Source organism: Phodopus roborovskii, unplaced genomic scaffold, assembly GCF_943737965.1.
Source record: "Phodopus roborovskii unplaced genomic scaffold, PHOROB, whole genome shotgun sequence".
NCBI classification, from domain to species: Eukaryota; Metazoa; Chordata; class Mammalia; order Rodentia; family Cricetidae; genus Phodopus; species Phodopus roborovskii.
In genome coordinates this window covers 7,750,696-7,819,465 of record NW_026126482.1, presented here as the reverse complement: position 1 = coordinate 7,819,465, position 68,770 = coordinate 7,750,696, and the positions used below count along the sequence as shown (strand labels likewise).

The following is a 68,770-nucleotide window of genomic DNA, read 5'->3' as shown; positions in this document are numbered from 1 at the left end:
GTAGGACAGGCTAGCCTTGAACTCACAAAGACCTACCTGTGTCTCCTTTCTGAGAACCAGAATTAAACGCATTTGCTAATATGCATGGCCTCCAATCATCTCTAGATAATACTTAATACAGTGTTAATTGTGTGTAACAGTGGTGCTGATAGAGAATGACAAGTTTGTATATGTTCAGTAACAAGTGTGCTAGCTAGTTTTATGGCAACACAAGCTAGCATCTTTTGAAAAGAGGGAAGCTCAGTTGAGAAAAACGCCTCCATACGATCCAGCTGTAAGGCACTTTCTTCATTAGTAATTGATGTGGGAGGACCCAGCCCAGGGCGGGTGGTGCCATCTCTGTGCTGGTGGCTCTGGGTTCTATCAGAAAACAAGCTGAGCAAACCGTGTGGTCTTAGCCAGTAAGCAGCACCCTCCATGGCCTCAGCATCAGCTCCTGCCTGCAGGATCCTGCCCTGTGTGAGTTTCTGTGATGGAGGATGTCCTTCTCTATTTATGTTTCTCTTATTGGTTGATGAATGAAACACTGATCGGCCAGGCAGAAAGACGGGTGAGGCTAGGGGACGAGGAGAACGCTGGGGAGAGAGGCTCAGTAGAGATACCAGGCTGCTGGAGGAGTAATATGCTGAATTACATGTAAACTACAGCCTCGAGGCAATACGCAGATCAACAGATATGGATTAATAATGTAGAGAGAGCTAGCCAATTAGGAGCCCAAGCCATCGACCGACAATTTCATAATTAATACAGCATCTGTGTGTCTATTTGGGGCTGAGGCAGCAGTGGGACCTGGCAGAACAAGAGAAAACCTCCACAACATTCCTGCCCTGACTCCCTTCGGTGAGGAACAGCAATATGGAAGAATAAGCCACATAAACCCTATCCTTCCCAGTTGCATTTTTGGTCATGGTGTTTCATCACAGCAACAGTAACCCTAAGACAAGAAACAATTTTCTCAAATATCTTTCATCTGTAGTTAGTTGAACCACAGGTATAGATCCTGCTGATATGGATGTTGTGTGTATGAGTATGTGTGTGTGCATAATCACATAGATACAGGGAAAGCAAACATACATGTACAACAAAAGCCCTCTGCTCTCACCTCCTAGTGAGCCCTCTTCTAGAGACTTAACTACACCTGTACAACGTAGGATGTGTGCGTCCCACTGGGCATCAATCGAAGACTGAGTCCCCAGAACTTAGAAAAGTGCACACGGGAAGTAATGAACTGGTCAAAGAATACTTGTTCTGTAACCTGGAATTGGGTCATGAAGAATGAGTCTACCGGGAGTTTAACTGAGGAGTCTTTCTCAGCAGAGACCTGGGACTAGAGGTGTGAACTTGAGAAGGAACACAAGTGTTTGGAACCGACAAGGAGCAGGTGGTATTGGGGCATGGTAGCACATTCCTGGAATCCCAGTACCTGGAATGTAGAGTCAGGAGATAAGGAACTCAAGGTCATCCTCAGATACATAAGGAATCTGAGGTCAGCTAAGGGCTATGTGAGACCCTGTCTCAATCAAAAAAGCAAAGATGTGTATTGGAATTCATGGTGGAGAGATGGTCGACTTGCCTGAATCTAGAGTCACTTTTGAGACACATCCCTGAGTGTCTGTGGAGGTATTTCCAGAAGGGTTTGACTGGGTAGCGAATGCCTATTCCATGTGCTGAGGTCCTGGACCGAAGGAAAGGACAGAGCAAGCTATGCGACAGCATTCACCTCCATCTGATGGGAGCATGATGCCATGTGATCAGACTGTCCTCTGATCTGTCAAATAGTAGTAAGAGCAGCATGCATAAAATGCTCATGAGAACTCTCTTAGTGTGTGTGAAGAGACCATGCATGACCATTGCAACTCTTATCAATGAAAACATTTAATTGGGGTGGCTCACTTACAGTTTCAGAATTTCAGTCCATTGTCATCATGTTGGGGAGCATGGTGGCATGCAGGCAGATGAGGCCAAGAGTCCTACATCTTGCAGGCAACAGGAAGTTGATTGACACACTGGGTGGTATCCTAAGCATAGGAAACCTCAAAGCCCACCCCCACTGTGACACACTTCCTTCAATAAAGCCACACCCCTAATAGTGCCACTCCCTATGAGAGTATGGGGGTCCGTTACTTCAACCTACCACATTCTACCTCCTGGCCCCCATAAGCTTGTAACACTATAATTCATAATTCAAAATTTCAAATGCATTTAGTCCATCTTCAAAGTCCCCATTCCTTATCACAGTCTCAATGTTTAAAAGTCCAAAGTTCAAAGTCTCTTCTGAGATTCATGCAATCTCTTAACTGTAATCCCCTGTAAAAGTAAAAAAATCAAACAGCAGATCACATACTTCCAACATATACTGACACAGGACAAAAATTACATTCCAAAATGCAGGGAAATTAGCATAGTGAGGAAAATACTGAACCAAAGAAAGACCAAAAACCAGCTGGGCAAACCACAAACTTTGCATCTCCATGTCTGATGTCAAAACGCTCTTCAGATCTTCCACCCTGTTCATCTCTGTTGACTGCAACACTCTTCTCTCTCTTGGGCTGGTCCTCTCCCTGTTAGCAGCTCTCCTGGGCAGGTGTCCCATGGCTCTGGCATCTCCAAAGCAATCCAGGCTTCACTTTCACAGTTTCATGCAGTGACCTCTCCAGGCCTCCATTGACACATGCCTGGCCTCAGTAGTTTCTTTACTCTTGGGGGCAAATTTCTTCTTTCCTTAACTTTAGAGCCAGAACTAAATGGCCAAAGCAGCCAAGTTATGCTGCTTACTGGGGCTGGTCCATGCGCCTCTTGTTCAATTATATCTTTCCCAGCTTTCTGGTTTCCATGGTTTCCTGCACTGCCTAAGCTTGGCTGTCCTGAAGTCTACTCTGTAGACCAGCCTGGGCCTCAAATTCAAGAGCTCTGCCAGCCTCTTCCTTCCCAGTACTGGGATTAAAGGTGTTCCCCACCACACCGAGCTCTAAGCATTTTTCTTTTAGTTCTTTTCACAAATTGGAAACTCAGCTGTGTGGGGTCTTGCCCTGTGGTCATCAACCCCTTTGTTTTATTTCTTAGTCTGTTTATCTCCTTGAACGCAGGACTCACCTCCATCCCACTGACTGGCGCTCATTTTCTCCTCAAGTGTTTTTCTGGCTCATCTTGCTCCTTTTCATTGCCTATCTTCGTTACTGTTAACTTTGGTAACCACAAAACAGAGTCAACACCAGCCTGTTTAAAGACTTCTTCTGCCAACTGAATTCACCCAAAAGACTCTGCTTTAACTTCTGGCAGACTCTTAAGACAAGGGCAAAAAGCAGCCTCTTTCTTCATCAAAATATCACCTTTAGGCAACATTAAAATTCTCTGAAACCTCCTGAGACAGCCGCACCCCAAGGATCAAATAACTCTTGTATTTTGGGTTGTGAGCCTAGCCTTTAACGACTGAGCCATCTCTCCAGCCCAGATCAAGTAGCTCTTAGCACCTCTGTCTTCCATGCTCCTACTAGTATGGCCGGTTAAACAGTGCTTAAAGCCTTCCACTCCTCCCCCCCCCCATTTCCCGCTGTTCCCCTCCTGCTGGAGCCACTGCCACCTGAGACCCCATTGCACAGCGTGCGCCTGTAAGGAGTAGGGTTTTTTCGCCCGCCGCCTGGTCTTGTCCCGCCACTGCGCCAGCCCCAAATAACACACAGAGACTCTGTATTTGATATTATGCTGTTGGCCAGTTACTTGTTTCTTATCGGTTAGCTCTGCCTTAAATATTAACCCATTTCTATGTATTTCCACGTGGTCTTACCGAGAGGGGAGGAATGGCGGTTCTGTTCTCTCCAGGCTCTCCACTTGACTCCTCCTTCCTACTTCCTCTTTCCTCCTCATCTCCTAGTCCCTCCTATCTTCCTTTCCTATTGGCCAACAGTGCTTTATTCATTAACCAGTATGAGAAACATATACAGAATGGCATCTCCCATCATGCACCCCTCAGGCCCTGCAGAGAACAAGAGGGCCAGCCCAGTCTGCCGTCGTCACCATCCTGCCCCCGTGTGCCTTCCTTAGCTCCCACCTCCACTCCCCCTCCAAGTAGAGGCCCCCAGAGGAGGGAGAGAAATAACCCACTGCTTTTCATTGCACAGGGTCCACATTCCTTCAAACAAAAGCATTGTATGTCAGGACTATCACAGCAATACCCCACTCCTGCTACCAACTTCTGTCTCAGTTAGGGTTTTTACTGCTATGAAGAGACACCATGACCATGGCAACTCTTATAAATGATAAGACATAATTGGGGTGGCTCACTTACGGTTTCAGAGTTTGAGTCCATTGCCATCATGATGGGGAGCATGTGGCATGCAGGCAGACATGGCTGAGAGTCCTACATCCTGCAGGCAACAGGAAGTTGACTGACACACTGGGCAGTATCCTGAGCATAGAAAACCTCAAAGCCCGCCCCTACACAGTGACACACTTCCTCTCCAACAAGGCCACACCTACTTCGACAAAGCCACACCTCCTAATAGTGCCACTCCCTATGAGATGATGGGGGCCAATTACTTTCAAACATTACCACGAAGACCAAATGAAGTCCTGTTAGGAGACCTTGCAAACTACAAGGCACCCCAAGATAAGTGGATGAAGCCCGTGCACGATGCAACAGACAGACAGATTTCAGTCATGTCACATAAGCTCCCTCACAGGCATGCTATTCACTTACGTGTTTATTCTAATGCTGGGCATCAAACCCAGGGCTTTGCAAACGCCTGCACAAGCACTGTGTTCGTGAGCTACCACTAGCACTTTAGTAGCCCAGACTGGCAATTCAGGGCAATCCTGCCTCAGGCTCCTGGGTGCTGGGATCATAGGAACGAGGCGCTGTGTAAGTACTTGTTTGTTCATTTGATTGAGACGAGGTACCTCGTAGCCTACCTGGCCTTAATCAGTTATTTAACAGAGGATGACCTTGAACTCCCTGATCCTCCTCTGTTGCTGGGATTACAGGTGTGCACTGGCAAACCTAGTTTCGTGCATTGCTGGGGGGATTGAAACTAGTGCTTCATACATGTTACACAGCATTCTACAAGATGAACTGTATCCTCAGCCCATATGTGTGTGTGTGTGTGTGTGTTTTGTTGTTGTTGTTTTTTTTTTTTTGGTACTCTTTCCTCTTTGAGGAACCCACCACCCAGCTCCCAAATAATCACACAGGGACTTATTATTTCTTCTAAAAGCCCAGCCTTACCTTGGCTTATTTCTAGCTAGTTTTTTTTTTTTTAAACTTAAATATCCCATCGACCTTTTGCCTCTGGGCTTTAACCGTTCTCTATTTCTGTGTATCTTTTCTTTACTTCTTACTCCGTGGCTTGCTGTGTAGCTGGATGGCTGGCCTCAGGAGTCCTCCTCCTCTGGCTCCTAGCTCTCTCTCCCCAGATCTCTCCTCCTATTTACTCTCTCTTCCTGCCAGCCCTGCCTACCCTTTTGCCTGCCTTGCTATTGGCTGCTCTTTATTAGACCAATCAGGTGTTTTTAGACAGCGTCACAGATTTAAACAAATGTAACATAAAAGAATGAACTCATCTTTGCATCATTAAACAAATGTTCCTCAGCGCAAACAAACGTAATGCATCTTTAAAATTCTACGACACATAAGCACCGTAAGAAGATCACCTTTGTCACTGCTCCAGCCTGTAAAGCAGCCACAGCCTCACACACTTCAAAATCCGGACTGCGTGGCCAGAAAGAGGTAAATTATGGAGGGTTGTGCTAGCTGCTACAACAAATAGACCCTATTAAGTACAATGGCACCAAGTACATTTCTGAGGGCTTTCAGAGTTATCCAAAACAGGGGTTCCAGGTTGACAGATGCCTGCATGGACTGATGCTCAGACCCCGCCTCTTTCTCCTTGCGGCTCCAACATCCTCTAGGGAAGCAGTTCTCAACCTGTGGGTCAAGACCCCTTCAGGTTTGTGCATCAGATATCCCGCAGATCAGATATTTACACTATGATTCATAACCACAGCAAAATCACAGTTCAGAAGTAGCAATGAAATAATTGTATGGTTTGGGGTCACCACAACAGGAGGAACTGCGTTAAAGGGTCGCAGCGTTAGGAAGATTGAGAACCACTGGTCTTGAGTCTCACCTTCTTCTGTATCCAGCCCGGAAAGACAGACAGAGGCAGAATTATTCCTTGAATCCAGAAGTTGGAGGCCCATCTAGGAGACAGAGAGGCCTCAGGACTGGAAATGGTCCAGCAGGTAAGAGTGTCTACTGCTCTTGAAGATGGCCTGAGTTCAGTTCTCAGCACCCACACCAGGCAGCTGACACCACATCAGTAACTGCCTGTTATTCCAGCTCCAGGCTATCAGATACTTTGGGTCTCCTCATGCACTGGCACCTACACACACGTAATAATAATGATAACAGTAACAATAACAACGACACTAATAACATATAAAAGAAACCTCTAAAACATGTAGTTCTCACTTGTCTCAAAAAGTTGGGGTGGGGCCAATGAGATGACCCAGCAGGTAAGGGTGCCTGATGATCTGAGTTTTATCCCCAGAACCCAATGGTTGCGAGGAGAGAGCCACCTCCTGGAAGTCATCCTCTGACTTCTATGCCACAACATGGACATGCACCCACACACACAATAATAATAAATTAGCAAAAGAAACTCCTTTCAAAGAATGCTTCCCTTCACACATGTTGAAAAGCTAACCACTCATTTTTTAGTATTTGGAAATATTGGAAATGGGGGCCTTTGGACAGAAAGTATATCATACAGAGGTTTGATCTGTTGGGATGGACGAGTGTTCTTTATAAGCCAAGAGCATGTTTCCTTTCTCTCTGTTCTCTGCCTCATGTGAGCACAGCAAAGAGATGGCCGTCTGCAAGCCAGGACTCCCACAAGGGTGCACAGAGAAAAGATGGCCGTCTGCAAGCCAGGACTCACTAGCCCTTGGTCTTGAACACGCCAGCCTCCAGAATGGTAAGAAAAGAACGTGTTTAAGCCACCCAGTCTAAGGTAGTCTTTCTTTATAACTGTAAGATATTTTTATGTGCATAACTGTGTTGCCTGCACATGTGTCTGTGAACTACCTACATACCTGGTACCCTCAGAGGCCAGAAGAGGGCATCAAATTCTTTGGCGCTGGAGTCACAGGCAGTTGTGAGCTGTCACATGGGTGCTGGGGATGGAACCCCGGGCCTCTAGAAGGGAAGCCAGTGTTCTTAACCACTGGGCCATCCCTCCAGAAACATTTGTTCATTTGTTTGTTTCAGGACAGGGTCTCATTATGTAGTCCTGGCTGATCTGGAGCTAGCTATGTAGCTAAGGCTTTACTGCCTCAGTCTCTCTAGTTCTGGGCATGGTATTCTTCTTATAGAGTCTGAACTAAGACAGTTCTGTACCAAGGTGGGAGTTGTTCATGAGTATAGATTGACTTACCTCCTTGGCATGGATGTACATGGTCCATTCTCCTATGCATTGGTACATGTGTGCATAGCTGATCCCTGGGGTGTCTGAGTACACATAGACCTGTATATGGATGTGCCTGTCATATGCGCCTACCCAAGGCACTATGTATGTACACACCCACACACACACACATACAGAGGGGGGGGGAGAGAGAGATTCTCGTGGAGCTAAGTCTGACCTCCCAATTCTCCTGTCTCTACCTCCCAAGGGCTGGCATCACAGGCATGTGCCACCACATCCAGCTCCACATGTGCATGTCTGAAGCTTTAGATGCTCTTGTGGAAGAAAACCTATAAGTTCATGCCATGCATGCCCACATACACGGTCACACATGCAATGTGTTTACACCTTTGCTCATCTGGTCATCAGATGACAGCCCAAGGATAGTAGTCTCCATGAGCAAACTGCCTGGGGATGAGGGTGCTAAGCATGCATAAGCCTGGCACATAGTAGTTAAGGGGTATGTGTGTGCTGAATAAAGCACATATATGGATAGCCAGGACCCAGTGTGCATGTCCCCATGTCACCAGGAACCCTGGCACAAAAGTGCCTAGTTGTATGGCCGTGCACTTCTGTGTGCTGACATATAACCTTGGAGTTCCAAGACTGAGGCACAACACTCCAGGCTCCTCACAAGGCACAAGGAGGCTCCTGCTGTCTGTTGGTGCTTGCATGGGGTGCAACCAAGTGTGCGTTGGCGGCATGTGTGTGTGCGTGAACGTGTGTGTATGCGAGTAGGAAGAGGCGTTCGCTCTCTTAGACCTTGCTTCTTTCTGTGGTTTGGTTTCTATAGAGACACTTCCTGTGGCAGAGAAAAGAGGTAGTGAGCTGGTGTTTCAGGATGTGAGGGCCCGCAGGAGCAGAACGAGCTCTCTCCACTGCCTGCCTGCCACCCCGAGAGCTCTGATCTGTGCTTCCACAATCCTTGTGGTGGGTGGCCCCCCGTGGCGGGGACCTGTGATCAGCGGAGGTATGCCAGGGAAGCCCAAGCACTTGGGTGTCCCCAACGGGCGCATGGTGAGTGTGGGCTCTGAGCCAGAGCCACAAGGAGGGGGTGGGTACACCCAGGGTGGAGTCTAGGAGGCACACCGGCAGGGTTGAGCTCAGGGGCTGCCAGCAGGCTGGAGAAGTTGGGTACAGATAGCGGCTGAGAGTGGGACCTGGTGCTGTCACCCCAGGACCCTTCCAGATGCCCTGCTAGGAGTCTGGTGCAACCCTAGGGATTAGCCCAGAGCACACTGAGCACAGGCTCAGGTTCCCCTCGCTCACTCTTACAAGTGCTCAAGCCCCTAGGCCTTTGGTCTCAGTGTTCCTCTCCTCACGCCATGCTCTAGGCGCCCGAGATAAGGTTAAGGGCAGCCCTTGCTGGGCCACTATGTCAACCTGCTCCAGAGGCGTCCTGCCAGAACTGTCTTCTTTGGGCTGCACAGGATGGGACATGATGAACGGCCCTGCCTGTCCTATCCCTAGCTTCCAGGAAGGAGGGGTGTGTAGCTGAGACTTGGGCACCCCAGGCCGCAGCTAACCCCTTATACTTTCTCCAGGCTATTTAACTCTGAATAGAGCTGCCCCTAACTCCTGGCGCTCCTCACTCACTCAGCAAACGGGACAGGCTGCGCTGAGCCTCCCTTTTCTCATCAGGGACCTGGCCCACCTGGAAGAGTCACTGAACAATCCCAGGGAGACCAAACAGTATCCTGATAGTCCCTGTCCTAAGGGTCCAGCCTAGTAGCCTGTGGGTCCAGAGTGACCTGGGATCCAGTTCTAGCTCTCTTGTCCCTTCCCAAGAAAGGTCCTTTCCTATTTTGTCATCTGTGAAATGCAATTGGAATGGATCAAAGTCCAGTTGACTAAGCGGCACGATGAATCTGGGACCCTTGAAGCACTGTGAAGGCTGCAGGAATGCCAGCTCAAAGTCCCTCTATTTTCAGCCCCTCTCTAAGAATTTTAAGCCTCACTAAACAGCTGAGCCACCCCAGGTCCCACCCCTACTTTCCAGTTCCCAAGATCAGTCTCCATCTCTTGGTTTTGTTTTGTTTTTCGAGGCAGGGTTTCTCTGTGTAGCTTTGAAGCCTATCCCAAAACTCGCTCTGTAGACCAGGCTGGCATCAAACTCACAGAGATCCACCTGCCTCTGCCTCCTGAGTACTGGGGTTAAAGACGTGCCCCACCACTGTCCGGCCAGTCTCCATCTCTTGTCCAGCAGCCCTTTACTGTCAACATCCTACGTCTTCCACTACTACCAACTCAAGAAAAGTCCAAGGAGAGCCTGTCTGCCCTGCACTCCCACGCTGAGTGGCCATGGCACTTGGCTTGCTCTTCCCTAGGTATCCTGGCCACAGAGCCAAGGAGGAATAGCCCAAGTCCACCCCAAAAGAATAGCCGGGTTGATGCTTCTGAGACAGAACCCAGAGCTGAGACAGAACCCAGAGCTGAGGCCGGCTGAGGGGGCTGGAGACAGACCCAGCCTGTCCGCCCGGTGTCAGCTTCTCTATCCAAAAGTCATTCAGAGTAAAGAGAGTGGAACAAGCTCTGCCCCCGGTCCTGCCAAGCCCACAGCTGCCCTGATCCTCTCAGTAAATGTCACACGTTTATCTCATCTTTCTGATTAGTTCTGAACTCTCTGTACGGCTCCAGAGACCTCATGGTTCACAGATGTCTACTTGCTGAACAATGGGCAGCTTTATGAGGCCATACTTGGCTGGAGCAGGGACAGGAAGGCAAGCATTGGTGACTATGGTGTAGATGTGGATGGAGAGGTGTCTGCTTGTTACCTCTTGGGGTTGGCTCGGAGGAACACAACTGGCATGTTGTTGAGTATAAGGGTCATTTGCACATACCCGCTGTCTAGCTCTGGTCCCTTCCCATCCTCCAACAGTCCCTGCTGTCACCAGCCTTATCCTTCTGACATTCAGCTTGTCAAGCAGCTGAAAGGAGACCTGTCACTCAGAGAGAGCTCTTAGCCCCTCCCAGAGGAGTCTTCACACATTACCAGCTGCCACTTCATTTATGCACTCACTCATTCACTCAGGGCTGCTTTGGGTTGTCCCAGGCTTAGCACTTACGACCCAAGTCCCAGTCCCCCAAGCAGCCCACAGTTAGCCACAGTTTGCCACAGTTTAGTGAGGCACAAAAGACATGAATGAGGTCTACTGGGAAAATTGAGCTTAGGTCAGGGATGGAGAAAGCCTGGCAAGGAAACCATCTTCTCCATCAACTTCCAACACTGTAGAGATGGTTGGTCCTTAAAGGGAATGCAAGCTAGAGTGGGAGTCACAAGCTAGAGAGGGGATGTGCATATAGGAAAACATAGGCTGCTGTGGATGGACACACCCTGAGGGAGTCTATTCGTTTAACTTCGAGTTAGTCATTGTTCTCTTTCTGGAAACTCAGTGCTGGTCCCCCAACAAACACTGGCAAAGAGACTTATAAGACGCTCATGTGTCACGTCCCTGGTGTCCAACTCAGGGTCATGGATGGCAGGGCAGGGGTACATCATAGAAGGGCCAAGTCCTGGGGACAACCCTGTGGAGCTGTCTCAGCCTGAAGGGAGTCACTGGGCCTCACCTCCATTGGCCTTGCCCACCTGTACCCAAGGGCTACAAGTCCTGGACCTCAGCTCTCTATTTATAATGGAATTGGCAAGGCTGGGTGCAGTGACATATGCCTTTAATACCGGTGCTTGGAAGGCAGAGGCAGGTGGATCCCTGGAAGTTAGAGGTCAGCCAGGTCTACACAGGGAGTGTGAGGCCAGCCAGAGTGGCATCTCCAGGTTCTGCAGTTGACAGGCAAATGCCTTCTAATGCCATCTCTGCCACTTTCCCGCTCCGCAGCTTCTCTTGGGCTCCTCACCTGGAAAACGGAAATAGCATTTGACGCAGGGGGCAGAGATGTTGAGGGTAGAGTAAGAATATGGGTTGGTTGCCTGTAACAGCTGGATCAGGAAACTTGAGATGGCTTCCTCAGTGGTGTCTTCAGCAGCTCCCTCGGAGCCACTTCCTAACAATGACACACTGAAGCCAGACCTCCTTGGTTGGGAGTGTCACTGGCCGCCACACCCTTCCTCATCCTTTCTTCCCCTTCTTCCTTTCACTCAATAGAGCACCTCAGGCAGAGGTGAGAACTGAGGTCTCTGTTGAACCCGACTTCCCCATGCCTTGGAGCCTGTGCAAGTCATAGCTGTGGCTCTGGATCCCACTTTGCCACAGGTGGTTCCCTGGCCAAGGTGTGTCCTATTCAGACTCAGAGCCACCCCCCCCCCCGGGGGTGGGGACTGGTGGTGCTGAGCCTCACGTTCCCCAGGGGAAGATGGGCTCAAGGAAAATCGGTTATTCCAGGCGTGCAAATGACTGAGCAAGAATTGAACAGCATGCCTTCTCCCTCCCAGCTCTAGATTTCTGTCCCACCTTTGCCCCTCTACTGCGGGGTAAGAGACCCCAGGAGGTGACACGGAAGCAGATTGGTGAAGAGCTGCGCCCAAGCGTGAGCAGGCACCCGAGCCAGCATCTGAGTCTTAAGGGTGCTTGAGTGTAGGGTCAAAGAGGGCTCCCCTGGAGCAGGGATTTCAGACAGACTCCCTTCCCAACAAGACCTGCCCTCCAGGAGCTACCGGGCTGCAGCGATGAGAGGCCCCGACAGGAGAGGGCATAGCGAGGGGGGAATGAAAGGGTGAAGACCAGCATTGGTGATAACTGATGATGGGGAGGGATCCAGGGGGCTATAGGAATAGGTACTTGGGCAGAGGAAACAGCAAAACAGGAAGTAGGGGTGTGGGGAAAATAGAAGTTTGATAAAGTGTCGGGTGGAGGTGAGGGGGAGGGAAATGATGTCGGAGGGGCTCATTAGTCAGGTGCAGGTGGGGTTTAACTGTAACTTGGCAACAGCAACGGTACTGAGGCAAGCAAGGAATGGAGTCCAGGGTGGAACAGTGGAGAGAGAAGGGCCTGGAGGAAACCTGGGAGCCAGCCCTGCTTAAGGACGCAGACATTTAATTACAGATAATATAGAAGAAAAACCTCTGAGGGCCAAACAAAATCCTGGTAATCTGGTTTTAGTTCCCTTTTTGGCTATGTCAAGGACTCCTGCCCAGAGAGAGCTACCTGATTTGGGATTGGAGGGCAACACAAAGGCTAAGGCTGCTTTAGGGTAAGGCCATGCACTGGGGGGGGGGGGGGGACGGGGGGCTGCACCGGAGAGCTAAGGGGGAGCAGGCACAGGCTCTAAGTTAGGAACAAAGTTTCAGCTGTGGAGCAGCTGCGGGAGGGAGGCAGCAGGCACAGGCAGGTGCTGAGGAAGAAAACAGCAGGTGGCCTGCGCGGACCCCGCGCCTAGGAATCAGGACATTCTCCCCCTTAGCTGAGAGATGTGAGGACCTTGGTTGGGAGAGATGAGTCTAATGATGGGTCTTCTTGAGGAGTGTGAAGTAGAGTGTGGAGGGGCAGAGGTGGGCTCGGAGTGTGGTGTGCTGGGGAAGTGAGCCTCTCACTCAGCTCCGGCAATTGGAAACATTCTCTCTTGTTCAACCCCCCGTACAAGGTTGTAAAACAAGAAAAAAAGCAGAGCTGGGATTTGAATCTTTGTCTCGAGAGCACACAGTTGTGCTCTTTGCTGTACTTGCCGGGTGGCAAACTCAGCCACGTGTACTGGTGAAACAACAGTAGCTGTAATGTTCTAGAACATTCACTAAACACAAGGTCTTTTGAGTTCCTCCTGTGTGCTTAACTCATTCAGCTGAGGCAATCCTTTAAAGTCAGGGCCATTATTTACCCAATTTTTAGAGAGGACAAACTAAGGTAACAAGATAGCTGAGTATTTTTCCCAAGGGCACACAGCAGGGAATTTGAAATCAAGCAGTCTAGGTGTTGCTCGCTTCCCGCTGCCTCCAAACATGGATGTGTCAGACTGGTCCTAGAGTCCTTTGAGAGTAATGAGAATCCCCTGTAAGGAATGCCACTGGCTGCTGGGGCTAGCCAAGCTTGCTACTCTGAGAAGATGCTCACCATAGCCCGATAGCCTGAGCATCACTCTTAAAGAACAGGTCAAATAATATCCTATAGTGTCCTACAGACCAGTCCTGAATGCCACATGACCTAGGTACTCCAACGGCAGGAGTGGAGAACACGGGGGATGGGCTTTCCTAGGCTCTGTGACAGGGCCTACTGACCTGCCGGAGGTGCTGGGTGATGAAAAGTCAGGCAGCTGTCTCAGGACTTTTACAGTGGGGACAGAAAGGTGTCCATCCGGGACTGGCTGAGTTTGAATGGCTAATGGAGCACCTGGAGACAGATTTTAGCAGGAAACTGGCTGTGTGTGGTTGGAATGACATGTTGGGGTAGGGCACAAAGGGCCCAGAACAGAACCAAGCCAGGGGAGAGTCCACCCTCCATGCGTAGGAGTCCATGGGGAGCTGCTGGGGAGGTAGGGAAGACTCCAAAAGAAACCACTGCAAGAACTACTCCAAGGTGAGGAGGGGGCTCTGTTTCACCAGCGACTGAGACTCCCAGAGAAGCCAGGGTTAGTGCCCCTTGTAGGACAGAATGGGGTTGATCTGAATGACAGTGCCACTCAAGTCATAGCCCCTGAACCAGCACCAGAATTGCCCAGAAGCCTGTCAGAAATGGAGAGCTTCCAGTCCCACCCTGGATCTCCACAGCTCGAATGCCAGAGGAGTTTCTCCTGGCCACTGTTCTGCTAAAGTTTGATGGACGATACTCTTTGCCACAAAAATAGCCTCCTATGCCATGCCCGAGGTTGAGTACTCCAAGGAGAAACACGTGCAATTAGCTACAGGAACAGGACAAGACTGGTGTGGCCCTTACTGTACCATAGTCAGGGTTATAAATGCAGTGTACACAGTTCCCGGGGGGGGGGGGGGGGGAAGGCTATCATTTGTCACACCGCCCCTTATTTATAGATAGGAGCCAATAAGCAAGCCATGTGCCCAATTCATACGAACAGTACCTGGCAGAGGCAAGTCTACGCATACCTGGATTCACTATGAAGGTCTGAGAGAGAAGGAAGCCAAGGGCCACTAGAAAGTAGTTCCCTGAGGAGGTTCCAGCACACGGTAGTTGGCACATGATGGGAAAGGGCCAGGACAGCCTGCTGGAAGCCCTAGCCAGTAGTGACTATCTGAAGACATTCAGCCTGACTCTGCAGAACGAAAATATGGTTCCAGCTCACTGGAGGCTGGGCCCAGTGTGGTGTCTTGGGACGCCTTTTAGAGCTCTATCCTGATTTTCTGCCTTGGGTCTCTCCTAGGTTCTGGCTGTCTCTGATGGAGGTAAGTGATAGCATATGTGAATGAGGCATGGCTGGGAGGGAGGGACAGAGGGAGGAGGGGATGGAAGGGAGCGGGGACACTCCTGGTCACTTGCTGGCCATTCAGGTGATGACCCTGAAGTGTAGATGCTTTGAAATGGGTATTGGGCTAAAGGCTGAGGAAGGAAAAAGCTTGTCCATCTCTCTGCAGAACTGACCAGCACAGCAGGTTCCCAGGGCCAGAGTGAGGGCCGAGGCAGCTCCCTCAGCATCCACAGCCTCCCCAGTGGCCCCAGCAGCCCCTTCTCCACAGATGACCAGCCTGTGGCCAGCTGGGCCCTATCCTTTGAGCGGCTGCTGCAAGACCCACTGGGTCTGGCTTACTTCACTGTAAGGGGGGGGGAGCGGGGGAGAGGCAGGAGGTGGGGGCTCTGGAGAAGGCACACACAGGGCTTGGGGTGGTCAGAATGCTGTATCCCTCTGTGGTCCCTCGTCTAGCCTGCCTTTGGCATCCTTCCCCTCACCGACGAGCTGGGAACTCTTCCTTCTCCTTGTCCTCATCTCTGCTTCTCATTTCCTTTCGGTGATCTGGCACCATCTGTCTGTCTGTCTGGTCTCTTGGCCCCGTGTCTGTCCCAGGCTTTGAATACGCCCCTGATTCAGCCGGTGCATCTGAAGCCTTTCTTCCCCTTTCTCCTCTTGCCAGGAGTTCCTGAAGAAGGAATTCAGCGCAGAGAACGTAACTTTCTGGAAAGCCTGTGAGCGTTTCCAGCAGATCCCAGCCAGTGACACCAAGCAGGTGGAGAAGAAAGTTGGGACAGGGGGGTGGGGACCAGAGCCCGGGACATGCCCATTGACCTCCGGTCCCTCATTCCCCAGCTATCCCAGGAGGCCCATAATATCTACCATGAGTTCCTGTCCAGCCAGGCGCTGAGCCCGGTGAACATCGACCGACAGGCCTGGCTTAGTGAAGAGGTGCTGGCCCAGCCCAGGCCCGATATGTTTCGAGCACAGCAGCTTCAGGTGAGGGGGCCAAGGGGCAAGGCCAGGCAGAGAGGGGAGACCAGTGAGCCGCCCATCAGGACCAGATGCTGGGATGCAGTCCGAGCCCAAGGGGAAGGGGCAAAATTGGATGCAGAACCAGAGCTAAATGCAGGGCCAGGACGGGAGCAACGGTGAAAGCGACGATGGTCTGGGGTGGGATGAATGAGGGGGACTAAGGAGGCAGGGTTTGGGGCTTCCCTACTTGAGCTGGCCAGGGCAAGCCCTGGGACGCAAGAGGTGCACGCAGGACCCCCCATCCAGCCCTCCACTCTCCTCTCCTGTTGCCAATCGCCATCCACACCCGCTGGCCAAGCAGATCTTCAATTTGATGAAGTTCGACAGCTATGCGCGCTTCGTCAAATCCCCGCTGTACCAAGAGTGCCTGCTGGCCGAGGCCGAGGGACGCCCGCTGCGGGAACCTGGCTCCTCGCGCCTGGGGAGCCCCGACACCTCGAGGAAGGTGCGGACAGGGGTGGCAGGAGGCTGGGTGGGGACTGCGGACAGTCTCAGGAAGGGTCTTCCCCAGGCCTAGATCCCGGTGCTGGGCTAGGACCCTGCTATGCACTAGAGTCTTCCTGAACCCTCAGAAGCCGAAGCTGAAGCCTGGGAAGTCGCTGCCGGTGGGCGTGGAGGAGTTGGGGCAGCTGCCGCTTGCTGAGGGCCCTTGTGGCCGCCCTCTCCGCAAGTCCTTTCGTAGAGGTGAGGCCGGCCCTAGAAATGGTGTGGCCACAACGTTTGGGCCAATGTTGGGAACGCCCCCTCCATACTTGACCCACAGTCTGCAAGAGGGCAAAACCCAAACCCCAAAATGTAGGTTCTTGAGACCACCTGCCCCCCCCCCTACAGCGACAAGCCCAGGGACCCATGCACTTTAAGTCCCTGCAGGATGGCTACAAACAAGGCCCATCAAATGGGAGGGTCTTACCAGAGAAAGTTGCTTCATGGCTGACTTTCCCCTTAGAGATGACGGGTGGAGCAGTGAACTTAGCTCCACGGCGAGAATCTCAGGGGTCCCTGAATTCTTCTGCCAGTCTGGACCTGGGCTTCCTGGCCTTTGTGAGCAGCAGCAAATCTGAGGTGAGCGGCATTTGAGGGGAGCAAGGGGCCTTTCTGTTGGGACCACTGCCACTTGCCTTCATGGGTTCCCAGCATCCCCAGTGGATGTGTACACTTCCTCTCCTAGCTTACTCCTCAAAGCCATCGCCTCTCCCTACCTTTCTTCCCATGCTCGATATAGTGGTCTCTGTAGAGGCCGTGGGAATACACCCTGTCTGGTAGTGTGTGTGCACGTGTGGGTGCCTACGTGTACCCTGCATGATGTGTGTGTGGTTAGTTAGTGGAGCTTTCCCTGAGTGCCCACGTTTATTTTTGTTTTGAGACAGGCTTTCTATACATAGCCCTGGCTGTTGTAGAACTCACTCTGCAGACCAGGTTGGCCTCAAACTCAGAGGTCTGCCTGCCTCTGCTTCCGGGTACTAGGATCAAATGTGCCACCACGGCTAAGTGTCCGCATGTTTGAGCGTGCATGCCTCTGTCCCTGGAGCAAGACATATCTGCGCTTGCCTCCAAGTGTCCCCTTGCACGTGTGTGTACACGTATGTGTTCCAGACAGCGTATAGCGCCCTGGTGTACATACAGCCTCTGTCTGCTCTTGCCCAGAGCCATCGAAAGAGCCTTGGGAGTGGAGAGGGTGAGAGAGAAAGCCGGCCAGGGAAGTACTGCTGCGTGTATCTGCCTGATGGCACAGCCTCCTTGGCGCTGGCTCGACCAGGCCTCACCATCAGAGACATGCTGACAGGAATCTGCGAGAAGAGAGGCCTCTCTCTGCCTGACATCAAAGTCTACCTGGTGGGCAACGAACAGGTGTGAGCACGATCTGGCCTCAGCTCAAGCCTCCCTTCTCCTAATCTTCTGGCCACCCTGACTCTAACACCATTCTCTATCATCACCCCCTCCCTACCTTATTCCAACCCCCGTGTCTAAGTCCACATGGATGCCAGCGCCAACTCATCATTCACTCTCAGATACCCACTCACACAAAACCCACCCCACGTCCTGGTCCCCAGCTTTGCCTATCACCCTACTCTCATGGTTTCAGGGAGGTAATGCTAGAATGGGGAGTCCCCTCCATTCCCACAGTTCATTCCCACAGTTCATGCTGTCATCTCCACAGGCCCACCCCTAAAGTTGCCATTGGGGGACTTACCTTTGCCATCAGAAGTCTGCAATGAACCTAACCCTTGAACGCCTCCTTTAAGTGCAAGTGAACATTTAACTCTTTAAATTCATTTTATGTGTGAAGGAGTCAGGTCCCCTGGACCCGGCGTCACAGACAGTTGTGAGCCTCCATGTGGGTGCTGGGAATTGAACCCACCTGTGGAAGAACAGCCAGTGCCCTTAACCCCTGAGCCGTCCCAGTGGAAGGGACAGGAATGTATTCAAACCGCAAGAGGTAGGCAAGGCATGTGATCAGAACTGGAGCCCAGGCTGTGTCTACTAGGCACAGGCTGGAGATAAGCCAGACAAGAGGCAGTCAGGGGTCAAACCTCCAGAGTGAGCCTTCCAGGGAAGGCAGGCATGTCTGTCGGAAGGTTTCCTGATAGGCAGCAGCTGAAGAGGCCAGAGCAGAGGGTCTGGAGAACTGCAGAGGAGGACTTCCAGGCAGAGGGAGGGAAGGGGGTGTTTGCAGGACCTAGGTGGGGGTGGGGGTGGGGGTGGGGCAGCAATGGGAGGGAGTCTGCCCAGTTTCTTAGGCCACCAGAACAGCTGCCAACAGCCCGGATGGGCTTTTGTGCCCGCTAAATATAACTTCACCACCCACAACCCACCTGTCCCCGCGGCGCAGCCAGGCCTACCGTCTGGGAGCGTCCCCCACTCCCTTTTAAGCCCTCCAGCTCCAAGTCTTAGGCTGGTGCAGACGGCAGCCTTGTCTGTGTACCTACTGTGTGCTGGGACCACACCACGTGCTTTTCATCTTCCTGGTCTGATTTGTGTGCGCAGGGGCAGGGGGCCGACCTGGGCATTAAGGAGGCAAGAGACAAGGTCCAGGTGGCTAACAACAGGTGCTGGAGAGGGGAAGAACCTGCGCCATGCAAGCCCCTCCCCCTGCTTCCCCTAAGGGATCCTTCCCCAAGCCTCCCTCCACTTCCCAAGCATCTTCCTTCTTCCCTTTTCTTTTCCTCCTTTTGCCTTTCCTTTTATTTTATTAACTTTGTTTTTCATTTGTTTGACATTCTGACTGCAGTTTTCCCTCCCTCCTCTCCTCCCAGGTGCCCCCACCCTCCTTTTTCAGGGGGGGGGGTCTTCCTGTGTAGTCCTGGCTGGCCTGGAACTTGTTATCTATCCCAGGCTGGTCTTGAATTCTTCCAGTCTCTGAAGTACAGTGCTGGGAATAAAGACATACACCACCATGCCACCATGCCCAGGGCATCTTCCACTCTTATGATCCCTTGGTCCTGGTCTCCTCAGGCTAACCCTGCTGGCCGGTCCTTCCCCCATCTGCCTCTCTAGGCTTCTGTTACCCAGGGGCTAGTGCATCTGATCTTTAGGGTACCACTCCAGAAACCACCTGAGGAAGCAAAGGGGATGACTTGGGGTGGAGGGAGGGATCCTTAGACCCTGCCTGGCATCCGCAGAAGGCCCTGGTTCTGGATCAGGATTGCACAGTGCTGGCAGACCAGGAAGTGCGGCTGGAAAGCAGGATCACCTTCCAGTGAGTGCCCTACCCCAAAGTTTGGTTGTCTTCCAGCTGTCCCAAGTCTCAGGTCTCATCCATTGATCTGGGAGCTCTACCCACAGGCTAAAGCCCCACCCCCAAACTGCCCATTCAGCTCTGAACCTTGTTTTGGGGAGAGGGGCCCCCTGGGTCTCCACCACTCCGCAGCTCTAGGCTCCTGTACAGGCTGGAGTTAGCTAACCTGGAGCGTGTGGTGAGGATCTCAGCTAAGCCTTCCAAGCGTCTGCAGGAGGCGCTGCAGCCCATCCTGGCAAAGCATGGCCTGAGCTTGGATCAAGTGGTTCTGCATCGGGTGAGCGACGACGAAGCTATGGATCTGGGTGGGGAAGGGGGTGGGTGGGGAGGTTTTGTGGTCTGGCTCACAGGCTGGTAACCTCTTTCTGTAGTCAGGGGAGAAGCAACTGCTGGATTTGGAGAAGCTAGTGAGCTCAGTGGCCTCACAGACACTGGTTTTGGACATCCTTCCAGGTAAGGGATGTTTATACCCTGGGACTTGATTTCCCAGTGTGGCTCTGGCACAGGAGGCGGGGCTTGTGAGCGGAAGGCCGAACCCAACAGTGGTGCTCTCCATTGTAGATGCTAAGATGAGTGAAGCCAGCAGCACATCCCCCTGCCGCAGCCAGGTAACCGGAAACCTCGGCCTCTTTCCACCTTCGGCTTTCTCCCTCCTGGTTGTGAACTTAACCCCACTTTCTTGCAGGGATGCCTGCCTAGAACCCAGGACAAGGACAGTCGTCTTCCTCCACTGCCCCCCAGTTTGCTGGTGGAAGACGCCAGTAGCTCTACTGGGAAACGGCAGACCTGTGACATTGAAGGTGCACTGTGGGGACAGTGGGGGCCACGGGATCAGAGGGATGAGGGAAGGGGTTCACCATCACCGAGGGCAGCATCGGAGGCATGCGCTAAGGCTGGGGCTAAGGACCCTTGGAGCTGGAATATATGATGGTCGGGTCAGGCTGTGGTCAGAGCAGGCAGCAGAATGAAGTATTAGCGTAGGTGCTCTGGCCATGTGGGCCTTCTGACTCCGTGGCTGCCCCCAGGCCTGGTGGAGCTGCTGAACCGCGTGCAGAGCAGTGGGGCCCATGACCAGAGGGGACTTCTTCGCAAAGAGGACCTGGTACTTCCAGAATTTCTGCAGCTTCCTTCCCAAAGGCCGGGCTCCCAGGAGGCTCCGCCATAGACTGAAGCAGGGAGAGGGCCCCTTGGACTCCGCTGCCCGCCCTCTGACGCCTGTGTAACAGTCCAGGCTGGCTGCATGGTGCCTGGGCACACCAAGCATGCTCTCTGCTTGCCCTGTCTGTACCCTGAGTGTCCCTGGCCCCTCTCTGCTATGGGCAGGCCCACAGGAGGAGCCAGGAAGGGGTGTGAGGGGAACTCAGAGGAGCCACCCGCTCTCGTAGGTTCTTCCACCCATTCTTTACAGCTAGCCCATCAGGGAGAGGCCAGCCTAGGCTCTTGGCATAAGCATACTGAACACAAAGGGGGTGACTTTGGCAGTGCCAGCGTCCTCAGCTCGTTCTAAGCTTTAGCAGGGGGCAGGAGGAGGGGCTGGCCCCTCCTTAAAGCTGGTATAAGTAAACCCTGGGCGTGCTGGTGGGTAGCCCCTCCCTCCGTTCACGTAGACTGTACATAGGATTTTATGGTTGGCTTGGGGCAGCTGGGTTTGTCCTGGATGTATGATATTGTTATAATAATTATTATTATTCAGCTGTGAGGTGTGTTTCTTGTGTGCCTCTCTACCGGTAGCCCACTGCCGGTCACCAAGACCAGGAAGTGTATACCTCCTGACTTTGTTTTCAGACTCTCTCTTCCTGAGACATGGAATATAGGAGGTATAGAGAGGGAGGGGGAGGGGAGGGAGGGAGGGGGAGGAGGGGGGTGGGGATGGAGGGGAGGGTGGGAAAGAGATGGGGAGGGAGAGAGCCATGTCCTCTACAGCTGCCTTTGCTGTCCCCCAGCTGCTCCAGTGTCCCTGGACAGGAATGCATCACTTTTGTTGCTGTCCCTGTGCTATCAGGGATCCACTGTATCTCTGCATACATTATCGAGGGCTCCTTAGGGTGCATGGAAAGCTTATATGTGGGACTAGGCATTCTCTTCATCTGCTTGGCTGGGTGGTACCCCACCTCTGAGCAGGCAGGAAAGGTGGGGAGTGAAGAAGCCCAACGTGCCCCCCCACCCGGAAGGTGAGTGCTGAGAGGAAGCGAGGAGCCTTGAGTGTGTAGGGCAGAGCCCTACACACTGAGGGATGCCTCCACCAGGACCTCCTCCTGCTCTCCCTGCTCATCCAATCACCCTTGAAACCCGCCCGTGGGGTAGATCAACAGGGCACGCTGACCCACCCTGCCTTCCTTTGGGGTTTCAGGGTCCTGCTGCATGGGCAGAGTTTGATTCAGAGGTGTTGTCTGAAGCTGCTCTGATAAGAATGGTAACCCCGGGCTGGAGGTTGATGCTGAGTGGTTCAGGGCACTGGCTGCTCTTTCAGAGGACCTGGGACTGATTCTCAGCACCACCTGGCAGCTCACAATCATCTTTAACTCCAGTTCCCCGGGGTGTGACATCCGCTTCTGGCCTTCATGAGCACTGTACACACAGTATCTGGACAGACATGCAGGCAAAACCACCCATATGCATAAACATAAAGATAACTATTTTAATTTTAATCCCAAATTATGTTGGCTTGTTTTCTACCATCTGCAACTACAAGAAGTCTGCTTCACTGACCACCTTGGCAGTCTGGAATAGGCTCAGCAAAACATGAAGGGACAGCGGGCTTTGGGTACCGCCTAGCACTTGGGTGTGTGGGCAGGGAGTGGGGGTAGGAAAGGCAAGTCCCTTTCACTAAAATAACTTTCCTATCCCAGACTGCCAAGGGGGTCCGTGAGCATCAGGACAGCCAGAGCTACACAGAGAAGCCCTGTCTTGAAAAACAAAGGAGAAAAAGAGTAAAAAATTTAAAGGCCACCATTCAACACTGCTTCACTAAGGACCAAATTCCCAATATAAGTATTTCGTAGACACATTCCAGCCATACTGTATCTGTATATAAAACACAAACGCACTTACAAATGTACAGAAAGGAGAGAATTATCTATAAGTATAAAACTGATCAAGGCGATTAAGAGAGGTACCAGGATTATATCAGGATTGGGAATACTGGTCAAAGATGATTTTCAGTTTAGCTTTAATTTTCTCACAAATGCAATTTTGAATAATTTCATTACATAAGGAACTCCCGAGAGTCAATCTTTATTTCTGCGGGACAGCCATCCTTGGCAGAACCTAGTAATTCTTTGGGGACTTGAGATCATTGTCACCCCTGGCCCAGCTGGCTGGCTGGTATGCCCTTCTACCATAATCCTCTCTGCTCTGCCCTTGTCAAATAACCTTGGAGACTTTTCTTGGGGAGAAATGAGCAAACGTCTATTCATGTGAGACAGGGTACCAATAACAAACTGATAGAATGAGTCTATCTTCATGACCACTTGAGTTTAACAGTCTTCCTTACAGGAGTGTGGGTACCTCAAGCTAAAACAGAGCCTTCCCACAACACGAAAGATTTAATACCCTTGTGAGCAGAGTGGCCTCATGTGCCTTGTGGGATACTTGGGGACTCCCTGTGGGCGACCACACGAGCTGCCTTGTGTGAGTAGCCAGTTATTCTGATATCAAGATGGCCGTGGCATGCTATGCCTGGCGGACAGAGCTCCACAAGAGCTGGTATGAGGTGTCCCTTTCTCTCAGTTGCTTCATTGTTCGAACCCTCGGGTCTTGGGCCTTTGCCAGCCTAGCCAGACCTCATCTTCAGGAAGAGGAACCCAGACTCACAGCCTCCTGTCACTAGCTCATTAACCCATGGGCTATATTTCACAGCCACTGACCACTGACTCAAGGGTGCTCAGTCAAGGTGGTAACAGAGCTGATTACCTCCCGAGGAGGGAGGCCATGAGGGGTGTGGACCTCATCCACCCAGCATATAGTATAAGGAAGAGAACACACATTTTTTACTTTTTACCAACTTTACATCCAGACAGTACCCTCCCTACAGAGGACTTGGACTAAAGAAACAGCCAGGACTCTCTTGAGAATGCTCAGGGTACCTATGCTTGTGCTTCAAGACAATGGCAGACAACCTTGCTGTTTCTCTCCTGCTCTTCTCCAGCTCCTCAGGCTGGCAGAAGGTATGCTGTCACTCGGTGACCTTAGATCTGGGTCTGTGTGGAGGCAGGCAGAGGCACTGGCTGTTCACCTGGAGCCCCTGCTGACGAAAAGCACACACAGCAGAGAACTTTGCTCGCTGGGTCAGCCACCCCTTACCCTTGTAGGGGGCCTGGGCAGGTAGTCAGGTGATTCTGGCTTCTGAGGGCTGCAGAAGCTGGAGTTCGTTTCCACAGGGAGACAAAGGGCCCGGTGAGGGGGAGCAAACATGGTTGGTGCCATTGAGTCAGATGCCGATCATGAGAAGCACCCTACACAACTCTGGGGAAGAGGTCAAGAAACACGAATGTTCAGGAAATGCCCATGAAAACTGTAAGGTCTCAACAAGGCTGCTCTGCGGCCACTTTAGCATGCTTGTCTAGGGGACAAAGAGTCAAAGGGTGGAAGGGAGAATGCCATAGAAGCAGTGCCCACCTTCCGGCCAGCCAGGATGCTGGCCATTAGCCCAAGTTCCCCAGCAAAGATGAGCAGACAGGGATAACCTCATCAGTCAGGGGCCACCACACCCCCTCTCTATTGCTGAAGGAACTAGAACTCAGTTTAAAACCTGGAGCCTGTGGAGCAGAACCAGAACTGGACCCCCAGAACACAGAGTCCACCCCGCACCTGGAATCAGAACCTGAAGTCTAAACAAAACCTGACTCAGAGATGGGAAACCAGAGCTGGCCCTCGGGGGTTCAGACTTTGGGGCCCAGACACACAGTGAGCAGCACAATTCAGAGTGTGGGTTCAAGAACCTGGGCTGAGATCCAGGCTGAGAGCATAGAGCCCAGGACTTAAAATCTGTAGCTAGAACTCAAAGTTCAGGGGAAGAAGAGGGTTAGGATTGCATTAAAGAGCAGAGTGTTCACAGCCTCACTCCAGCCTGAACCCTGTGCACAGCAATGGTCAGGGCCGGAGCCATAGGAGGAAGGACTTGCAGGGAGGAGGTGATTTCTGCAGAAGAAAACAACTACACACAAAAAAATAAAACAACAACCCTCACCCTAACAACTCAAAGCAGCCTCAGCTACTTTGACCAGACTTTGGCCTTGCCATAAATGAATGACCAGAGCTTGGGGGGGGGGGTGTCACAAGATTAATAATCACATGGAGGTTGCTGGGCTGTGACCTCATCAGGTCAGCCTCTACCCACAGTGGAGCTAGTGTTCTCCATCTGGACAGTTCTCAGGCAGACCCTCCTACTCTAGGCTGGGGCTGGACAAATCAGTTTGAAGTTCAGGCTCTCCAAACTGAGAGTAGTGACCAATGTCTTTAATCCCAGAACTTGGGAAGCAGAGACGAGCTGATCTCTATGAATTTGAGCCCAGCCTGGTCTATATGGTGACTGCTCTGGCTACATGGCAGGACACTATCCTGTCGTGTCAGCCAGCACACTGGTGCGTCCACTGCCGCAACACGTCTGTGCAGTTCCCAAGGGCGACAGCATGGCTCCGGCTCTGGCCGGTGCATGGCAACAGACGATTCTGGAGAGTGGAGTGGCCATCGGTTGTTGTGGTCTTGGTGCTGGGAAGGAATGGCCACTGCTGTCTCCTACCTCCAGCGCTGTGCTGGCCCACAGTGAGGCTTGTGAACTCATTAAATTATAGAGACACGCTCATGAGAGGAACCAAGAGCGCTCACGGCACTGACAGGGGAACAGAGCTGTGGGATCACAGAGCCAGTGAACCCAGACTTCAAAGTCTGTGATCCTGGCACTCAGGATGTTGAGCAGAAGGACCGTGAGTTCAAGGCTGGCCTGGATCATGCGATCAGGCCTTATCCCAAGAAGAAAAATCCAGGTTATGGAAAAGTGGTCTTGAATTCTGGTTTTTCATTCCTTGATTATTCTTAGACTTTAGGTTCTACTGGAAAACTTTACTTACAGAAAGTCATGTATTTAAACAGCAAATGGGCCAGGTTTGGTGGCACACGACTTTCATCCCAGCACTCAAGGCAGATCCATACGTGTGCCATACTTAGCAAACAGGAATTCTGTAAGTTCAAGTTTCAGGACAGCTGGCTTCGTAGGGAGACCTTGTCTCAAAACAAAAACAAGTGGGGTGGTGGTGGCGCATACCTTTGATCCCAGCACTCCAGAGGCAGAGGCAGGCAGGCCTCTGTGAGTTCGAGGCCAGCCTGGTCTACAAAGCTACACAGAGAAACCCTGTCTCGAAAAGCAAACTACAAGAGCACAGGCTGCCCTTCCAGGGGAAGAAGATTCAGTTTCTAGCACCCACCAGGCAGCTCACAGCTGCTTGTAACTCCAGTCCCAAGGGATCCAACACCCTCTTTGGTTTCCTTGGGCTCTGAACACATGTGGCGCACAGATAAGTGCATATAAAGCAACTATATAAATAAATTAATTAAACATAAAAAGACCGGGGAATCAGCTAGTTGCTTCAACTTCCACAGGTGTTTTCCCCTCTGCTCAGCTGGCATGCTGCACCCGGGGAATCGGTTTTTGTTGGTGTGCTGAAACTCGATATATGTCAGCTTCTCCTGCTACCCTGCCCTTGCTGCAGCCACTAACCCACCGGGAGCAGCTGACCTCTCCCTCAACCTGGCTCTGCAAGGTCAATGAGGCTCCTGGTTGCTAAATCTGGCTTGTTCTTGAGTTATGTTGACCAATATCTCGTGCCAGTCTCATACACTGAGCTCCTCACACGATCCTTGGCATGTAGGCTCCTGCGTGCCTACAGTCTACGCAAACAGTACCCAGAGCTTGGTCCACCCGGGTATCAGGGGCAGTTGCTATGGCACCTCCTCTTGATCTCCCTTCCGGTCTCTCTGCTCTGCCCTCCTTAAATGTGGGTGCAACTCTGTCTCTTCCAGAATCCCTTGTTCTCTTTGTTATGCATTACTTTCCCGAGGGTGTTTCCCTAGGCAGCCTGAGGTCAGCAAGGTGGTAAGAAACCCTGTTGTACTGGCCTTCTCAAGCCGGGACAGGGCAATGGTCAATAGGCTAAACAGAAAGCAGGAGCCGGTTTTTAGAGGGAATGAATTGTACACAACCAGCAAGCTGCCTGTCTTGCATTGTATCTGGCTAGACTAGTCTTCACTGTAGGCCACGCTGACACCACTCTTACCTTAAACGTCTAAGAGACAGGGGTATATGTGTGAACCACCGAGCATCCACCAGGCCTGCCTTAGCTGGTTTTCAGATCACTTGCTGTGGACCCCTCAGACGGCTCTGCAGCTCAAGGCATCTGCTACCACCCAGAAGGACCAAAGTTTGTTCTCCAGGATGACGTGGTAGAAAGAACCGACTCCCTCAAGTCTTCCTCTGATCCTCACACATGTACCACGACACACGGACGCACACACACTCAAATGAAATGCACTAAACGATCCCTGGCTGTTTTCTTTAGAGAGTACACCGGGAACAATGATGGCACATGCAGACCATAGTACCTGGGAGGCCTTGGCACCCTCTGCAGCTGGCACCTGGGATGTAGCCAGAGGTGTCAGACAGACATCTGGAAAATTACAGAAATGGGAGAGGGTGGCTGAGGAGGAGATCTGGAGGGAGGGATGGAGGCAAGGAGATGGAGGAGAAACGAGTTAATGATGCTTTCCTGGTGTCTGGCTGGGATCCAGGCTCTGGGTACTGTTTGCACAGACTGTAGGCACGCAGGAGCCTACATGCCAAGGATCGTGTGAGGAGCTCAGTGTACGAGACTGGCGCAGAGCTCCATCTGACAGACTGCAGGCTCCTCTGAGCCTCTCCTGCACAACCTCCTGGGTGCTCTCCCCAATATAAGATAGCCCTAACTACCCAGGGGATAACCTTAGGAAGGTCCCAGGGATGCTGTCACCAGAGCCTGAGTACACAAACCAGACGAAGCACCATCTGGACCGGCTACCAACAGGGAGGAGGCAGACAGCCTGAGGGTGCACGAGACGAGAACTGAGAGAAGACAAAATGTTTTAGCTGTGGTTGGGTATGAAATCTACAGCAAGTTAGAGTCATCTTTTAGGATGTGTTTGTCAGTAATTAACTATTTATTCTAATTGTCAATCCTTCCCCTCCTAGGGAGGAGGATAGGTGTGTGTGTGTGTGTGTGTGTGTGTGTGTGTGTGTGTATGTGTGTGGAGAGAGAGAGAGAAACTGTGTGTGTGAGGGGGGTCTCTTTATATTGCCCTGGCTGTCCTTGAACTCACTCTGTAAACCAGGCTGGCCTTGAACTAGGAGACTTACCTGCCTCTGCCTCCTGAATGCTGGGATTAAAGGTGTGTGCCACCACCCAGCAGGAAGGCAGATTTTAAATATCAAGAACCAACTCTTTTTGGAGACAGGGTCTCTCTATGGTCTTGGCTGTCCTCAAACTCACAGAGATCCACCTCTCTCTGCCTCCCAAGTGTTGACAGTAAAGGCATGTGCCACCATGCCTGTATTTTTTGGTTTTTGTTTTTTAGACAGCATTATTGCCAAGTGGTAGTGCTGTACGCCTTTAATCCCAGCACTCAGGAGGCAGAGTCAGGAAGATCTCTGTGAGTTCCAGGGCAGCCTGATCTACAAAGCAAATTCCAGGACAGCCAAGGCTACGTGGAGTAACCCTGTAACAAAGCAAAACAAAAACCCACCCCAAACAAACAAAAACCCATTCTTGAAAAGGGAAAAGTCCAACCTCATCAGGACTTTGGATGTGGCAACTTCTGCCTAGAGTCTGATTCAGGCAGGAGGTGAGGGGATAGGTCAAGGCCTGCCCCAGCTCTTGGGATGTTCAGGTACCCAGGCTCAGTCCAGACCACCTTCAGCTACATCCCTAATGTGGCTGAGCCCAAGAATTAAGAGATTTTGAGGCACAAATTTGACTGTTTCTGACTCAGTGATGCACTCCTACCTATGCGTAAACTGCAGCCTTTCCTCAATCACTCCTCCAGAGCTAAGGCCCTGAGCCACCAAAGCCCCACTATGTAAATCAGAGTCCATGGCAGAATGGGATGTCGTCAGTAAATACAGTACGTGGCCCAGCAAGGTGATAACAGCTGAGACCTGAGAAGGAAGATGACTGGAACTCTGGAGCTTGGGGCTAGCCTGAGCTACAAAGGGAGACCTAATCTCAAAAAAAAGCAAACAAAAATCCAACTGATGGGCAGTGGTGGTGCACGCCTTTAATCCAGGCACTCAGAAGGCAGAGGCCGGTAAATCTCTGTGAGTTTGAGGACAGCCTGATCTACAAAGTGAGTTAGTTTCAAGACAGCCAGGGCTACACAGAGAAACCCTATTTTGAAAAACCAGAACCAAACTAAAAGCAAAAACAAAAACAAAACTGAAAAGGCAAACTAAACAGGTTGTATTCACTTAAAGACACAGGAAAGACTTCTGACCTGAGGCTAGATTTAAGAAGAGCAAGATGTAGCCTTTTTAGACAATGATTGCCTAACTTGGTTAAGAGGTAGAATTGTTTTATTACCTGTGTAGTGATTTGTGGATTCGAGTCTTGACTCTTAGTTAGGGTTACTTACTGCTGTGATGAAACACCATGACCAGAACACTTGGAAAGGAAAGGGTTTATTTGGCTCTCACTTCCACGTTGTAGTCCATCACTGACAGGAGTCAGGACAGGAACTCAGGCAGGGCAGGAACCTGGAGGCAGGAGCTGATGCAGAGGCCATGGAGGGTGCTGCTTACCGGCTTACTCCCTATGGCTTGCTCATAGAACCCAGGACCACCAGCCCAGGGATGGCCCCACCCACAATGGGCTGGGCCTCCCCCATCAGTCACTAATTAAGAAAATGTTCTACAGGCTTCCTCCAATCTGATCTTATGGAGGCATTTTCTTTTCTTTCCCTTTATTTTCTTTTCTCTCTCTCTCTTTCTCTCCCTCTCTCTCTCCCCCCTCCCCCTCTCTCTCTCCCCCCCCCTCTCTCTCTGTCTCTCTCTTTCTGTCTCTCTTTTGAGAAGATTTATCTGTGTATCAGTCCTAGCTGCCCTGGAACTAGCTCTGCAGACTAGGCTGACCTGGAATTCACAGACATCTACCTGTGGAGGCATTTTCTAAATTGAGGTCCCCTACTCTCCAGTGACCCCAGCTTGTGTCAAGTTGACATAAAACTACCCAGCACAACTGTGCTCTTCCTGTCAGCTTGACAACAAACATTCCTGTCAGCTTGACAACAAACATTGCTGTTAAGCCATAACTTTTCCTTTCTTGTTCATCCCCCAAGACCTCACATTATCAATATTATAATAAGAAACATTCATAAACTTTCAAGGTCCCACAGTCTTTACAAATTCAAACACTTTAAAACTCATTTTTTTTTATACAGTCTTTTTTAAGCCTAAAATCTCTAAAACATTAGTCTCCAAACTGTGGGCTGGGCTCCTATCAAAGATAAAATACATTCTTACTTCAAGAGGGAAGAGCCAGGACACGGTCACAACCACACCAAAGCAACACCAAACTCCAGCTGTGTACACACCAAAATGTCCAATTCTCTAGGATTCATTCCTGATCTTCTAGGCTCCTCCAGAGGACTTGGGTCACTTCTCCGGCTCCGCCCGCTGCAGCACACACAGCTGTCCTCCCTGCTCCAGCTGGCTCCTCTCCACGGCTGCTGCTGTTCTTGGTGGTCATCCCACGGCACTGCCATCTCCAAAATGCTGGGGTCTCTGCTGCAACTGGGCTGCACCTTCACCAATAGACCCTCCTAGGCTGTCCTCATGGTTCCAAGCTTCAGCTTTCTCTGCACGACCCCTTCAGTCCTGGGCCTTCAACTGCTGCTAAGGCTGCACCTTCATTCACCAACGCCCTCTCCTGACCTTTCACTGTGCCAAGCCCCAGCTCTTCTCCATGAGCCCATCATGCCTTCATAACCAGTACCACCTGGGTGACAGTTACATGTCACCAAGTCTGTCTGCCAGCATGAGGTACATCCTTGGCTGCCTCTCTAGAACGCAGCTTCTCTGTGCTGACTCTCACGAAACACTTCGGAAGATTTCATCGCAGTGATGCTGGTCTCTTCTTAATCACTGCTAATTTCTTAGCTCCAGCTGACCAGCGTCAGGTGCCCCAGCAAAGCAAAGGGTTCTCGTTAGTGGTTCTGGCACCTTGTTAATCACAGCTGATTCCTCAGCCCTAACTAACCAGAAACACAGAATCTTAAAATAACAAATGGCCCAGATAGTCTTTAAACTTCGTTTTGAAACATCAAGTCAGGCTGTAGCAAGATAAGTAAAAGACCCACAGATAGATATTGGGGTTCAAGTTTCAAGCTGAAAATCAGAAAAGCTAAGCAGCCAAGCTAGTAGCTCTTACCTCCACCCATCTGAAACGGCAATCCTGTCTCCACCTCCCTAGTGCTGGGATTAAAGGTGTGGGATCCTAGTGCTGAGATCACCTTTGTGTTAGCTGTTTCTTTTGGGACTGGGGGACTGGATCAATTCGTATAGTCAGCGTGGCCTTGAACTAACAGCCATTTACCTTTTAATCCTGAGTCCTGGGATTAAAAGTGTGTACTACCTCGGCCTAACTTCTATAGCTAACTAGTGTGACTGCTATTTTGATCTCCAGTGGCTTTAAGTAATAAACAATGTTTCACCACATCAGGTCCCCATCTTTTACATTGTCCTCAACATCCTTCTTCTTTTCGAGACAAGAGTTTTACTGTGTTGTGTAGTTCTGGCTGTCATGGATCTCACTGTGTAGACCAGGCTGGCCTCTAACTCACAGAGATCTGCCTGTCTCTGCGTCCCAAGTGCTGGGATCAAAGGCATGTGACTAGCTCAACGTTCTTATCTTCCAGGCTCCTACAGAATAGCTAATCAAGCACTAAACATTCAATGGCTTTTCTTGCACCAAGTTTCAAAGTCCTTCCACAGCCCTCCCCCAAACATGGCCAGGTTTGTCACAGCAATACCCCACTATCCTGGTACCAACTTACCTTAGTTCCCGTTACTATTGCTGTGATGAAGCACCATGACCAAAGTAACTTGTAGAGGAAACTGTTTACAGGGCTTACACTCCCACATTGCAGTCTGTCACTGAAGGAGTCCGGACAGGAACTCAAACAGGGCAGAACCTGGAGGCAGGCGCTGATGCAGAAGCCATGGAGGGACGCTATTGGCTGCTCAACATGGCTTGCTCAGCCGGCTTTCTCATAGAACCCAGGAGCACCAGCCCAGAGATGGTACCATCTAGTGCAGTAGTTCTCAACCCTTCCACAGGAGTCTCAGATCATATATCCTACATATCAGATATTTACATTACAATTCCTAACAGTGGTGAAATTACAGTTATGAAGCCACAAAGAAATAATTCTATGGTTAGGAAGGTTGAGAACAACTGCTCTAGTGATTCCTGTATTCTTTATTCACTGAAAGACTGTGTCATTTGTGACTGTCTCCCTGCTGACTTTGAACACCCCTGGGGTAGTGGCGGTGCTTCTTTTTAATGACCACTGTACCCCAGCATCTAGCTCAGAACTTACAAATACTACATGTTCAAGAACTGCTTATTGGAGCCAGGCAGTGGCCGCACACGCCTTTAATCCCAGCACTTGGGAGGCAGACACAGTTGAATCTCCGTGAGCTTGAGGCCAGCCTGTACTACAAATCGAGTTCCAGAACAGCCAGTGCCTCTGGGATGTGCCCTGCTCTCTGCCCCTCATGACCACCGTAGTTCAGCCTCATCATCCCTCCCCTGGACCTCCCTTCAGCATCCCAGCTGGGCTTCTGCTGCAGATGCTCCTTTGAAGCATCCCACACCGCATTTTTATGCTAGACTGCAGAGCAATCTCTTCTTGGTCTGGCAGTGGCTCTGTGCTCTCTCATTTCACATCCTAGATCTGTCATCAAGCCCTGTAGACCCTCCAAAGTTCAATATTCGACCTCACTGGGTTTCTCTCCTGCCCCTCCTCATTTGAACCGTACCCCTGAAGGCACAGACAGCTGCACAGACAACCAGGTGTATGGCAAGGTCACCGTGTATTCGGATCACAATCTAAGTTCTTTTTGGGCCAAAAGTTAAGGGAAGGGGCAGGAGCCACAGAATCACTCTCAAGTCCCTAAGAACAAGCTGCCACAGTGGCTGCAGGGTCTCTGACCAGCGTAGGAATGTCCCTGTGCCCTAGCTGGGTTCTAGTGAGAGAAGCCAGCCTGGTCATGAACTCCCCCTGCAGAGCTGAAGATTAGCAATTAACTGGAAGAAAACTTGGGGGTAAAGTTAATTTAGTGGGGGAATAGAGGGAGGGCAGCTGAAGTTCTAGGGACTTTGCCCTTGACCCGAGGGTATAAAGAGGAGGGTCTCAGTTCCTCTTTAGACTTCTCCAAGCAGCCGAGAGCAGAAGCTGAGTCTCAGAACCTCAAGGTGAGCTCAGGATCCCGTTCTTAGACTAGCCCATCCCCCCAGCTCCATATGCCACCCCAGTGCCAGCCCAGCCTGCTCTGCCCCCTCAACCCCCCCGCTCTGATCTAAAGTAGAGCACCTACCCTGCCATGGGACACTCTAGTCAAAGCAGTACCTGTATTTGTCATAACACCTGGTGGCCATTTCTATTCACTAATAGATTACATAATTGCAGCTATCTCCTTGCTAGACTTTGAACACCCTGAGGGCAGCGGCTCTTTTTAGTTAGTATTTTCAGTGTGTACCCCAGCATTTAACTCAGAACTTAGGAAATACTACACAATCAAGAAATGCTTGTTGGGGCTGGGGATGTGGCTCCACATTGGAGTGCTTGCCTACTGCACCGAGGTCTTGGTGGGGGAAAAAAGCCACAAAACCTTGCTGCATGGATGAATGACTGCTCAGATCTGTGACAAGGTGTGCTTCTCTAGGTGTCTAAGGATGGATAGACTCACACACCCTAGGTTAGATGCCGTGTGGGTGTGGGTGTACCAGACACAGCAATTGTCAGCTCTGTTCCAAACTCTTGACACATAGGACTTACTGTGGGTGCCCAGCATGATGTCCTATGGAGAGAGAGTGGGGGGACCAGCTGTCTCCCCACTTCCAGTCCGTGGGAGACACGTGGTACACGGGCCAGCCTTTGCTTATGTGCCCAGCCCACAAGGTAAGTACTGCTCCATACCCTAAGCCCTGCTTGCCCTCAGTTGCCTATTTCCTGGTAAGGCTGCTTGCTGTCCCTCTATCTGTCTCTCCCGGGTCCCGAGACCTTTAGGAACTCCTAATCAGCCTTCCTCCTCAGTCCTACACAGGATTCCAGGGACATCCACCTATGCATTCTCCAGTCTGAGCCCAGTGACCCTCACAGAGCACAGCTGTCCCTATGGGGAGGTCCTGGAATGTCATGACCAACTACCTGCCAAGCTGGCCCAGGAAGAGGAGCAAAAGCCAGGTGGGCCAGGTTGGGGGGGGGCAGCAAGGGCATGGGTAGACCCTGCCCTCATACCCTGCTCACTATATTCATGCCTGCACCACCTCCAGAGCCCAGGCTGTCCCAGAAACTGCACCAGGTTTGCACGAAGCTCCTCAAGGTACCATTGATGCTGGGTTTTCTGTACCTCTTTGTCTGCTCCCTGGACGTGCTCAGCTCCGCCTTCCAGCTAGCTGGAGGTAGGGCCCAGGCTGAGGAGGTCAGGGGAGGGGTCCAGAACGACCTTGGATGATGCTAGCTTGTGTTCTGCAGGGAAAGTGGCTGGTGATATCTTCAAGGACAATGCCATCCTGTCCAACCCAGTGGCAGGGCTGGTGGTGGGGATTCTGGTGACGGTACTGGTACAGAGTTCCAGCACCTCGACATCCATCATTGTCAGCATGGTCTCCTCTGGCTGTGAGTTGGCCCAGCATGGCCAGGGATAGAGCCTGCCCAGGAGCCTGAAGCTCCAGCATGAGGGTGGGAGTGTGGATAGGAGATTGGCTGGAGTGGGGTGGAGGGTGGGGTCTGGGGGGGTGGAGGGGTGCTCTAGCTTCACCTGAATTGTCCTTGAAAGCAGGCTAAGGGTTGAGCCAGGGTGTCCCAGGAACTGGGGAGAGTGGAAAGGGGAAGCCCAGCTCCTGGAAGAGCCACCTCCATCCAGCCACATACATAGACACATAGGAAAGCTAGAGAAAACCAGTCTGTAAAAATGATCACAGGCAGGCAGAGGAGACAGAGCTACATGAGTTAGCGGCCAGCCTGGTCTACAGAGTGAGTTCCTGGACAGCCAGGGCTGCACAGAGAACCTGTCTCAGAGAAATGAGTGAATAAGTAAATAATCACTCACATGTGATTTATTACAAAGAGTTGACTTTCACAATTGTGTGGCTGGGTAGTGAAGTCTGACATTTACAGAGTGAGCAGTTTGGAAGGGCAGGCTAGGATGTGTACACAGAAACGGATCCTGTAGGTCACGGGTGAACTTTTTCTTTCTCCGGAAAGCTTCAGTTTTACACTGGAGGCTCTTTCATCCCATTGGATGAGGCTGCTCAGACCATCAAGAATATTCTCCTTTTCCTGGGGCTAGGGAGTCTCAGTGGGTGAGAGTCCTTGGTACAGGTGTGAAGGCCTGGGTTTGATTTTCCAGCACTCGAGTAAGAGGCTGGGCACAGCTGCGTACACATCAGGGCTGGGGACAGGGCCCAGAATTGCTGGGGCTTCTAGCTGCCACCTAACTCCAAGTTCAGCAAGTGTGGTAATACAGGGTGGGACAGCAGGAAGCCTGAGCTCTCCTGGTCTCTACCTTTGAGTTCACACGCTTCACACACACACGGGGGGGGGGGGATCATCTCCTTCACTTAAAGTCAACTGGGTGCTACAGAGTAGCCAATTTAACACATAAAACCCGCACAAGTACAAAATGTGGATCACACAAGGTATGAGTTCTCATAACACTCACACGCATGGGTCCACCCACCCTGCACAGTGCATGCTCACCCTGTCACCGTGGCTATGCTCACACGCGTGGAAATACACAGCTCATGCACACATGGACCTCTGAGGCTGAGTCTGGGAAGTCAAGAATATGCTTGGAAAAGGCTGTCTGGGCCTAAGCCCAGGAGTTATTCTAGGGCAGAGCCTTATGGCCACAACCCAGTCATTTGAGAGGCCCCTCTTCCACCAGTGCTGGAGGTGGGTTCCGCCATTCCGATCATCATGGGCTCCAACATTGGAACCTCTGTCACCAACACCATTGTGGCCCTCATGCAGGCAGGGGACAGGACTGACTTCCGGCGGTGAGCTGGGGCAGGAGGGTGGGGGCCGGTGCTTGTTGGGGAGGAGGCAGAACTGGACTCCAGGACCCATCTTGAGGACACCTTGAGTCCAGCTGCCCCACAATGTGGTGGTGTCCCCGCTCAGGGCTTTTGCAGGAGCCACAGTACATGATTGCTTTAACTGGCTGTCTGTTCTGGTCCTGCTGCCCCTGGAAGCTGCCACGGGCTACCTGCACCATGTCACTGGGCTTGTGGTTGCCTCCTTTAACATCCGTGGTGGCCGAGATGCCCCTGACCTTCTCAAGGTCATCACAGAACCCTTCACAAGGCTAATAATCCAGGTGAGGACAGGGCCTGGGATGGACAGGCGGAATAATGAGTGGCCCTACCTTTACCTCTCTGTGCCATCTTGCTCACAGCTGGACAAGTCTGTCATCACCAGCATTGCCATGGGGGATGAGTCCCTGAGGAATCACAGTCTCATCCGGATTTGGTGCCACGAAGACCCACCAGAGGTGAGTTCCAGAGCCAACCAAGCCTAGGTAAGATGACATTCTCTTTAGACAATTGCCTGTTCATTCTGTAGACCTTGGAGATCGTTGAGTTCTGGAAGAACAGATAACATGGACTTGTTCTGTGTAGTACACCCATGGCAAACACTGGCAATCCCTCCTAACCGCACACACTGTGTTAGGCCAATGCCATTTGAACATCAGCACTGGCACAGAACTGATCCGGCCCAGTGGTTTTTTCTTTCTTTTCTCTCTCTCTCTCTCTCCTTCCCTCCTTCCTTCTTTCTTTCTTTCCTTCCTGTCTGTCTGTCTGTCATTCTTTTGTTGTTGTTGTTGTTGTTTTGTTTTGTTTTGTTTTCCAGACAGGATTTCACTGTGTAGCCCTGGCTGTCCTGGAACTCACTCTGTAGACCAGGCTGTCCTGGACTTCACAAAGATCTGCCTGCCTCTGCCTCCTGAGTACTGGGATTAAAGCTATGCACTATCATCAGTCCCAGCTTGGCCCAGTGGTTTTCAAAGAGCTGTAGTTCCCCAGATTAAAAGCATCAATACTACCTGGGAACCTATTAGAGATGTAGACTAGCTACAGATGAGACAATCCACTTCATAGTATATGACATCCTCCCTAGACCAATTGAATCAGAAAAAAATCTCTGGGAATGGGCCCAGTTGCCTAGTCTCCAACTTGCCATCTAATTGTTCCATGCTCAAGTTCTGAAATCGTGGATCAAGCTCAACTCTCGTCATAGGTTGAGACACGGACTCAAAGAGGCTAAGCAACTGCCTGGGACCGCCGGACCACAGGGACACTGGAGGCTCGCCACTCAGTTCTGCCATGCGTGTGGCTTGAGCTATGAGCAATGTAGAGAGGGACGGGAAAAGGCTGCTACAGGCTATTGAGAAACTTGGACCCGGGAACTCGTGCTGAGGAGCAAGACAGTAGCTGTGACACTGGGCAGCCCCCTGAGAGACACACAGTCACTCACACTGGCAGGGGACTCTTCCACCAGGAGCCACATGTACCTTGTCCTTCTGCATATGGTTTTCTGCTGCTTCTACTACCCAGAATGAAAAACTTTCTCACATCGGTTGGACATTCATGTATCAGCCATTATGCCTACGGTACAAAGCATAATAGCAAGGCGATTAGTAGCAAAGGAGTAGGCAATTAGCATACTTTCTTACTCAGCCATAAAAGGGAAAATGCTTCATCCAAATCACAATCTTCCAAATTGGCTTCCCCTTAATGATCACATACAAGAAATAACTCCATTTAGAAAAGCTACGGGGAGAGCCAAAGTGCCCAGCAGAGGCACGAGCCCATCCCCCACCTTCCCTCCTCTTGCTGGTGGATGTTCCTAAACTTCCATGCCAGAACTCACTGAAAACAATCCAGCTCGCCCTGTGACTCTCCTGCATCCCAAGTGGCACACTGCGCCAGCTCTGATCTTCTGAGGCTTCAGGGCAGCTTGACAACAAAAGCCTACATGGACAGCTTTGATGCTGGCTTTGTGACCTGCCTGACGCAGCAGCCACCTTTTCATGAGCTCTCTGCACTCTCAGGAAAGCTCTGTGAGTCATGGCTGCCTCAGAAAGCACACCCTGAGTGGAGGAAGACAAATCACACACTGATCTTAAAAAACGGCCAAGGTGACGTTTCCGGCCTGAAGTCTGTCTCGGGCAAGTCTCTGCCTGTGCTCTGAACCTCTTCACCTGCTGTGATCCTGGGGCAAGACCGGCCCTGCGGAGGAGACCCACTGAACATTCCCTCGCTGGCCAGCCTTCCAGCTCTTTGCTGTCCCAGCTGTCACTTGCAGAGTACTGTTCGGGTCTCCACAGTAGCAGGAAGCCTCTTTCTGTAACAGCAGGTCTATTTCTTGGTTTGGAATGTAAAGTTGGACCTGAGCCCCCGCTCTCTGGGCCTGTCCCCTGTCCCCTGGAGGAATGTGACTCACACAGGCGTTCTTGGCAAGCAGGCGCTTTGGTGACCCCTCCTCTATTAGCCTCCACCATCTTGGTGGCCTCAAAGTTTCTCTGTTTTTTTGTTCTTGTTTTTTTCAACACCTATGGCCTCCAACCTTCACCATACTGGTGAGTGAACATTGGTCAAACCAGTCTCTAGAGGGCCTGTGTCACCCAGGACAGGATGGGAGCTTTCCTGATGGGGAAAGGGAAGACAGGCCACTTTTGAGACTTCTGGATGGTCTGTGACCTGACACTGCCCATGAAATTCACAGTTGTGAACTGACAACTGTACCTGCCTGATTTTAACAGCATCTTTGGAGGACAGGCCATTAGGGACAGCTGTTCGCACAGCCCCACTCAGCGGAGAGGAAACAGCCTCACTCAGAGGCACACAGGCTTCCTGTAATGGAGGACGGTCTCCATTTTGATGGGATCCTCAGTCCCATTCAGTGTCATCTCCCGGATGCTGGCCTACAGTATCTCCATCTGTGTCTATGTCCCTTTCTGCCCAGGGTGCCACCAGACCACCCAGGACACCTAGTGCTGGTGGACTGGAGATGCTCTGGGAACTTCTCCTTTCAGCCACCAGATGGTGCTGCTGGCCCAGAGCACTCCTATTTCCAGGAGAACAAAGGCCCCACAGCTCCCATACTCCCCCCCCCCCATTGGGGAAGCCATTGTGCAAGCCCACATCCTCTGTGGTTTTCTCCTGAGGAAGGACTCTTAAAGTACTTAGAGAACTTAATCATGTTGTCCTCCAGTTCCCAGAAGTGTCTCAATCTAGGGCGTCCCCATAGGCTTGTAAATACCAACTCTTTCCAAGCCGCTTCCAACTTGCCTGTGGGGAAAAGAAGAGCCTTAGAGACTTTAAGTTACGGAGGCAATGCAAGGCCAGAGAGCCTAAGTGTATGGCCCTTGTCACACAGACGAGAGTGGCTTAGTGAGCCCAGGGCTGTGGAATGCCATATTCTGTTTTCCCTGTAACATTTCTACCCTATTCTTTCCGCTCCTCCCCTCTGCCCCAGAGAGGATGGACACATTTTGGGAGTATGACCAGATCTAGGCCAGAGTTCCCACCTTGCATGGTTTTCTCTCCCCTCGGGTCCTTCCTGGCCTGGCTTTATTACAGTGGACCCCTCTTAGCCACTCCTAACGTCTCTACACATCATTAGGGTTCCTGGCTCCCCTTCTGGGCTCAGTGAAGGCCACACCAGCCCAGGAAGGAAAGTCAAGGTTGCACACCCCACAGGAGGACAGAGAGCGCAACTCAGTGATGGAGTATAGGATTAACATGCAGGAGGTCTGGGCTCAAGGTTCAGTCTTCAGCACCAAAATCACAAAGAACACTCCAGATCTCTCAGCCCTCAGCCTTGTCCTGACCCTAAGGTGGGACCTATGCCAAGCCCCTCATCCTCCTGCGGCCTCTATGTGACCCACAAGTCCTCTCCCTAGGAGGCCTCCAGGTGCAGCTCAGAGAAAGACAGTGACACACACACACACACACACACACACACACACATCTCAGGAGATCCTCTGCTTCCTAGAGGTCTGGCTGGGGAACTCCCACAAAGTGCCAGTATCCGCAGGCATGTCTACAGGAGTCACTGGTCACATACCATGTGGGGTGCCCAGGAAGACAGGAAGAGAGACGATCGCTCTCTTAGCTGAGGCTGTGGGAAGCCAGACCCTGAGGTGAGGAGTTGATGCAAATTTTCTTCTTTATGTTTTTAATATTTCAATTTATTTTCCCCAAATATTTATGTATGTTATGTCCATTGGTGTTTTGCCTGCCTGTATGTCTGTGTCAGGGTGTCAGATTCTCTGGAACTGGAGTTACAGTTGCGAGCCGCAGTGTGGGTGCTGGGAACTGAACCTGGGTCCTCCAAGAGCAGGCATAACTGTTGAGTCACCGCTCCAGCCCCCTATCAATGTAAACAGGCTGGGAGGCGTGGCTTGACTAGTTGGTATAACAAGCAGGATTTGAACCTGACTTTCCCTTTTGTCTCCCTTACCAGGTTGGGTCACCCTCGCTTCATTAGCCTAGTTTTTGTTTCTATTTTTATTTATTTATTTTGTGCATTGGTGTTTTGCCTGCATCAGGTATGCTTGTGTGAGAGTGTCAGATCTTGGAGTTCCAGACAGTTGTGAGCTGCCACGAGGGTGCTCGGATTTGAACCCGAGTCCTCTGGAAGAATACCTTAACCACTGAGCCTTCTCTCCAGCCCTAGTTTTTGTTCCTTGTTTTGTTCTATTCTTGAGACAAGATCTCGCTCTAGTACAGGCTGGCCTTAAAGTCATGGCAGTCTCCCTGCCTTAGCTTCACAAGTGCCCGTCTGGATTTCTGTCCTATCAGATGATTTCATGCTGTGTTCTTCCCTAGAGTTCAGGCCTCCAGGCTCGATGGTGCCTGAGGTCTAGATTTAGGGGACTGGAAATAACAGCTGAACACCTTGCCCTGCTCAAGCCAGCACAGCTCAGTAACACATGTCCTGATGCTAAAACTGGCTGCCAGAAACAGCATCTCAGCAGGGGGCTTTGTTTTGCTTATTTGGGGCGTTGTCGGGTAGACAAGGGCTGTACCATTGGCCTGAGCCCAGCCTGGCACACATTCTCTAAATGCACAAGGTTGGGAACAGAACCTAAAGAAGCTTTAACATCACACTGTAAGCACCCTGCCCTAGCACCACCCCTAGCTTCTCCACAGCCACGCCCACTCTGTTTCCTCCTATCACAGCCGGAGGAGGACTTTGGGTTTCCAATGAAGCTGCAGATTGATAATCTACAGACTGAAGGGATGGATGCATCTGCTGGCCTGGGAACTCTGCTTCCTAGAGCTTGAAAATGTGCTCTGTAGTCCTAGAGACACAGACCTGTGCATCCCAAGTACTTGGGAGGCTGAGGCAGGAGGATGGGATGGCAAGTCCAAGGCCTACCTGGACAATTTGAGGCCCCGTCTCAAAATACAAAATGAAATGATAAGGGAAAAAAATTGAAAGGAGAACTTGGGGTGCAGCTCAGTGGTGGGATCCCCGCCTAATAGCGTGAGTGTCTGTGCTCATTCCATAGCACTGGAAAAATCTCAGGGTACAGAGATAGCGTGCATAGAGATGGAAGAATTTCATGTGAAGCCCAGGATTGTGGTTTCTCTTGTAGAACGAGGCAGCTGGGCCACACTGGGATGTATCCCTGGATGGTGACAGTGGCCTGAAGCTAAATAGCTGCTGTCCCCATAGACCTACCATCCCCACATGCGGCTTGGGTCATAATTTACGTCTGCTGCCTGACCTTTTGTCCCCTCTAGCTGGGGGATTTACTCACAGCAGGTCCAGAAGGAAGACGTGGGGGGGCGTACCCTCTGCTGTGACCCACCCTCCTTCCACGTGGGTCCTCCCAAGGGCAAGGAACGGAGCCAGGGCAGGGGGACCATGGGGCAGGTACTGAGGGAGAAGGCGGTAAGAGAGGAGCTGGTAAGGACAATGGGGAGAGAGGGGCCTTCAGCAAAACGGTTACAGATGCCCCGAAAGGTGGGAGCCAAGGCAAGAAGCTACCAGTCTGGTGACTGGGTTCCAGGGGTTGCTAGGTCAGGGGAGTGGTGGGTAGAATATACACAAGGCCACATTCTGGGATGGTAAGAATTTCAGTATCATCTTTTCTCCGGAGGAGCCCAAGAGACTCCTCTTCTCCCAAACCTCCCTCCTAGCTCCACCCCAGACTCTCTAAGTCTCCTTTCTCTGAATTTAGGCTCCCACATCGATGTCCAGGGTAGAGGCCAACATCAGCCTTGCAAATACAACCATGCAGAAATGTAAGTATCTACAACATGGGAGAGCGTAGGGAGCCATCCCCGGGCTGGCTGCTGCTGAGTCCAGCCCCAGGAAAGACAGCTGACGTCTGGGCTTAGGTCAGTCGCTGCTATGGAGGCTAAAGGAACTTGGTGTGGGAGCCAGGCCGGAAGCACAGCCCCGTGGGGTGGCAAAGCAGGGTGTGGCGGTGAACCCTCAGCAGCCTGATGTCACTCTCTTAGGCAACCATCTCTTCGTGGACACGGGACTGCCTGACTTGGCCGTGGGGCTCATTCTGCTGGCAGGCTCCCTGGTGGTTCTGTGCAGTTGTCTGATTCTCCTTGTTAAGATGCTCAACTCTCTGCTCAAGGGCCAAGTGGCCAATGTCATCCAGAAGGTCATCAATACAGGTGAGCTGAAAGGAGCTGCAGGCCTAGGCAAGCACAGGTGAGTTCTTCAGGTGTTGTTAAACCCACCCCTCTTATCTGCGAGCCTCAGTTTCCCCTAGGTGAATCAAGAAGGAGTGGGACCAGGTCATCTTGGAGGCTCCTGAGATGCCAACTGCCAGAAAACTGGGGCGTTGCTGGCTGTTGCGTGCTCCAGCAGATGGGCAGCCTTACAAGCCGGTTTTGTTTCCCTTTGGTCTGGATTTTCTTAAGACATAGTCTCTAGACCTTGCTATGTGGCCTAAGCTGGCCAAGGACTTGTGACATTCTTGCTTTGACTTCTCAAGTGCTGGGATTACAGCTATGCATGACCACAATTAGCTAAAAAACCTCTGTTTAACTGACAAATAGACACTAAGCCCTTACTGTGTGCTAAGGATACAGGAGTGGGGCAAACAGAGGCGGATCCTGATCCCAGGATCTCAGAATTGTGAGGAGAATCTGGACTATAGAGTGAACTTTATTTCACTGCCGTCTCCCCCCAAACCCCTCCACATAGAACCAACAGCAGACAAAGGGTAAGAATGTTGCTCGAGGGTGAAGCATTCGCCCAGCATACTTGAGGCTTGGGGTCTATCCCCAACACTGATGATAAGAGAAACCTCTGCAGATGGGTGCCCATGGGGCTCCGGAGTAGGAAAAGCAAGGGAGGCCAGGAAGGGCTTCCTAGCAAGGTGGCGGCCCTGGAGGGTGAAATAGTTGACACTCTCCATCTGTGGGACCCTGATCTGCAGATCAGTCAGTCATGAATGAAAACCATTTCAGACAAACGATTGCATCTGTCCTGAAGCAGAATTTTTTCATTTTTCTTGAACAATATAGCACAACAAATACTTATGCTTTTACAATATTTGCTTGTTTTGTGTTTTTGAGACAGAGTCTCACAATGCAGCCCTGGCTGGTATGGAACTCACTATATAGACCAGGCTGGCCTTAAACTTACAGAAATCCACCTGCCTGTGACTTCTGAGGGTTGAAATTAGTTCACAACCACACACACACACACACACACACACACACACACACACACAATCACTTTATTGAACCTGGTCCTCAGCAATTGCTTCACTGTCTCAGCAGCACGCTTACATGTTGGCGTTCATGGGCATCCTTGACCTACTGGCCATGGCATTGTGGACAGAGCCTAGCTAGGACAAAGGTACACAAGGGTGCAAGATCCCAAATAAGGAAGTGCACTGACCACAAGAGCAAGCCCGGCAAGTGAAAGCTGTTCAGGGCAAGCAGGGGACCAGCTAGATTGTCGGGGGCAATTACTTCCTTCGACCTCCTCGAAGAGCAAGTGCCTGCTCTCCCAGGGCCTCTCACTGACTTGCCTTACTGTGGATTTGGGTTCCTGGCAGACTTCCCAGCCCCCTTCACCTGGGTCACCGGCTACTTTGCCATGGTCGTGGGTGCCAGCATGACCTTTGTTGTCCAGAGCAGTTCTGTGTTCACCTCGGCCATCACTCCACTCATCGGTGAGTGCCCCCGCCCAGCAATGGGTACAGGGTGGTGGGCTGTGCGTGTTTGCTCAGGAGCCAGCCGGAATGACACTCTCTCCTGCCCAGGCCTGGGTGTGATCAGTATTGAGCGTGCCTACCCTCTCACACTGGGCTCCAACATTGGCACTACCACAACGGCTATCCTGGCAGCGCTGGCCAGCCCCAAGGAGAAGCTGTCCAGCTCCTTCCAGGTACATGTGGGAGAGTGGGCTGTCGGTGGCTGTAGAGGGCCGGGGCCCAGTGGAGGATGTGACAATACACAGCCAACACCAGTTGCCGGCTAAGGCTACCCACTCCTCCCTGGAAACCACTATGAACAAAGTAGACTGAATTCCACTCTCGGGACCTTGCTGTCTAAGAGTGAAACCCTGCTGTACTATATCAGTAAGAGCAGCGAGTCAGGGGCAGTGTGCTGTCAAGAGGGTCCTGGCCCAGTCTGAGCGACCAAGGATGCATGGAATTGGGGATGTTAAGCAGATGGCAAAGGGGCTATCAGTCTAGAAGCAAACAGCTGACAAGATGCTGACCAATTAAAAGCCCAGGATAGGCAAGCCAGAAACTAATCTTTACCAGCTGCTAAAATCAGGCATGGTAGTAGATGCCTGCAATCCTAGCACTTGGCGGAAAACCAGCCAAGAGCTCAAGGCCAGCCTGGTCCATAGAGACAGACCCTGTCGGAGAGGCAGATCTTCCAGCGGCTGGGCTGTAGCTGAGGAACTCATGAGAGGGTGGATTGTTTGGGGCGGTTGTCATTTACCAAGTAGTCCAGCAGCACAGTATTTTAATAAGCAGTCTGGAGTGATCTGGAGTGATTGGCCCGCATTGGGGCCTCGGGTGGGTCCGCGTGGGAGAGCGACCTCTCCTCAGCCCCTCTGCACTCTCTGCTGCAGATTGCCCTCTGCCACTTCTTCTTCAACATCTCGGGCATCTTGCTGTGGTACCCACTGCCCTGCACACGCCTGCCCATCCGCATGGCCAAGGCACTGGGCAAGCGCACCGCCAAGTACCGCTGGTTCGCCGTCCTCTACCTCCTCGTGTGCTTCCTGCTTTTGCCCTCACTGGTGTTTGGCATCTCCATGGCGGGCTGGCAGGCTATGGTGGGTGTGGGCACACCCTTTGGGGCCCTGCTGGCCTTTGTGGTGCTTGTCAATGTCCTGCAGAATCGAAGTCCTGGGCACCTACCCAAGTGGCTGCAGACGTGGGACTTCCTGCCTCGCTGGATGCATTCTTTGCAACCCCTGGACGGCCTTATCACACGCGCCACCTTGTGCTATGCCAGGCCTGAGCCCCGTTCACCCCAACTGCCCCCTCGAGTCTTCCTGGAGGAGCTTCCCCCTGCCACGCCCTCCCCCCGCCTGGCTCTGCCTACTCACCATGCCACCCGTCTCTAGGCTGCAGGCCCAGACTACTGCCTGGAGCAGGGAACGGTGTTTTTATGGAGCCCGCAGTAGAAGGGCAGAGGAGTGTGTGTGTGTGTGTGTGTGCGTAGACACACATCATTTGAGGTTCGTGGTTTTGTGCCACCCTTGGGTACCCGTCCATATGCAGCCCAGTGATGTGGGCTTTTGTAATTAAGAGGCAGTGTGCACAAGTACACGCTAGGGGAGTCTGTGTGACCATCAGTTAGGTAGAGTCCATGTGTATACATTGTGTCAACCCATGCATGTGTACACGAACCTACAGACAAGGTGTGTGTTACGTGCACATGAGGCTGTATGCAAGGTGCAGGCTATCTGGTCCTGAGTTTGGTTGTTTGTAGAAACAAGAGCAGAGCTTGTGCCCTTATACACACAAGAGTACTCTGGATGAAAGGTGGCCGCACACCAGTGACTATGGAATTGTTTGCTAGTGCTCAGATTCCAGTGTCTGAGTCGCTGGCTGAATTCTAACCCTCTGTCACCTTCTTCCCCATGACATTTCCCTCATCCTCACCAAGGGTTTCAGCACCGCTGCTACGATACCTTTTCCCCACCCTTCTTGATGAAAGCCAGAAAGGAATTAAACTCTCATTATTTGGGAATACTTTTGCTTTGCATCTGTGAACAAAGAGAAGATCAAGAAGGCGGTGAGCAACACCACCCTCCCTCAAACGCTTACTGGATTAACAGCCTTCAGTCCCCTATGTTTAGAGTCTGTCTGGCCCTGCCTTCATGAGCCCAACCCATAATCAAAGCTCCCTCCCTCCAGTCTAGAGCCACCCGCCACCCCAGGTGAATCGGCACCTCCACACCCTGGTATCCCTTGTCATGTAAACCCACCCACCTCAACCCCGTGTTCATTCTCCCTAAGATGAGCGCTCCAGAATGAGTGACCAGTAGAGGCTTGTTGGGGCCACTGGAAAACGGGGCAGTATGGTAACTGTGGGCAAGGGAGGCCTTGCCCTGCTCAGAGGGCAGAGAACGGATCCTCCTCCCACCTCTGTCCTGCCTTGGGGGATAAGCCAGGCATCTCCTAAGCTGATCTGAACTTTGCAGTTCTGCGTTTTCCACACAGTGCCCCGGAGCTGAGGCTGGCAGAGTGATTGATGGTCAACAGGGGAGGCTGCCACAGGCTTGCTGAGTGAGGGTCAACCTGGGGGGGGGGGAGGGCTGCCACAGAGTGCCCCGGAGCTGAGGCTTGCTGAGTGAGGGGCAACAGGGGAGGCTTCTACACAGTGCCCTAGAGCTCAGGCTTGAGGCTTGCGGAGTGATTGGTGGCCAACGGGGGAGGTTGCCACAGGCTTGCTGAGTGAGGGGCAGTTGGGTGGGTGGTGGGGGGCTGCCACATTTCTTCCCTGTAGTCTAAGGATTATTTCTACGGAGGCTCTGAAGAGTGGGACCCAATTGTGATGCTAGCTAATACACACGTCCCTTCAGTGGACCCCCCCCCCCTGTGTGTGATGGGATATAGATGCCTGGAGAGCCCTAGAACTGTTCTGGAAATAGCCAGCTACATCCTGTCACCTACTTAGAAATACAGCTAGCCCTCTGTATACATGGGTTTTACCTTTGCCGATTGTGCCTACTGTTGATAGAAAAATTTTAAAGTTACATCTGTACTGATGATACAAGGGCTGTATATATATTTTAAATCAGTATTCCTTACCTATACAGCACAATGACTGGCTTTTACATTCTATTAGGGTTAGATCACCTGGCGATCACACCAGGGGCTGCAGGCAGATTTTTTGAAAACTGTCATTTTGTAGGAGAAACTTGAGTATCTAAAGATTTGAGCATCCACAGGTATCCAGGAGCCGATCTCCAACATACTGACGGGGCACTTACCTCCATCCTGAAATCCCACACCTTGACTGGTGTGTGCTGGGGAGGGAGGGAGGTGGGAATGACCCCCTTCACTTTTATGCCTACGTGTGTGGAAAATTCTGTGAGAAAATGCTGAAGCCTGGGGTAAAATTTGAGAGCCTGCTACCCCAGTATGCTTTCTCAGCTGTGGTGTTCTAGGGCCCTGGGGAAGTACCAAAGCACTCCATAGCACTCCGGCACAAGGCATCTATCTACCACAGCAGGAGTCGGGAGGGCCCAGGAGACCTGGAGTCCACCAGGATTGTTTTGTTCTGCAAGAGTGTCCTCATAAACTAGTTTCCTTGTTTGCAACTCCTCGCATAAGCACAAAAAGGATAAGCCCACAGCGCTCCGTTCACGGTTTATTTTGGTCCCTCTACCACCTTGGGTGGCCTGGCTGTCCCGCTAGGAGCACTGCTCCCGCAGCCCACCAATCAGATCGTGCACTGTCTTGTTAAGAATGCCTCCATGCACACCTCGTCTGCCCATGAGCACCAGGAGTGCCCGCGGCGTGTGGCCCACGCAAATTGCACGCCCGTCCAGCCCCTTGGTGCGTGCATCCAGTACGCCGTCGCCCTCAGCCAACAGGTAGTCACGGATAACACAGCAGCGGCGACCTGCGACGCTCAGACCCGTCTGCAGAAAGGTGTGCCGGTCTGGCCCGGTGAGCACACCCACCTCCTGCGGGGAGATGGCTGCCAGCAGACCCCCGGGCCGCGATGCCCACACACAGCGATTGTCCGAGTGGCCCACGATGGCCACATCGTCGATGCGCTGGTCCCGCAGCACAGCACTGATGTAGCCCTTCCAGTCACCCATCTCTGCTCAGAGTCCGCCCCTAAACCTTGCGCTTGCGCTCGACGGGGTGGCCCACAGCACTGAGAGCAAGGAACACCCACTCTACTCCGTGAAGTTCGCAGGGCTGGCTGTGACGTAAAGCAAACGTCACAGAACATCTAGGTGGAGAATGTAAGGGTGGGGGAGGTGGGGGAGTGCGGTTCTAAAAACACATAGGAGGAAAAGGAAGACGATGGGTGAGGGGCTGGAGAAGTGGCTCAGCCTTAAGAAAGAGCACTTTCTGCTCTTACAGAGAACCAGAGTTCGGGTCCCAATAACCTCTGTTGGCATCCAAGGCCTGTAACTCCCACTCTGATAACTCTGACCACCCTGGGCAAGCTTACACACATAGAGACACAAATTGAACTTAATAAAGAAAGGGGGGGGGCTGGGCATGGTGGTACACGCCTTTAATCCCAGCACTTTGCTTGTTTTTGTTTTTTCATGAGAGTTTCTCTATGAAACAGTCCTGGCTGTCCTGGAACTCACTATGTAGATCAGGCTGGCCTCAAACTCACAAAGATCCACCTGCCCCTGCCTCTGCCTCCCCTAATTCCAGGACTTTCATCCCAGGCTGAGGCAGGTGGATCTCTGTGAGTTCGAAGTCAGCCTAGTCTACAAAACAAGTTCCAAGACAGCTTGGGCTACACAGAGAAACCTTGTCTCAAAAACCACACACACACACACACACACACACACACACACACACACACACACACAGCTTTTTCAATTATTATTTAAAAATGGCTCAGAAGATAAGGGTGGGTTGCCCTGTAAGCCTGGTGGACTGAGCTTCACCCCTGGAACCCACATAAAGGCAGAAGGAGAAACCAACTCCACAGTTGTCTCCTGACCTCCACAGCACTAACTCACCCACATAAACACATTGTGCACACACAAACCATAAAATTGTTCTTAATTTTCAAAAGCCAGACATTGTGGCACACTCCTAATCCCAGAACTCAGGAGGCTGAGGCAAGTGGATCCCTGTAAATTCAAGGCTAGCCTATCCTACATAACAAGTTCCAGACCAGCCAAGAGCTACAAAGTAAGATACTGTATCCAAAAAGGAGAGGGTGGGAACAGCTCACACATAAAAAAGGTGTGTAGCTCAGGCCCCTGAGTGGAGTTGACAGAGTGCCTATTACACACAATGTTTGGGGATTGACCCCCCCCCCAACACCACATAAACCCGGTGTGGTTGCAAGCCTACAATCTCCGCATTGGGAAGACCCGTGCCTCAATAAATAAATGGCATTTTAAGAGCAAGAACGGTGCTAGTCCAGACAGCCAGACCTCTCCTGTAAGGAACCGTCTAAGCACGCCTAAACAGTGTCCGGGAAGGCTTCCGGATTGCTGGCCCCTACCCCAGCTGCTTTCACTGTCATAGCGTGGAATGCAGTCTCGGAAGTTGTACTACCATGCCAGCCTCAAAGTTCAAAAGAACAAAACAAGCAAACCCCAAACACCCTTGCTGGAATCTAACCCGGGTCCTCACACATGCTCAGCTACCACTCCCCAAGTCCAATCTGGAACATTCCTAACTATGGTTTCAACCTTCACTGCACGAGGAATCATATGCGAGTATTAAAAACATACCACTACTGCCGTCTCCCTAGGGACTCCAGGTAATTGATCTCAGGTGGACGGACTTGAGCTCTAGTTCCAAAATCTCCCTCGGGGACCCGGTAGCCCAGGCTGAGACCCTGTGACTGTGAGTTCTGGGGTCCAATCTGCAAGGGCCGCCTTGCCCAGGGATTAACACAGTGAGGCCAAGGAAACACGTTGGCCTGGGTAAGAGATCTGAGATGTGGCCAGTTGCTTTGTCCAGGCAGTGAGGGAGTTGGTGTACTTTTTTTCTCACTTGGCGTTTCAAGAGAGAATTCTGAGGGTCATTTTCAAAGCGCTTTATTGAGTTTCTGTGCCCCTGATGCCTGAGTACGTCTTCACAGTGGCCATCCATCATGCCATAGCCACCCTCACACTCCAGGGAACACTCTGAGGGAAAGACTAACCCTGGTTAGTTATGAAGCAATATGCTCCTGGATCCAAGCCAGGTAACTGGCTACGTCAGTGTAGACTCCGGGCTTGTTGCGGTCACCACAGCCGGAGCCCCAGCTGATGACACCTCTTAGGGTGAGCCGGTGCTCTTCAGTCCCTTCTTCACACACCAGAGGACCCCCAGAGTCACCCTGAGTGGGGACAAGCAGCTTGTTGCTCTTGTCCTGAGGTTGACAGGTAGGGGCAAAGCACCAACCCGGACCCCAGGACTGACCTGGCAGGCATCGGTTCCTCCCTCCAGGAAGCCAGCGCAAAGCATTCCAGGCAGGATGGCGTCCCCGTGCACGTCAGCGTCGGAGCAGCGCTCCTGGGAGATGAAGGGTACTTGCGCCTCCTGCAGGAAGGTGGCGTATTCCTCCGCCCCTGCAAATCCAGAGCTTGTTTGTGGGCCAGTTTACCAGGCAATTCCACACCCACCCTGACTTGGCTCCCTCAGAGCAAGCCTGAGTGGTAGGGACCACCCAATAACGATTTCACAGGCAAGAAAACTGAGGCCCAGAGAGAAACGGGTCAGAATGAACAGGAAAACACTCCTTACCCTCTCCCACGCAACATCTTAGAACCTGGCTCCCAAAATAGCTGTCCCCATTGCTTTAGCATGGGGACAAAATCCTAATCCTTTGTAACATGGAACCCAGAGAGAACCAAGAGAAGGTTCGATTCTTTCTGTAATCCTGTGCTGGGTCTCTTTTCGTCAACTTGACACCTGGGACCCCCAATTGAGAAGACGCCTCCTTCAAACTGGTCTATGGAAATGTCTGTGAGGTGTTTTCTTGATTAATGACTGATGTAAGAGGGCCTGGCTCACCGTGGGCGGTGACATCCCTGAACAGGTGGTCTGGGTTGCGCAAGAAAGCAAGAGGAGCTGGGCGGTGGTGCATGCATGCATTTAGTCCAGCACTCCGGAGGGAGAGGCAAGTGGCTCTCTGTGAGTTGGAGGCCAGTCTGGTCTACAGAGTGAGGTCCAGGACAGCCAAAGATAGAGAGAGAAACCCCGTCTTGAAAAACAAAAGCCAAAAAAAAAAAAAAAAAAAAAAAGGAAAGGAAGATTTGGGGGAGTGGCTCAGAAGTTAAGTATTCTTGATGCTCTTGCAGAGGACCTCGGTTCAATTCCCAGGACCCCCATGGTGGCTCACAACCTATACTCCAGATCTGGCTTTCCCTATACCAGGCATACACATGTTGCATGTGTATAGATACAGGCGGTTACACACACGTATAAAATAAAAATAAATGAAATTTTTAAAAGAAAACTGAGCAGCCAGACGGTAGTGGCTCATGCCTTTAATCCCAGCACTTGAGGGGTGGGGCAAAGGGAAATGGATCTCTGTGAGTTCCAGGCTAGCCTGGTTTGCAAAACGAGTTCCAGGACAGCCAGGGCTACACAAAGAAACCCTGTCCCAAAAAACAAAACATCAAAAAAGAAAGAGAGCTGAGCAAGCCGTGGAGAGTAAGGTAGCAAGGACTGTTCTTCCCGTTCTCTCTCTCTCTCTCTCTCTCTCTCTCTCTCTCTCTCTCTCTCTCTCTCTCTCTCTCTCACTCAGTTCCTGCCTCCAAACTCCTGCCTCGGGTCCTCCCACCCCAACCCATGGTGGACTGCAGCTTTGTAAGCAATAAAGCCTTTCCTATCTAAGCTGATTTTGGTTATCATGTTATCATCACAATAGAAAGCAAACTAGGATAAACCCAAAGGGATTTGGGAACCTCGACAGCGAATTCTAGAATCTGGAAAGGTGCTACAGAGACAAAGGCCCTGCACGGTTTTACAAAACTGTCAGTGAAACGTGTTCCCCAGGCTCATGGGAGGCTACCAAAAGTGCACGCTCAGATAGCCAAAAGTCTCTAACCAGCTCCCAACAGCTGTGCCTACCCTCGAACTGGTGACCCCAGCCGGCCACCTCGCAGAGCACTGTCTCCGACGGTGGGGCTGCACCGCTGGGCAAGCACACGGGCTGGATGTGAGGCGACAGGATTGCGCAGTTGTTGTTTTCGCTTTCCTGCAGGCGCAGCAGAGCTACCACAAGAGGGAAGGGTTAGGGCGGCGACCTGGGTGGGGCCCCAGCCCTCGCCATCCTTCCTTTCTGTCCCTGCAGGGTCACCCCACCCAAGTCGTGCTGGTAGGTGATGGAGTTGTAGCCCTCGTGAAGGCGGTAGGAGCGCACAGCCAGCGTCTGGCACCGCTCGCAGCTCTGGTTATGGCGATCTTGACCGAGCACCACCGTCAACTCCTCGGGCGCCGGCCTGTGGTCGGGTGGGGGCGGGGGAACAGCGCACTCAGGCTGGCTACAGACGTTCTGGGGGCGCCCCTGTTTTCAACCCCCTAGGGGGGCCCGAGAAGGGCGACCCGGGAGAGTAGGGAGTAGGTACGCCTAGGGGTCCCCCCGAGGGCGGAGCTTGCCGGTTCTGCAGGCAGTGAGCTGCGGTCAGCACCCAGCAGGGGGCGATAAGGCTGCCCGCGCAGAAGTTGTCACCCCAGTACAGCGCAGCGATGTACGGGTGCGATCCCGGCAGAGCCACTAGCCCGCCCACCACGCGGCTGAGTGGGGACAGTCGCTTGCGGAATCGTTGTCCGCAGCCCACCGGGTTGGTCCTGGCCAGAGGAGTGTGATGCTCAGGAGAGGCTGTGAAAGGAGACATTGGCTGAGGCCAGGGACAACCTGGAATAAGCAGGGTGCACGTCCTCTGTTCTGGGTGCCCCTCCTCCGTCTAACCATCTAGCGCGTGGGACAGAGCTGGCGCCTGGGACGTGGGATGAGGCTTCTGCAGTGTGGAAGGCTGGGGCATCGGCAGGTCCTGACGCCCAAGGGGAACTCGAGATGTTAGCGTTGCCTGGGTTGGGGTCTGGCACTGCTCTAGGTCGCAATAGTCCCAGCTCAGCCTGTCGCCACTCCAGACGTAGCACCATGGACGCGTGTCATTATCCGGGTTTCTACAAATCTCAAGAGTGAGCACTGTTAGAGCAAGGGGAACCCCTGAGGGCCCTAAGGGACAGCAAATTGGCCTGGCCTGCCCCTTCCCGCGCACCGGCAGAAAGCATGATGGCCCAGGCCCCAGCTTAGCGCTTGCTTCTCAGTCATGTTCCGGTAGGTGGCCTCCGAGGCCCACAGCTGACAGGGAGCACCGGATAAAGAGGTTCCAGCCTTGCCCCGATAGCTGAGCCCCCTGCCCTCATAGCAGGTCGCCTTAATGTCTAGGGAGAGAAGGAACTCCCTGCAGTCACGGGTGGCTCTGTGGGTACCCCCTGGTCCATTTTTCCATTCTCCCTCACCCACCCCAAGCTTTTTTCCACATGGGGTTCCACTCACCTAAGTTGCAGAAAGGCCCAGTGTAGCCCGCAGGGCAATGGCACAGTCGGTGGCCCTCCACCTGGAGACAGGTGCCCCCATTGAGGCACACATCGGTGCTGCAGGCTGGGGGGGGGGAGGCGCAAGGTAAGCCAACCATCCCCGAGAGTACCATGCCACCCAGCCTCCTGCCAGGGACTCCTGACTTTTGCCCTCCTCCCCATGGTCGCCACACACCCTCTTACCCCGACTGGCCAGCGGCTTGCAGTGAGACCCAGGACCCTTGCACTGGCAGCTGGCCACACCACCTGGCTCAGTTCTAAACCATATCTCGTTCTCGTGGAAGAACCGGAGAAGCTGAGGCTCGAAGCACTTCTCTGGGGACAAAAGGAAGGCACTGGAACCATGCCAATGTTCCGGGTTCTCGGGGATTCTCCATGGCAGGCAGCTGCCCTTACCTCTCTGGCAATGTTTGCCAGTAAGGTGTTCTGGGCAGAGACAGTGTGGGCCGCTGGGGGTGTTCAAGCATGTCCCTCCTCTGTGGCAGGGGCTGTGTTTGCTGCAGTGGTCTGAGAGAGAGACACCAGGGAGTCTGAGTGACACACGAAGGGACCAGCACCCCACCTGGACCTGCTTGTCGTAGGGCTGCAGAACCCCAAGTTTCCATCCCGTCCCTGAGCTTGTCTATGAAATGGCGATCTCTTTCCCCAGAATTCTTCCTCTGACATTTGAAAGGATGCTGTAGGAGAAGGAGAGGGGCTGGGCCCAGAATCCCAAGTGTGTAGGGTCTGGTGACACCCAGTAGGTGGGTGGGAACAGGACGGGAGCAGGAGGCAGCCTTGGCGCATGGGAGGCATGCAGTACCTTTCACTTTCTTGGGCTCTGAGCAGTATCCCCACTGCTGGTCCTGGTCAAAGTTGGGAGTGATAGCACACCTTTGAAAACAAATGAGGCTTCCCTGCACTGCCTGAAGGCTGGCTAGCCCTCCTCACCACACACACGCTCTCTCTCTCTCTCTCTCTCTCTCTCTCTCTCTCTCTCTCTCTCTCACACACACACACACACACACACACACACACACACACACACACACAAAACACAGCCTTTTGCCCAAACACAATTCTTAGTCAGATGACAGATAGGCAGAATCCATTTTATCTAGGCCCCTCCTCCAACCCCCGTTAGAAAGTCTTACCAGGGCCGGGAGCCTGGCCAGCCTTTGTGGATGCATTTGTGGTACAGACGACGGTGGTACTGGAAGGGGAAGTGGCAGAGTTTCCCATCGACCGTGAGAACTGTGGGAGTAACACACTTCTGAGGCCCACCCTATGCCCTGCTGCCCAAGCTCTGCCTGTGGGGCCTGCTTGGAAAAAGGAGCATCCTTAAAAAGGTCACTCTGCATTCAAGACTACATCCTGCTTAGGGAGTTGTCTTTGAGAGGCAGACAGCTGGAATAGGTTCCTGATGCCAACACTTACAAGCTCTGTGACCTTGGTAAGTCTGAAACAAACCAAGTGCTTGTCACAAAGTTGCCATTTAATAAATATTTAGGTAGTATTTTCGGCTCATTAGTAAAAATAGAAACAGTAATAGGACTATCAATCCTCATTATCCACTGGCTTTGCATTTTCAAAGCTGTCTGCTTTGTAAAAAGTTATTGGAAACCCCTAAACCAATATTTGTGATTCAGGTTGAGGGTATAAGTCAGCAGTAGAGGGTTTGGCTCACATGTGCACGACAACACAAGGAAAAGCAAAAACCAAACAAACTTCCAAACACTCAGCAGCGCCTTCGTGATCTAGGATTGTATGGATCAGAAAGAAAATGGGCTCACACACACATACCTAGCTGAGGGCCGACAAGGTAGCGCTCTGCCCTTTCTCTGCTCTTATACTGAAAACAAGTATTTTCTCGACATCCATTTAGCACAGTAGTTTTTATCTTTCTTTCTTCCTTTCTCTTGTGTTTTTGGTTTTTGAGACAGGGTTTTTCTGTGTAGCTCTGGTTATCCTGGAACTTGCTCTGTAGTCTAGGCTGGCCTTGAACTCAGAGATCCCCTTGCCTCTGCCTCCCAAGACCTGGGATTAAAGGAGTATGCCTCGTGGCCTGTGAAAGTATGGCTTCCTTCCTTCTCTCCTTCCTCCCTCCCTTCCTCCCTTCCTTCCCTCCTCTTTCCTCCCTTTCTTCTTTGAACAGGTCTCTCTCCATAGATCTGACTGTCCTGGAGCTCACTACGTAGACCAGACTTGGCCTCAAATTCACAGAGATCTGCTGCAGTAGTTTTCATTTCTCATGGGAGACCCTTTCATTAAAAATAATCCCAAGCAGCCAGTCCCTGCTTAACACAGGACTGTGATGCCAACTACTCAGGAGGCTGAGGCAGGAGGATGGCAAGTTCAAGGTCTGCCTGGACTTGTGAGTTACTCAACAGAATGATTTTAAAGCAGCCAGGGAAATTTAGGGGAACTGTCCCAAATCAAAATGAAAAGAGGTCAATGGGCCCTGGAAGATGGCTCATTGGGTAAAAATGTTCGCTATGTAAGCCTAACACACCCATTTGATCTCCAGAGCGTACGTGAACAGCCAGATGCAGTGACACGCACTTGTAATCCTGGTATCCCTATAGTGAGAGGGGAGGTAAATGCAGAAAAGTTGCCTGGAAACTCAAAAAGCCAGTGAGCCCAAAACACGGAACCCAGTAGCAGAAATGAGAGCTCCCTCATGTCAACAGGTGAAGGTAAGAACCCAGCCCTTGAATGTTGCCCTCTGACCTTCTCTCTTTCTCGCTCTCTCTCTCTCTCTCTCTCTCTCTCTCTCTCTCTCTCTCTCCTTTTGAGGCAGGGTTTCTTTGTGTAGCCCTGGCTGACCTGGGTCTGCCTCCCGAGTGCTGGGATTGAAGATGAGCACCACCATGCCCAGCCCACTTTCCTTCCTTTTCTAAACAGCATTATGGCTTTATCTCAGTGGCCAAGCATTTTCCTAGCACTGACCCCCAGCACTTCCAGGAGAAAGAGGGGAAGAGCTGTTCTGTGGGTACGCTGAAGTGTTATCTAGGGCTCCCACCTGCGAGAGCTCAGGAAGCTGCTGTGTACCCTATGGACAAAGTGTCAGAGTGGCCTTGTTCGGGCAGGAGGTAACCATGCTATTGGCCATGAGGTCAGCGTTAAGAGTTCAACAATGGAGTAAGATGTCTTAAAACAGAATCACATATGAAATAAGGTTGCATGTTAATAACTGGTGAAAATGTCATAGCCAGAGGTCCATGGGGACCTAATAGAATTTGTGAATTTGATGTTCTTGTACCTATATAGACTATAACTAATCATAAGAAATAAGTATATGGGGGTGGAGTTGGAGGGAGGAAAGGGAATATTTTGTGATTACATTATAATCTCAAAAGGAAGAATTGTCTACTTCAGGGGGGGGGGATGTGACACTTAGTGACAACGTTAGACACTTAGGATGTGCTCAACAAACATTTTCTGTGATTTTGTTTTTAGTGACATTGAACAACAAAGTGGTTAAATGGAAGGAGCCTAGCCCTTTAGAACAGGGGCCCACTGTTGGGTCAGGTTGAAAGGACAGAAGCTATTTGGCTTAGTGTGAGGTTGGGAGGAGAGGCTGGAGGGTCACACTGTGTTGGGCCTCTCGGTGACGTATCACACCACAAGCCTTAGCTTGGCCTCAGCAGACATAGCTCACCATGGTAGGGTTCTGTGTTCACAAGCCCTGTGGCAGGGCTGGTCCTCCTGTACCCTCCGCCTAAGTGGAGTATACTAAGAGTTAGTAAGTTTTTCTTTCCATGGTGCTGCATACCAAACACAGAGCGGTGTGTGTGTGCACATGTACAGTCCTAGGCTAAGGGCTAAGGTGGTAATGGCACTCTTCAGACAGAAGCTTCTGGGTGGACTTCTTTGCAAGGATCAGCAACTCATTTCTCCTTCGCCTCAATCCTGAGGGACTCACTGTTACCAATCTAGTCTTACAGACAGGGAAAGGGAAGCCAACAGTAAACTCACAAGTAAGAAAACAAGGGCTGGAGACACTGGGGACATCTGTGATCTTGGGGGAGTCTGATGTGGCTCCCATCGCCCACTGAGGGTCTGAGCTCCATTGGTCATGACTGATGCCCTCCAGATGTGTTGACAGGAAAGTGGGGAAGGTGGGTACGCTAAGGAAAACTTCTGAGAGCTCAGAGCAATGGCACCAATAGCACACGTCCCCACTGCCGAACACCCGCCAGGCTCTAACACAGGCATCCCGTGCAGCCCAGGCTTGGCCCGCGGGCACAGGACTTGCTGTCATCTGGATCTGGAGGCACTCAGGCCTGGTGTCATCTGAACAGCTGTGCTCAGGATCCCACAGGCCTGAGACTGCATGGAGACCACACGGGCCAGAGCACACTCGTCCCCACCAGACGGTAGATTAGGAAGGAGAGAAGTCACTTACCCACCGTGGGCTCGTCAGCTCCACGCTTGGATTCCTTGGGGCCTTTCCATGGTGGAGCCTACAAGGGAGAGAAGGCAGGACGTCAGGCTTTCCTTGACCTTATGCTAGGTCCCAGCTTCCTTCCACATCCCCACAGTACAGGATTTCCTCACAAGTCTTGGCCCTCCTCCCTCATTCCATTGTCTCCCCCACAAATGTAGCCTGTGTCCTCATACCCATACCAGTGTGGGCTCCCCTGTCTGGGCCTGCCGGGCTGGCTGTACCTTCCCCCACACAAGTGTCCCAGTCATCTGAACTAGCAAAGCTGGAACAGGGACCCCTTAGTGCCATCCTGGTCCACTCCTAGTGCCACAGTCCTCACCGAAAGTATCAAACCCAGGCTCATCAGCACGGACCCCAGGAGCAGCAGAGCCCTCATGGCGTCTGTGGAAGGTCACCCTGCCTGCCCCCGACTGCGCCGATCAATAGGTCTGGGCAAAGTTCGCTGGAGCCAGGGGAGTGAAGATTGGTCAAGCTCCCTCCTGGGCCTGAGGGGCATGGGCTCCATTGAAGCCCCAGCAGAGCAGTGAGGAGCCCGAGCGGAGCATCCATGCGCCCGGGGAGTAGAACGGTGAAGAGCTGGTTCCTGGCCTCTCTCTCCTGAGCAGCAGGGCATTGATCTTACTAGGACAGTGCTGCAGGTCCTGTTGAGCGATGGGTAAGGGGGACTGAACAAACCTCAGACTGCAGAATCTTAGTCTATCAGGAAGCATGCTTGTTTTTTGTTTTGTTTTGTTTTGTTTTGTTGTTTTTTCCTTGCAGGGTTACTGCACATTGAGCGCCCCAAAACAATGCCCCCTAAAACCGCATTCACAGCAGCACAGACCCACAGGTAAACATTTGGTGCAGCGGGGTTTGAGTTGCTCAGACTGCCAAGAAACTGAGGTTCAGGCTCAGATCGTCTCTGCAGGGGGATCCACTCAGAGCTCATCTCCATGTGGCTGCAGGACAGACGCCCCCCACCACCCACGCTTCCTTCTTGTCCGTCAACCACAGGTCACCCACAGGCTACATGCGACTCCTACATTTCTGGCCACCTGTTTCCTCTAACTTTAAAGCCAGAGTCAGAGCTGGAGGAGAGACTCGGCAGTTAAGGGCACTCACTAGCTGTTCTTCCAAAGGATCCAGGTTCTATTCCCACACCTGCGTGACAGCTCAGAGGTGTCTGTAACTTCAGTTCCAGATCAGCCACCCTCTTCCTGGACCCTGTAGGTGTCGGGCATACACATAGCATACATGCAAGTAAAACACAGTAATAAGATAAATACATTTAATAATAACAATAATAATAACAACAACAACAACAATAATAATAATAATAATAATAACAATAATAATAATAATAAAAGAGTCAGTATCAGAGAATGCCCTTGTGTTGAATTGCTTCACACTGTGTCTACTTTGCTAGGAAAATTCTGGTCCCTTTTCAGGGCTCTTGTAGAGCCAGGCATGGTGGCACATGCCTTTAGTCAGAGGAAGCAGAGTCAGGTGAGTCTCTGTAAGTTTGAGGCCAGCCTTGTCTACATAGAGAGTTCCAAGACAGTCAGGACTATGTAGACAGACCCTGTCTCAAAAGAAATATGTATGTATGTATACACACACACACACACACACACACACACACATTATCACGATGTCAACCAATATGGCTCTTAATTGCATTTGAAAATTCTTTTCCTTTTGAGGCACAAGTTGATCTTAAATTTGTGATCCTCCTGCCTCAGCCTCCCTAATATCATGTGCCACAATGCTCAACTACATATACTTACTCTATAAGAGGCAAAACCCTCTTATAGAGGGTCCGGATGTGACCCAGCAAGCAGAAGGCGATGGGCTCAATTCCCTGTACCTCAAGAAATTACTTATTTTACAAAATAACCTCAATCACAGTTTACTTGGGAGTGGGCACAAATACAGGAAAATGGACGTCACGTTGTCATCCCAGCTGCTCTCAGGGAGGAGGACAGGGAGGGGAGCACTGAGGCTCTCTCTACCCAGCGTTCATTCTGCTGAACAGGATTCCTCCCCGACCCCTGCCTCCACCCCTCCCTCCCCCACTCCTTCCTTCCTGGCTTCCAGAGTTACCAGCTCTGTCCTCAGTGCAAGAGCCAATCACAGCATGGCATCTCAACCACAACTCACAAATAAGCTTGCCTCTGCCTCCTGGATGCCAGGATTAAAGACACATCACCAGAGCCTGCCCCCACCAGGGTCTGGGAGTGTCAATGAACATCCGTCACCGATTAGGGACAGTCTGAGAAGGAAAAGCCGAGCAAACAGAGCAGGGAGAACAGAAAATGCTCATAGGTGATTTCATTTCATAGACAATGAAGGAGAAGATGATGGGTTCCTGCCCCCCCCCACACACACACACAGGAGAATGCTGTAGTCAGAGTAACTGGGTACTTATTCAACTCTTGGTTTCAAAAGGAACTTCTTGAGGTGACTGCCTCTATGGCCGCAATAAAAGTGCGTCTGGGGTCGCTCAGAGGCTCACAAGTCTGACCGTTAATGCATTTTAACCCAGAAGGGGCTTTCATTCCGACTGTCACCAGGTCTATACCTGACTCAGGGTTCCTGAACGCAGTGCCCAGCCTCCTCAGTCAAGGGTTTATAAGGCAAAGAATACCAAGTCTCCATTTGTTCTGTGCAAGCAGAGGGTCCTCTAGTGCAATACAGGCTTATTAACAAAACTCTGCAGAAACAGTAGTAAAAAAAATTAACCCGTATCACCCTTAACATTGGAGGTCTAATTTTGCTTTATATCTCTCTTAAGCACAGAGATGTCAAACTTTTAAATGTAAAGTTAGCCATCAGCATAAAGTTAGCCATTACAGAAGCAAGACTGAGCTACACAGCGAAAATGACCAAAATGAAAGCGTGTGGGTCCTGGGTTGCCTGAGTACAGACAGACGTTGGTCCTAGGACCAGACCCATATGACCACCTCCTCCTGGGGGGAGGGCCAGTTCTCAGGGGAAGAGGGACAGGTTTGCACCATAGACAGCGTGGTTCGTTCTTGAGACAGGGACTTGATGTGTATCCTAGGATGGCCTGACTTTGCAACTACCCTGCCTCCACCTCCCAAGTGTGGGAATTAGAGAAGTGTAGAGAAGTATACCACCACACCCAGCCAAGAGGGCTTTACTAGTAGGAAAGGTAAGGAAGGGTTTCAAGAATGTGCAGAAACTCAAGTTCAGCGACTCAAAGGGGGACTGTGGTGAGTACAGGGCTCCATGTGGGGAGTAAGTGTTGGATCACGAGGTCCATGTGTATGGTAAAAAATAGGAGTCCACTTCTGGGTTTGCAAACTCACCAAACCCCAGCAACTGCTGAACACAAAAACCCACCAATCACTGAGGTTGAAATCCCACCAATCCCCACCCTAGTAATCTCCACCCTGGAAATCTCTGTCCCCAAGAAAGCTTATATAAGCCTTCCTCCTGCTCAGTTCCCTGACAGTCACCCTCCTGTGTCTCTCCCAATAAATCTCTTGTGTGTGGTTTGTTGTGAAGTGTGACTCTGTGGTATTCCTTGGCTGCTGACTAATGGGATACCTTTCCCGCCAGAGCTGTAACACACGGGCCAGCAGCGGATGCTTCTGGGCTTTTGGAGACCTACCATCTGTTATTGTCCACATGTGCCCCAACATCAAGGAAAACTACAAATTAATCTGTTAACACAAGAGGCCTAGCATGAGCTAGGCACGATGGTACTGTGAGAGTCACAGTAACATTTTAACCTTTAATTACTATGCCTTAGAGATCCACGAAATAAAAATGCCTCTGATCTGTCAGCTCCTTACCCAAGGACAGATACTCCCTGAAATGTTGGAGGCTGTTGTTTATGGGTGATAAAAAATCCTATGTTTTTCACTTCTCTAAGCAAGTTTGTTTGACCCATCTGCACCAGATGTGCCTGGTCACATGTGGTCATAAAGTATATAGTCAGGAAATATGAGGATACATGCTTGCCCCTGTTTGGAAATGCAATGAATTATGGGTTTTCCTTCTTAAGCCCATTGTCATATTTGATTCTGGGAGATGTCATTCTGTAAATATGTTTCTGTTACTTGAAACATAGAAACACTTAGATGGGTAGAAATTGATTAATATTTAAGGCAGAGGTAGCCAATAAAAAATGCTAGTAACAGGCCCACAGCTTTCTATCTAATACAGCATCTGTGCATGTTATTTGGGGCTGACGAAGCTCTGGGACCAGGCTGGTGGGAAAGTGCTCGTAACAAAATGGCGCCTACAACATGGGTACTAAGAACTTCCCCTTAAAACTTGACCAAAGATTAAAAAGGGATTTTAGAAACAAAAGAGCAAAGACAAGCAAGGCTTCTTGGTAGCAGCATTTTTCTTGGTTGGGCTCTGTTTTGCTAGAGACAAGCAGAGACTTGTGAGGCTCCTTTAAGGGAAGTTTCCTGACTCGGAATAAGCAGAAAAAAAAAAAAAAAAAAAAAAAAAAAAAATGCAGGGCTCTTTTAAGAGGCCCTGCTAACGACTGAATTGTGTGCATGAACAGCTGGCTAAGACAGCCACTGCTTTAATTTTATCAGTGTTGTTGTCTAGCAGATAAAGGACTCGTGGCCAGAAAAAGATAAAGATTTACAGTAAAAATAGATTAAGATTAACAAAAGCCTCTAAAGGTTTTACAGTGTGTTTTAAAATACACATAGGCTTGGGAAAGAAAAAGAAACAGGTTAAAGTGGTTTAAAAAAGAAAGAAAGAGAGTAGCTGTGTGTGGAGGCACATGCCTTTCATTCCAGCACTCGGGAGGCAGAGGCAAACAGATCTCTGTGGTTTCAAGGCCAGCCCGGTGTACAGAGTGAGTTCAAAGGCAGCCAAAATTACACAGAGAAAACCTGTCTCAATAAAGGAAAAAATAAAAGTAAAATAAATAGAGTAATAAAAAAGCCACATAAACATACACACTGAGTCTGTATACTGTATGCTATCGCGTTGTCTTTGAATTGTTTAACTGCTGGGGAAATAGCAACAACTGCTAAAAGAAACGCTGCTGGATTAATCCAATTTACATATTCTAAAAATGCTTTGATTTCAAAATTTAAGTCTAAGGACAGGTTATGGGGAAAAGAATTTCTATTTTTGTTTCCACAGAAAATAAAAAGCTGTGGCATCCTTCCAGACCTAGCATGGTTTGATCAAGCAAGAACCCCTGAAACAGTGTTCCAGGTGATTCAACATTCAAAACAGCTGGGTCAAGGCTGCCTTGCAGACTACAGCCAGGATTTCTGTGTCTTCTTAGGATTCCCATGGTATTACAGCATCCCCAACCAGCAGGAAGCCCAAATTTTCAAATATTGTCTATAAATGTTTGTTTTAACTTAAATGGAGTTAGTTCTAATAATCACAATCAATCTCTTTTTAAAGGTAAAAAGGGGATTATGGTATAGAAATTAATACATTGTATTGAAATGGATTTTCATTTATTTATACAAATTTAAAGTCAATTTTGTGATAAGTAAATTTTTCCTCTTGTTTAAGTATTGTGTTTATATAGCTCATTTAAAAATTTAATATGTAATTAAGTACAAATTATAGATAGTTACCTCTAATAGTCAAAACTTATAGTTAGATTTGTTAGGTTTTTACAGATGTATAGAGATATATTTCCTCAAACCTTTCAAAGATCTACATTTAAAATGGTTTAGGGTTTTTCTTAACTCAGGCACAGCTGTTCCTGGTAACACCAACTGATCAGAAGGGAAAATGGACATCGAAGAAACTTGTTATGAAATTTGCTTCCAATACGGCAAGCCTAACCATTTAGACAAGAAACTGCTCTTGTTTGGACTGTTTGACTTTATGCTTTATAAAGTAGATGTGCAGGGCCCACAGGAAAGTGACTGCTGAAACAAGATGGACATTGCTTCATGGTTCCTGCTTCATGGAAGAGTCTGCCAAACAGTTTGCAGGACACAGAGAAAATGACTGACAAACTGCCAATACAGGTGGACAGTTTGAAATTTCCTGCCTTGCTGAGGAGTCTGCAGACACACTGTGACCTATAGACTGAAGATGGAAGATTACAGAAGAACTTCAGGTGACTGACAAGGCGAGCTGTCTCTGTCATTTCTAGAGTTTATATACTATCCTTCTGTGGTCTTCGATGGAATTGAAGAGAAATAGTTATGGTTATAGTTTTCCTTAGTTAGGATTAAAGGCAAATTACATATAAGACTTTAGACTCACAAAGATAGGATAGATGATGGAGTATTTTCTTTAAATCTTGCTAAGTGTTAATGGATTAAATATTGTTAACTATAGTTCTTAATTGATAACTGTTTTGTTATATATTTTTACTATGTTAAAGTTAAAACCCTTCTTTTTATTTTAGATAGAAAAGAGGAGATCATGGGAGATGTCATTTAGTAAGTATGTTCCTCTTATTGGTTAATTAATAAAGCACTGTTGGCCAATAAGAAAGCAAGACAGGTGGAACTAGGAGACAAGGAAAATTCTGGAAGATGTAGTAGAGAGGAGTCAAGATGTAGTACATGAGAGAATTAAGATGTCCAGACTCTCTCTCTGGTAAAATAAGACCATGTGGAAATGGGTTAGTACTTAAGACAGAGCTAGCCAATAAGAAACGCTAGTAACAGGCCAACAGCTTCATATCTAATACAGCGTTTCTGTGTGTTATTTGGGGCTGACATGGCTCAGGGACCAGGCTGGCAGGAACGTGCTCATAATAATTGTTTATGGGAGATAAAGAGTCCTATGTTTTTTCACTTCTCTAAACAAGTTTGTTTGACCCATGTGCACCTGATGTGCCTGATCACATGTGGTCATAAAGTATATAGGCAGGAAATATGAGGATATATGCTTGCCCCTGGTTGGAAATGCAATGAATTATGGTTTATCCTTCTTAAGCGTTTGTCATACTGATTCTGGGCCATTTCTGGGAACTTGGGTATGTGCCTGGCCAAGGTCCATCCACCTGGCAATATTTAATTAAAACTTACTTCAAATTTGTCTTTAAACTTGGTAGTGATTTTATTCTCAATCAGTAGGATTAACATTTTCTGGAGGCCCCAGCGAGATTCAGACAACCCATCCAAATTCTAAAGCTGGACCTTAGCTCTGGATCTCTGGGGCTGAGGGCCCACTTCAGGAGATATGTGACTTGAGATATTTCAAGGCTTCAAGGCTGCCTTCAGCTCCCAGCCTATTGGAGTGAACTGACATGCTGAGGAATGCAAAAAGCATCTACAGAGACCTCCTGGTGAGTCATAGTCTGGTTCTGTTTCATAGGGTTCCTATCTGGAACATGGAGGGGGGTCGATGGGATCACAATATTCTCCTATCCAGGGCATATAGTGAGACATTGCCCATCCATCTGTTTCTGGTTAGAAAGTTTTATTTCTTAGGGAAAGTTTTATTTGTCTTGCTGGAAAGTTTTGTTTATTTCTAGAGAAAGTTGTATCATCTTGTTTTGCAGGTAAATTTTGTTGTATTATTTGTCTTGTTGGAAAGTTTTGTCTTGTTGTTTCTCTTAAAAGTTATGTCTCCCTGTTTTGTTTTTTGTTTTTTGAGGCAGGGTTTCTCTGTATTGCTTTGGAGCCTGTCCTGGAACTCGCTCTGTAGACCAGACTGAACTCTAACAGAGATCTGCCTGCCTCCACCTCCTGAGTGCTGGAATTAAAGGTGTGTGCCACCAATGCCTTTCAAATTTATAAGGCTATGGGACATTTTAAGTTTATAAAATGTTTTATGCTATTGATATATTGATATTTGAACTTAAAGATAAATAAAAGGTTAAAAATGAAGGTCACAGCTGTGAGCACCAAATACTAAACACCTGAAATTGTGGTGTTTATCTTTTATGATGCTGCAAGACAATGACCTAAGCAGTCTGGCAAAAGGTCTTGGAGCAGCTTCTCAACCTGTGAGTCTCATTCCTTTGGGGTAGCCTAGGATCACCTGCCTGTGTGATGTTTGCATTGAGATTCATAACAATGGCAAAATTGCAGTTGTGAAATAGCAACTGGCTTTGTGGTTGGAGAATCGATACACAGGAACTGCACTGAAGGGCCAAAGCATTAGGAGAGATGAGCCACTGGCTCAGAGAATGTCTGCTTAGGTCTATTCAGGCATAGGAATGCATATCCAGCCTCCTTGTTTTTGCTAACTTTGTTAAGCTTAAGCTATTTTGATAAACCAAGTCCTATAAGAAACTGTTATATTATGTAATGGTGTGTATTTTCCCATATAATTATTTGCCATTTATATTTGTTATTCTGAAAATTGTCTGTTCAGTTCATTGACTCACTGGTATGTGGTCTCTGCAGTTCTTTATGTATCTTCGCTAATAATTCCCTCTCTGTGTAGTAGGCAACTGTATCCTTCCCATTTGGTGGCTCTCTTCCATCTGGTGATTGTTTCCTTTGTATGCAGAAACTTGCTTTTCATTTTCTTTTTTCTTTGAGACAATGTTTCTCTATGTAGCCCTGGCTGTCCTGAAACTCACTCTGTAGACCAGGCTGGCCTCTGCCTCTGCCTCCCGAGTGCTGGGATTAAAGGCATGTGCCACCAATGCCTGGCTCAGAAAACTTTTGATGCTATTTGTCAATCCTTAGGATATTTCTTGTGCTATTATTTGAGGACCTTTTCAGAAAGCTCTTACCATATCTTAGTTCAACCTATCTTCTCCTTCAACAATATCAAAGCTTTAGGTCTTATATTACAGTCTTCGATCCATTTTAAATTGTTTCTTTTCTGTGTTTTGCGGCCCTCAGTATGAAAATCTTCAGGCTGACTTCCTTCCTGGTCACGTGACAGCTCCCACAGTTGTAAGAATCACATCTAGGCTCAATGCTGCTTGGGTGGAGAAGGGACATCCCTTCCACTACCTGCTTCTGAAAGGTTAAGAGGCCTCTGCCAAAGACCTAAGCAGAAGCTGGATATGGGGGGGCACACGTGAGGCAGAGACAGGAGGGCCAAAATCTTCTCTCGGAAAGCCAAGGCATGGGCTCAGCAGACGGCTCAGCAGGGAAGGATGCTCGCCACTAACCCCAGTGATGAGTTTGATGTCCAGAACCCACACAAGGGAGAAGAGAACCGATTCTCACCAGTTGTTCTCTGATCTCCACCATGGCATGCGTGCACGCACACACACACACACACACACACACACAAAGAAAGAGAGAGAAAGGGAGGGAAGGAGGGAGGAAGGGTTGCAAGCAGACCTCACTTCATGAGTCATTGGCCGTACTTGGGTCACTTAACACCATTAAACCATCTCTGTCAACACTAGGGAATTCCCATAGCTGGTTTAGAGCAATTATCTCAGAGCTAGTTTGGAGAGCTGTGAGGAACAGTAGCCACTGCCACGAGGGGTGGAGAGGCCTGGGTATGCCATGACAACCACAGGCAACTGCTCCTCCAATACCCGCATGCTTCCTGTTTCCCAGTCAACCCTGGGTCCTTATCCACTCCCATTTCTCAATGTTTCCCTTCTAGTTGACTCTGAACCCTGAGAGCTTTTCAAGCTTTCCCTTTTGTTTTCAGAGTCATTTATTTGCAGAGTGGAACTGTCTCTATGTGTCAGGCCTGACCAGCACCAAGTTCTGTTTATTTTACTTCATGACGGTAGTCATATGTCACTTGACGGGGATGCAATTCCAGAGAAATGCCCTGTTAGATAACAGTATTTAAGTGAATGCCGCAGACCGTACTTTTGCAAGCTAAGATGGCCACTAAGTCATTAGCTCACAGAATCTAAAAAGGTCCTCAACTGTACTGTACATGTGGTTAATTTTCACTGTCAACTAAAACACTGTAATATAGTACATGACTGTACACCACCCCACCTCTACCCCAGCCTCTGTGTGTGTGTGTGTGTGTGTGTGGTATATGTTCCTGTCTGTGGAGGCCAGAGTTTGATGTCAAATATCTTCCTTAATTACTCTCCATCTTTATTGCTGTTGATTATTTTTGTTTGGTTGGTTTTTTGTTTGTTTGAGACAGGGCTTCTCTATGTAACCCTTACTGTCCTGGAACTCATTCATTATGTAAACCAGGCTGGCTTCAAACTCACAGAGATCCCCCTGCCTCTGTCATCCAAATGCTAAGATTAGAACTGTGTGCCACCACCGCCCAGCTTGATACCTTGTGTTTTCGTTTGTTCGCTTAAGGTTTTTGTTTTTGAGACAGGGTTTCTTTGTGTTGCCCTGTATTGATGTTTAATAAGGATCAGGAGAAACAAATAGGCCGAATTTTCATTACCATTTTCAATATTCTGAACCTTTTTTTGTAAACATTCTATGTTTTGCGTTCTAATTTAAGCTCTCCGTTGTCATTTCAGTGTTCTGCGTTCTGTTTTTAGCTCTCCATTGTCATTTTCCATATTTTGAAACCTTGTTACTAACTCTCTTATGGTTTGTACAAGTTCCTTATTGTTTGCTCTAATCTCAAACCATTTCTTTAAAAATATCATAATAATGATGAAACCCATTGCTATCACCAAAAAAAAGTATATATTGCTTAAGTCCTGATTTTCTTCTGTTAAAATTTCTTTTATACAAAAAGTAAAAGAATTCCTAAAGTCCTGCATTGTAAGATTATCTGCCACAGGTATGGGACAATTGATCTCAGATATTATATCAGCTTAAATTGTGAAGAATGTTGCAATTACCTTAGGTTTAATTCCCCTGTCCTGGAACTTTGATGGTTTTAGTTGTAGATCTCAACTTGTGGTAGTTACTCCTGGAAGTATCCCACCAAATAGCGTCTGGCAGCAGATGATCCTTCTGATCACAGTCCTCGTGGAGTAGCTCTTAACA

At 50.4% G+C, this 68,770-nt stretch overlaps 4 protein-coding genes across 5 annotated transcripts; 2 read left to right on the top strand and 2 right to left on the bottom strand.

The window, feature by feature from the left end:
• The first annotated feature begins 8,240 nt into the window (after window positions 1-8,240).
• On the top strand, window positions 8,241-21,214 carry Rgs14 (regulator of G protein signaling 14). Of its 2 annotated transcripts, XM_051194222.1 has the most exons (15): window positions 8,244-8,477; window positions 14,721-14,742; window positions 14,932-15,110; window positions 15,427-15,519; window positions 15,600-15,743; window positions 16,081-16,224; window positions 16,352-16,463; window positions 16,726-16,841; window positions 17,424-17,627; window positions 19,400-19,476; window positions 19,666-19,792; window positions 19,887-19,968; window positions 20,077-20,123; window positions 20,201-20,315; window positions 20,541-21,214. In XM_051194222.1, the coding sequence occupies exons 1-15, from the start codon at window positions 8,433-8,435 to the stop codon at window positions 20,678-20,680; spliced, it is 1,647 nt and encodes a 548-aa protein (XP_051050179.1). In that variant the 5' UTR covers window positions 8,244-8,432; the 3' UTR covers window positions 20,681-21,214. The 2 variants fall into 2 exon arrangements, with proteins under 2 accessions (XP_051050180.1, XP_051050179.1); XM_051194223.1 differs by lacking the exons at window positions 19,887-19,968; window positions 20,201-20,315; window positions 20,541-21,214 and having other exon boundaries at window positions 8,241-8,477; window positions 19,969-20,108.
• Window positions 21,215-33,591: 12,377 nt separating this feature from the next.
• Slc34a1 (solute carrier family 34 member 1) lies at window positions 33,592-45,641 on the top strand. The gene is made up of 12 exons (XM_051194221.1): window positions 33,592-33,717; window positions 33,853-34,002; window positions 34,092-34,220; window positions 34,294-34,437; window positions 35,708-35,819; window positions 35,944-36,139; window positions 36,218-36,313; window positions 42,017-42,080; window positions 42,300-42,467; window positions 43,865-43,981; window positions 44,072-44,196; window positions 44,896-45,641. The coding sequence occupies exons 1-12, from the start codon at window positions 33,609-33,611 to the stop codon at window positions 45,394-45,396; spliced, it is 1,911 nt and encodes a 636-aa protein (XP_051050178.1). The 5' UTR covers window positions 33,592-33,608; the 3' UTR covers window positions 45,397-45,641.
• Window positions 45,642-47,638: 1,997 nt separating this feature from the next.
• On the bottom strand, window positions 47,639-48,173 carry Pfn3 (profilin 3). The gene has a single exon (XM_051194085.1). It carries the CDS (start codon window positions 48,106-48,108, stop codon window positions 47,695-47,697), a length of 414 nt encoding a protein of 137 aa, XP_051050042.1. The 5' UTR covers window positions 48,109-48,173; the 3' UTR covers window positions 47,639-47,694.
• Window positions 48,174-50,018: 1,845 nt separating this feature from the next.
• F12 (coagulation factor XII) lies at window positions 50,019-58,338 on the bottom strand. Its single transcript, XM_051194546.1, has 14 exons — window positions 58,282-58,338; window positions 57,921-57,978; window positions 54,667-54,766; window positions 54,336-54,406; window positions 53,930-54,040; window positions 53,717-53,848; window positions 53,493-53,597; window positions 53,212-53,377; window positions 52,899-53,116; window positions 52,586-52,808; window positions 52,292-52,428; window positions 52,058-52,201; window positions 50,402-50,550; window positions 50,019-50,318 (listed from the first exon to the last, which is right to left on the bottom strand). Exons 1-14 carry the CDS (start codon window positions 58,336-58,338, stop codon window positions 50,151-50,153), a joined length of 1,839 nt encoding a protein of 612 aa, XP_051050503.1. The 3' UTR covers window positions 50,019-50,150.
• Between the last annotated feature and the right edge of the window lie 10,432 nt (window positions 58,339-68,770).

Bases quoted from the DNA above. Each gene is read 5' to 3' on its own strand.
- Rgs14 (XM_051194222.1), top strand. From the start codon at position 8,433: ATGCCAGGGAAGCCCAAGCACTTGGGTGTCCCCAACGGGCGCATG. The intron at 19,477-19,665 runs GTGAGTGCCCTA...GCTCCTGTACAG, and splicing joins GAAAGCAGGATCACCTTCCA to GCTGGAGTTAGCTAACCTGG. The intron at 19,793-19,886 runs GTGAGCGACGAC...CTCTTTCTGTAG, and splicing joins ATCAAGTGGTTCTGCATCGG to TCAGGGGAGAAGCAACTGCT.
- Slc34a1 (XM_051194221.1), top strand. From the start codon at position 33,609: ATGATGTCCTATGGAGAGAGAGTGGGGGGACCAGCTGTCTCCCCACTT. The intron at 35,820-35,943 runs GTGAGCTGGGGC...GTCCCCGCTCAG, and splicing joins GACAGGACTGACTTCCGGCG to GGCTTTTGCAGGAGCCACAG. The intron at 43,982-44,071 runs GTGAGTGCCCCC...TCTCCTGCCCAG, and splicing joins GGCCATCACTCCACTCATCG to GCCTGGGTGTGATCAGTATT.
- Pfn3 (XM_051194085.1), bottom strand. From the start codon at position 48,108: ATGGGTGACTGGAAGGGCTACATCAGTGCTGTGCTGCGGGACCAGCGC.
- F12 (XM_051194546.1), bottom strand. From the start codon at position 58,338: ATGAGGGCTCTGCTGCTCCTGGGGTCCGTGCTGATGAGCCTGGGTTTG. The intron at 53,117-53,211 runs GTGCGCGGGAAG...TGAGATTTGTAG, and splicing joins GGCCATCATGCTTTCTGCCG to AAACCCGGATAATGACACGC. The intron at 52,809-52,898 runs GTTAGACGGAGG...CTCCTTTCACAG, and splicing joins TCTGTCCCACGCGCTAGATG to CCTCTCCTGAGCATCACACT.